This window comes from Chinchilla lanigera, unplaced genomic scaffold (assembly GCF_000276665.1).
Source record: "Chinchilla lanigera isolate Chin_1 unplaced genomic scaffold, ChiLan1.0 scaffold00133, whole genome shotgun sequence".
Taxonomy (NCBI): Eukaryota; Metazoa; Chordata; class Mammalia; order Rodentia; family Chinchillidae; genus Chinchilla; species Chinchilla lanigera.
Window position 1 is genome coordinate 973,640 of NW_004955534.1, and position 68,683 is coordinate 1,042,322.

General features: G+C 42.0%; 1 protein-coding gene and 1 long non-coding RNA gene across 4 annotated transcripts in view; both read right to left on the reverse strand.

Moving 5' to 3' along the window:
• Positions 1-5,759: 5,759 nt before the first annotated feature.
• Positions 5,760-42,987, reverse strand: Lonrf3 (LON peptidase N-terminal domain and ring finger 3). Of its 3 annotated transcripts, XM_005410453.2 has the most exons (12): positions 41,997-42,987; positions 39,154-39,272; positions 36,048-36,170; positions 31,671-31,826; positions 29,217-29,484; positions 28,455-28,545; positions 20,432-20,546; positions 16,217-16,338; positions 14,257-14,415; positions 13,045-13,207; positions 11,916-12,065; positions 5,760-9,122 (listed from the first exon to the last, which is right to left on the reverse strand). In XM_005410453.2, exons 1-12 carry the CDS (start codon positions 42,817-42,819, stop codon positions 8,967-8,969), a joined length of 2,445 nt encoding a protein of 814 aa, XP_005410510.1. In that variant the 5' UTR covers positions 42,820-42,987; the 3' UTR covers positions 5,760-8,966. The 3 variants fall into 3 exon arrangements, with proteins under 3 accessions (XP_005410510.1, XP_005410511.1, XP_005410512.1); XM_005410454.2 differs by lacking the exon at positions 31,671-31,826 and having other exon boundaries at positions 41,997-42,986; XM_005410455.2 differs by lacking the exons at positions 31,671-31,826; positions 36,048-36,170 and having other exon boundaries at positions 41,997-42,986.
• Positions 42,988-49,542: 6,555 nt separating this feature from the next.
• Positions 49,543-68,683, reverse strand: part of LOC102015566 — a 92,259-nt gene continuing 73,118 nt past the window's right edge. The window contains exons 6-7 of the long non-coding RNA XR_001232056.1: positions 57,487-57,832; positions 49,543-49,754 (exon numbers count right to left, since the gene is read on the reverse strand). This is a non-coding gene — a long non-coding RNA (uncharacterized LOC102015566). The remainder of the gene's footprint in view (positions 49,755-57,486; positions 57,833-68,683) is intronic.

A 68,683-nucleotide genomic window follows, 5' to 3' on the forward strand; every position in this document is an offset into this window, starting at 1 on the left:
ACCACTTTGTTTGTAATTCTGTATTGTCTGTACTGTGCTTGTGATATGTTGTAAAATGTTGTATGTCTGTTAATGTTTCCCTCCTTTTATCTTTAAAATAAAAATAAAAAAAGAACATAATATTAAGTGAAATAAATCAGACACACAAGCTTAAATATTGCATGGTTTCTCTTATATGAAAAACCCAAATATAAATGAAGAACAAAATAAAAATAGATAATAGGAAATGGGGAGGTAGATCTTTAGCAAAAGCCAAGGGGGCCTTGAGATTGAGAGGGAGAAGAGGGAAGGGGAGATGGAATAAAAGTTAGGATGTGTTATGTACGTATACCAACTCCTTATGAGGCATCTAATCATTATGTACTATAAGCATGTACTAATAAGAACTAAAAATGGAAGAATATAAAAATTTATTATGATAAATGACATTACCACTAATCCCTCTCAAACTATTCCCTCTTGCTTCGAACACATGTATCTTTCTTACAACTTTCTGAGGCAGTTCTGGAAGTCTTCTTTTAGGAATGTGTTTATGAGTTGTGCTCAAAAATTCAGTGAATACTGCTTTCAACTGCCATCTAATGGAAAGCCAGGCGTATAAAACGTTATGGTATGTCCTCGCCCATTTTATTCACTGGATCTGGTGCCCTGTGACTTCTGGCCCTTCTGCAATGTGAAAATGACCATCAGGTGTAAACGTTTTTAGTCACTGCAAGACACTGAGGCAGCTGCAATAGTGCGACTAGAGCCACTCATGAAAACTTCCAGGACTGGTTCAGAAAGTGGCAAGAACGTTGGGGTTAGTGTGTTCCAAGTAAGAGTGTTTTGAGGGGGATTAATACCAACGTATCTTCTACTGTTAAAATTTTTTTAACATTCACTCTATTATTCAATTATACCTCATACATCCTGAAGACATAGCAGCAGTCTTTGTTTGGGCACAAGTGGCACCTCCAATGGCTATAAAAGATCAAGTCTACAGTCCGTATGGAAAGGCATGCATGAAGTTCTGCCCAGGAAGTGGAAAGGTAGCCACTTCTGTTGACACAATTAGCCCTTTCCAAAACCTGCCACTTATGAAGCCTGCCACTCTATCCCTCTATTCTTTCTTTCTTTCTTCCTTTCCTTCTTCCCTCTGCCACTCATCTCTCCCTCCAATGGGAATTCATTATTATAATGAAGTGTTTCTCTCTACCTGAGTAGAAGTGTTTATCTGCACTTCTGGAAATAATGCACTCCAAATGCTAAACACTGTTCCTTTTCTGAAAGTGTTCATTTGGGCTTGCAGGAGGAACACATGGTCCTGGGAGTGTGAGTTTCCTGACAGGCCAAAGAGGCAGTGATCTTCCCAGTTCACATGAGTGTGTTGAACATCTGCACAATGCACCTCTAAAACCTATGAGAAGCAAAACATTTAGATCAAAACTGAATTTAGGGCAAGTAGGCTATTTCGGGACTCAATTTTGCTGCCAATGTTGTATCTGGGAATTGCTGATTTCTTGAGGTGGGTAGTATTTCCCAAAGAGATGCAATTAGGGAGCTGCACTTCAGTGAATGAGGGAAAGCAATTTTAGGGCTTGCTAATGTACCAATGACATTTGCTAGTATATGTGCCTAAGTGGACAAGAAATAAGGGTACCCAGTAAATGTGAATATCAGTTGACATGGGAAATCTGTAACTAAAACACTGGAAAAGGTGGGAGAAGTGGACTCAGTGATATGGAGGCAGAGCTTTTTGTCTAGGCCATACCTCTACATTGAGTGCAAGCCTGGCAAGGAAGTTTCTGCAATAAGAAATCAATATGAGGAATACTGACACCAGCCCCTCCCAGTCCTACCTCAGCCCCACCTGTGAGTGAAGAAATCATAAATCATAAGACAAGAAGGGGAACTTTAGACTTTTGGGAGCCTGTGGGCTTAGGGTATTTTTCCTGTCTTCTTGCTCAAATTTCATGTTGTGACTGGAAGTACCTCCACGGGGAGGCATGTTTGGCCCTGGGGAACTTTGGCCAGAGTGGAGCCCAGAGAAGAGAAGAGAACACTAATAAAGTGCTGGCTTTGCTTTTACTCAAAGCCTAGGGAACAACTGTGAGTAGCACCATCTTTTTAGATGGGCCAGTCCAGTTCTCCAGATAGCTAGCTCTGCATGCATTCTGGTTAGATTATCTCAGAAGGAGGTTTGTGCCCTTGATTTAAGCATACTCTATCTCATGAAAACCAGAAAGTGGTAGATTAGGCACAAGCTGGCAACATTCAGCCAAGCCAAGCACGCCTTCTGAGGGTTGGCTGATCAGAAATTCTGATTCTTCTTAATTACACCAAAAACTCTGTTGCACAGATCAAGGTCAGCTCCAAGTGGATCTTTCTTTCTCTTTCTTCTTCCTTCCTTCCTTCCTTTCTTTCTCTTCTTCTTTCCTTCTCTTCCTTCCTTTTCATTCTCTTTTCTTTCTTCTCTTTCCTCTTTTGTTATCTCTTCTTTCACTGTACATTTTTATTAGTACACATACATGTTAGTACATAGTGATTACATTTCTCACGGGGAGTTGGTAACATGTACATAACACATCCTAATTTTGTTTCCATCCCCTCCCCTTCATCCCACCTTGCTCCTTCCAACTGTCAGTCCCCTTCTCATTTGTAAAAACTATTTTAAGGGGCTTTGGCGGGGGGGATCTTTATTTTTCTTTATTGGTACCAGGAATTGAACTCGGCCTCGCACTTGCCAGGCAGGCAGTGCATCATTGAGCTACGGCCCAAAAGCTCTATTTTTATTTTTTTTCTTTCAATTCATTTTCTCTCCAAGGGACTCACTAAGTTGCCCAGGGAAACGCAAACTTGGGATCCTTCTTCCTCAGCCTACAAATAGCTAACTTTACATGAGTGTGACACCGTATCTAGCCTATCATCTCACCTTTTAATTACCCCATTCCCGTGTCTTTTCCCCTGTACTTTTATATGTTAAAAACAGAACATGTATAAAACCATCAATGGCACAGCACAATATTCAGCACTGTGGAGATTATGGGATGTTGCTAAAAGTCTCTTACTTGGTCAGTACCACTCACTGTCCCAAACAATTTTACCAATTTTTCTATCAAAAAGGGGTCATAGTGGGATGGGGGCAGTAGCTTGCTAGTCTAGCATGCAAAAGGCCCCAGCCTTAGTCCCCAGCAGAGCATAAAAAATGTACATGCTTTGAGCCTTAGCTGTCGGTTGGTGTTAATAAACTATCCAATTAAAATAAAAACATGTAGTTTGCTTTTTTGAACATTTTATAGTGCTAAAGAAAACTGTCGGTAGTATACTCTGCTTTAAGAAAACATGATATAGGGATGTTTGGATTTACAAATAAACTAGGGATACATTACTGAACAAAAAACTTCAACAGAATTTTTTAAAAGCAGAGTTTTCTGGTGCTTTTAAAGGAAAAAGCCTTAATCTATGACTAGTGTTTCAGAACACATCGGTCATATTAATCCATTCACACCTGGCTCACTGCCACACATACATGAGTTTGCTGTCAAAGCGCAGGCCTATTTCCTTAAAGGACTTTTTTTGCAGTGTTGTGCACGGAACCCAATTTCTTGCAAGTGCTATGCAAGCGTTCTACCACTAAGCTACATCCCCAGATTCTAAATGGATCTTCTGAGCAAATATAACCAGTAGGAACAAGAACAAAATACATGTTCCCATAGTTCTCTTTTCTATTCAAGTTCCAACAAAGTGATAAGAAAGGTAATTCATTTCCTAAGGTATGAGTACAGTTTTGTTATGTACAAAGTGAGACAGTAGGAAACTTTTATTAATGAACAAACAACTTTCACAAAGACTGTCTATATTACATTGCTACTACAACATAGATGAGCTGAAACTTTTTTATACAGACTTGAAAGAAGGGAACCCCTAAAAAGAAATCAAGCATATAGAGGTAGTTGAATAGCAATATAGGGGAGAAATATCTTAATTTCCCTTCATTACAGTGCAAGAGTAAAATTACTGCTTGACAAATGGAAAACAAGCACACATCCACAGCTGCCACTGTTTAAGTAGCTTGTTCGACATTTTAATCCTGGCATTACTGAGAACTGCATACAATGACAAAACTAGTTTACCTAAGATAAGCTGATGGTGCCATGTTAAGCTATTTGCTCTCTTTTTATTTCGCTGTTGTTTATTGTCATTGCTTTAACAATAGATGAATGTTAATCAACTTTTAAAATGATGCATAAGCTACAGTGTTGCTTTGTAAACTTCAGTTAATCACATTTGCTGCGAAAAGTTTTGAAAACAGCTACAGAGTCATGAATAGCAAAGCTTTAAAGTGACACCAGGAACAGAGATTACAGGCACTTCTCTCTGGAGGTTAATTTAACATGTTTAAAAAATATCCACTCGTAAGTGAAAAATCTCTTCATCTCAAGTCTGGATGCACATAATCCAGATTATTAAATAGTTAAACTGATAAGTGGAGCTATCACTCTAAAATGGATTGAACGTGTACATTTTACATGGCTCATTTACGTTCCTTCTCTCCGCACTTCGGAGGCAGGGCAAAGTGGAGCCCATGCAGCTGGCTGCTTTTCAGAACTGTCTTTAATCATGAACTAAAATCTTACTCACTAGGCCCAAGCGTAGGCTGAGAACAGGCCCTTTCCCAGTATCTGGTCTGCCTTCCACTGCCATATACCTTTGCTATGATTCTGCCTTGGTGAATAGAAATGGATGCAAAGTCAACAGCAAACTCAAGGAAGGAGGCCCTGAACAAAACGCTCCTGTTGGGAATAGAGTTGGCAGGGGCGACGCAATTCCCAATGGATTGCAGTCCATCAACAGTATGCAATCTGTTGATAGTAGGAGACCTCTGGGTACTATGAACCGGCCTCAGGAGCTCTGCTGCTCCCAAGGCTGGTCACCGGGGATTATCTGAGCCCGGGTCAGCTCCACAGGCAGAGCTTGAAGCATCACACACATAATGACGTGAGTTGACCCTGGTGCTGAGGCAGCACTGGGCTAGAAGCAGATGGCCTTCAGAAAAGGCTAGCTGCTGAAATAGTCAGTTGTGCCCCCCTAAGTCAGGGGCATGCCCTCTTGTCTCCAAGTTGTCTACAGAAAACTAATTTCTTCATTTCTCATTTACTACATTTTGCTGGTTATTAGCTAGCAGCAGTAGTGTGGTACAAAGCAGAAAGGCATAATGTCTGCTTGCAACCTGGTATATGTGTGTCGGTGTGTATACCTATACATACAGAAAATAACCTACCAGGAAAAGACTGAGTCAGTCACAACAAACAGGAAAACCACCCCAATGAGTGGCACTATATACCAAGGGGGAAGTCTTGCTTTTCTGGCCTAGATTTAGAATTACGTCTTTTTTCTATATACTCTTCCTTCATTTCCAAGCTGGACAGCAAAACCAATTTACAAATGGTAAAAATGGTCAAATCCAGTTGATGATTCTGTTCAAGTACAAACCAAAGACAGCCAAGGTTTAGCCTGCCTCCCACCATTACATAAACTTACCATAAAACAACCCACCTATGTCTCTAGGCTACTGACCGTAAAGTGCAATTCTGCCTAACCAAGACTTACATGTGCAGGAGTTGAGTGCTCTCTTGTCAAGGAGCATTCTATGATTTAAAACTTTATTGAGAAATCAAACTTCCACTTTGAAGACATCAATAAGTAATACAACAACCATGGTTAATTTCCTACAACTTTGTCTGTAACTCTGTTTTGTTTGTATTGTTCTTATGCTATTTTGTAAATGGATGTCTGTCTGTTAATATGTTTTCCTGCTTTTATTTTTTATAATAAAAAAGAGAAAAAAGAAATCAAGCTTCATTTTTTACTTAATAGAAATGTGCTGGATAAGTGAATTTTACTTTATCTGCATCTTCCCATTGGGAGCTTCTAGGGTGCCATGTCTGTTAAATAAAATTATGTGTAACACAAACTATTTAAAATTTTTTAAATCTGCAAAGAAATGCATTCAAAATCAAGCTCAGCTATTTACCAGAGGACCACATGACCTTGGCAAAGTATTTATCATTTTTGACCTCAGTTTTCTTATCCATTATATGGGGATAACTACTCCTAAAAAAGAGATCATTTAATAAACTCAGGTATGGGAGATTATCTGGCTTCATATCTGGCACATGGTGGGATCTCAATACATTTTTTTGAATCTGTTACTTTGGGCAGCATAAAGAAATACTGTTCACCATTTATGAACTAAACACAAAAGTCAGAGATTGTGAAATCCAATCATCCTGGCACAGGTGAGATTCTCAATACATTTTGGAGAACTGGGAGTGATGATTTTGTTTTTCTAATGGAGCAGAATTTAAGGCTTCCTTTCTACCAGACATGCTAGATTTCCAAGCAACACTGCTTTTTAGCAGTTATTAACATAGGAAACCATTTGTTGGCATAGTACTTCTAGTCCTTGCCTCTGACTCTTATTTGTTCTCCAGTCTTTTCACTTTCCCAAACAGAATTCATCCCAGAAGGAACCACCTATAAGCCAACAAGTTATGGTCAAAAATCAGCGGTGCAGATTCCCTCAACCAAATTAAAGGGGTTGCAAGTGGGAACTGCATGTAAAGGCAGTGTTTTATGCAAATATGGCTTTTGAGGATATTCTGTAACTATGACCAATATAGTAATAGCTCTGATTTGTTAAGTATCTCCTCTAGTCAAGCTGCCATGCTAAGGGGCTTCAGGCATATTTCATTTAATGTTCATAACAAGCCTATATGCAGTATTTAGCACTACCATTTCACTGAGGAAATGGGCTCAGCCAAAGTTAAATCACTTGTCAAAGCAACACATTTAGTAAATAGAGAAACTTACGACCTTTTCTTTGTTGTTCTTACACTACAGAATAAAAAACTGCTGCACCTTACAATTTTTTGACCAACTTTACATGATTATATCTGGTAATCTGAACAACTACTTTGAAGATAACAATATGCAATCATCTTGTTTTGAAATTCTGTATCGTTTTTAATGTTTTTTTCTTATTTTTTAGTCTCTTTAAAATTAAAAAAAAGAAACTGTTGCACCAAGACTATGCACACATAGTTGGGCATGGGGGAAGGGGCTCTAATTTCCTGTACCTTGAGCCTTGTAGGGTTTTCCTGGGCAGACAGGTCTTTCCACTCCATCTACTCTACTTGCATTCTTCTCCAACCCAGCCCACTACGAGCATCAAACCTGTTAACATAATGCTCTGCCAACACAGCATCCACTAAGAAGTGAGAAGATAGTATGGTTTCTGCTTACATGAATCTCCTAAATATCATCTGGATCATCTCCTGTGCCCATTCCTGTTTCTGACTACTGGTGGCAGTATAGAAGTTAGACTACAGTTAGTCCCTGACTTATGAACATTCAAGTTGTGAACTTTGATAGGTGTACTGTATAAAACTCATTTTATCTGCCTACATATGAATCCAACTTATGAACAGTTCTCCCGGAACAGAACTTATTCAGTCAGGGACTTATTATAATTACTTGAAGCCTGACCCTCTCACCTGAACAGAGTGAGGGGGCTTCTAGTGAATAACACACCTGTCCAGAATCACACAAGGGAGGGCAATCTACATGAAGGTACAAACACAACAACTCGCTTTTTCCTGGCCCTAACTTTTTCACTCTGACATAATGACTTTCCTATACTCATTATATTTTTCAGGTTCTTTGGACATGAAAGGAATCAAACTACCACTAGGCAAGCTAAATAATGCTTACTTTTACTTCCTTTTTCTTCCCCTATATTGAAATCTTTGGCCCCTTGCAACTAGAAGGAAAGGCAATGTTTTGATAAAACCATAGGTTGTCTGATTGTTTTAAAATACTGTACTTTTAAAGGGTTCTACTTATCTGACTTCTTTACACTTTAAATAACAAATAGTCCTTCATCAAGCCTTTAAGCCCAGGTCTTCATCTTCAGAATAGCGAGCAGAGGTGGGGAGTGCAGGCTAGCTGGGAATGGCTATGAGCTGCTATACTTTCAAAAGCCATCCCTTCTAGTCAGATTGCTGAAATAAATGCCCATAATATGCTGTAATTAAAGACACAATCTAATTATTGTTCTAGAACAATAATCCTTTCAGCCTTGGTCTGTTACACATAGAAAATGGATTATTTTACTTTACCTGGGAATATGCCATAACCTATGCCAAATCATTAAAGTATTTCATGTCATTTAATTAAAACTAGAAAAGCATAATCTGTGACTATGGATCATCTTAGCATCATTTTGAAGTCCTTTTAAACTTCTACTAGGATAGACATGGAAACAGTTCAAGAACTGGGATCAATGTAGTAAAAAGGTTTTGAAGCAAAAATTGCACATTTCTAGTATTGTAATTCCCCCTAGGTACATGGTAAACCACATCAATAAATAAAGCAGTGGCCTTTTAGCAATGTACAGTTAAATAGTTACAAACATACATGTAGAAAAAAGGATACAGTAGTGCAAAAAATAAATTATTAAAACAGAAGTATGAACATTATTTTACACAATGCTCTATAAAACCTGAACCATTTGGAATGAGAACTCAAGTCAGTGAAATAATGCAGCAACATTATTAGTATCTTTGCTTCACATTTCAACCACACAGTCATTCACCTATGAAAGAAAGAAAAACTAAAGCAAATCATGTTAAACTTCCAGAAAATCTTATGTTAAAAACATTTTTTTTCCTGGGCTCTTAAACACTTCTGCAGTTTATGTAGTTGTGCAGCATCTCAAGAAGAATCTTAAGACAGAAAGTTTCAAACAGGTCACATTCATTTGGTCTTTCTACTTGATTTCTCTGTGTGATCAAAAGTAGGGAAACACACCTCTGTTTGATAACCTCTTCTGTTAAGATGTTATTGCAATTAGATATATTTACAAGCAGATCTCCTTCACAAGGAAGCAGGGAGGGTGCGCGGTTCTCTTCAGCAATCCACTCTCACTAGTTTTGGTTTCGGGATATAAAAGCCAGGATTCGCCGAATACCATTCAGCCTATCCTTTAAGGATCTCATTGCGAGAAACGGGAGCTGAGCTCGACTTTCCAAAGGAAGAACAGCTAATGTCCACCAGCACCAGGCTGGGCCGTTCGGGTTAATCTGCAACAGAAAAACACAATGGGTTCATCCTATTCCCATGCAAGCCATAGCACTCTGCAGATTTCCAAAGCCCAAAGTAAATATCCCTGGTCTAACTGCTCCTGTGTGTGGTAGAGACTGCTAATAGCCTCCATATCTACTTCTCCGTTATTTTAGCATGCATATAGCCATGGGGGTGGGTAAGGGCACTTTATTTCTCAGCCTCCTTGCAGCTAAGTGAGGCCATAAGACAAAGTTTTGTCTGAGATATAAAGGGAAGATGTGATCTGGGTAATTTCTGTGTATGCTCTAGGAAAGCGGCATGTGCCCTTTGCCTTCTTTTTTCTCTCCTTTCCCCTAGCTAGATCATAGACATGGTGATGATCAGCCTTCCTCAATTAAGAGGACAGAGGAAACATTCTATAGACAATAGAGATTTGTGATGAAAGAGCCTGGTTCTTTGAATATTCTCATGGAATAGAATGGCCCTAGCCCTGCAGACTTAGGCTTCCTGTCTTGTTTGATACTTATTGAAGCAAACACATTTTTAATACTTATTGAAGCAAACACACCAATATCCTAACAAATAAAAGATGCCTCCTATCCAGTGTGATTTTCTGAGCTAAAATATCTACTACTTAGTTTCTCCCACTTCTGAGATTCTGTTTAGATCCTTTGAACTGATGTACACTTCCGCAGGCCTTTAGTGATTCCTTGGGCTTTGTGAGTCTCCCATCTCCCTTCATTATCTTACTCTGGCTGAAAGCAGTAGTCCAGATATACCAGGATCTACGCAGGGCCTCTGCTATCTTCTCTGCAACCACAAGCTGTGATTTACAGTCTGAAAGAACAGCAGCGTCACGCTGCACAATTTCCAATTAGAAAACGCGTTCGAGCTCCCAGGTTTCCCTTAAAGAGGCTTCTCACCCCATATAAATCCTTTGCCAAGATTCCATTTGTAATGAACTTTCTGAGCATACATTTTAAACGCTGATGACTTATTTCTTACTAAAACTAAAATGAGTTTGCTTCTCACAACTTTCAGAAAGTTGACTTTAGGAGAGAACCATTTTCTTCCTGAACCCCCTCTACCTAGGATTATATGGCTCCAAACTGGTTCATCTGATTCCCCTCAAATCTCTTTGCCCTCTGTGTTTTTTGTGCCTCTTATCTTCATCTGGATTCCTCTTTGTCCTTCACTGCAATCTCTAACATGTTCTGCCCCCTTGATCATTTCTGGATATTAGACTGACACTCTGAACTTTGCCAGAGTCATCAATAAAGATCTTTAACATATGTGGTGGTTTCTAAGAAACTTCCTCCTGAGGCTTAGAATATTCCTGTTCATGGGACTCTAGGGGATGTAGCTTTGGCCACAGCAAACCGTATTAGTTTCAGTTTAAGTTTTTGTCTTTTTTCTGATATCGTCACCACGAAAGATACATAATAACTAGCAAGAAAGGAAATGAAACCCAAGATTTCAGCTTTCCATATCATTAATCCCTTATGAATCACAGTGCGGCATCTGTATTTTCTCCTATGGAAGATGTGGTCAGCATTGCTGATCTCTCTCTTGCCTGACAGGGGGGAATACATCCCAGCAAGTGAAGAGGAACATTAAGCTTGATCATGAGCTTGCTCAGAGCTATGCTGTAGTCCTGAGTCACCATGGCTCAGAGCCAGGAGCTGGGTCACTGAGAAACCCTCACTGGTCCTTCTCCCATCAAATGTCACAATGCTTTTACATATGAAGAGAGGGGCCATCTCCATGGCCTAGAGAATAGCAGGACATTTCAGCCCATTAGGGATAAGATAGGTGGTTTGGAGCCCCAAAATTCAAGAAAAAGAGGGGTCTTTAGAGACTTCTCTATCCACCTCTCTTATTTTAAAGAAAAGGTAAGAAAAAGGAAAGGATTTACCCAAGGTCATGCTGTTCGAAAGGTAAGCAAAACCAGTCTATTAGCAGAGGAGCCAGAATATAATAGATTCATATTTTTCTATTGTGACAGAGTCAAGAATTAGCCTAAGAATCAAAGAAGGCATAGGAATGATAATGTAGGAGAGCCAGCTCAGAGTTTGGGAAGTGGTGGCTGTAAGGAAACATTGCTTCAGGATAGCTCCAGCCTTGTCTTAGGAAGGAAGTCTTTACAAAGCTGGAGTTCTCTGAAAGTACAGCAAGCAAGTAAAGACTGGTGTAACTCTCTCCACTTTCCTGGAGAGCTTGTGACTATGGCTTGATCTCACATATGGGCCTATTCCCTAAGGAAGAAGATCTATCCAGTGGAATCTAGTGAAATATCCTCTTAGATAGTTCAGCCAAGGGCAAATTTAAAGATGGCATCAATCTCAGAACCTGTTCACCCTTGATGTGGACAATAGCAAGGGTTTAGACTGGGAGGGCTGAGCTGGATGGGCATGAATGTGACAAGTTTCTGTGGCCAGCCTTGAATATGTAGCATACTTGGCCCTTTCTCCTAGCTCCTGTACACATCTTGAAACCCTAATGTTACCATGGCATGAATGTGGACTTCCACTGAAGATTTTTCCGCTGCTGGTGCCTATGTTCCATTCCCTCACCTTGTTATCTCTCAACATCTACGTTGGATCCAAGTTCTCACACCTTACTTCAGTTACACCAGTCCTAACTTAGGATCCTTTCGCTCTTACCCATGATGCTCACTGACCAGTTGAACAATACCACTTTGGATCCATCTTCCTCTCTGCATTTATTTGCTGGGTAGAACTCATCTACTCACAAATTTTAGGAACTCCCATCTGGTGGACCAACCCAGTATAAAGAGACATTTTATATACCTGGGGATCTGCATCTTTCTCTGGCATTGGACCAAAGTGATTGAGTATTCGATTCTTCAGAGATGATTTGAGTGAGTGAAACCATGATGATGCTTGCTCGTAGACACAGTTATGCAATCCCATGAGCTCAGCACAGTCTTCTCCCTGAACCTGAAAGAATCACCATGAAGTGCAACATTCTGTATACTCCCCACGCTCCCGAAGTTGCTTCTGACACCTGACTCTCTTTCAGCATCCTAGCTGCCTCCTAGGTGAAATGTGAAACACTCCACAGCCAGGTGCTGGACTGTGTATAAACATGGTTGAGGGGGAGGAAGGGAAAAGTTTGACTGGCTAGAGTAGCTGAAACAGGAAGATACACAAAAAGCCAGAGGCTCAAACAGGCCTGGGAGAAGGCATGTTTTAAAGCATGTAATGATGACTTATACCTCTGTCTTATCCATTTTTACACCTATCTTCCCATTGTTCACTGTGAGGAGATACATGAATGTATATGTGTCTCAGTGTGTATCATCAAAGTCAAACAGATTTGGGGATTGATCAAATATTTATTAATATATGACTCAGTGAATACAAATACAAATTAACATGGGATTATTGACCTCTTCTATCCATTACCTAAGAAAACCAAGCATTAACTGCATGTCATCTTTCTGTTTTAGGAAGTGCTGGATGATTCTGCTTTAGGGAAAGGGCTCCTAGTCAGGTTGTGCATTTAAAACTACAAATGCATGTATGAAATCTACAATGATAGCAAAAGAAACAAGTTTTAAAATGTAGTAAAACTGAACTGCTAGATAAAATACACATGTGTAAACCCCACTCCAGATCTACCCCTTAGTGCTCTGAGCAGAGGTGCAACCCTTAGGCTGTCCAGGCCCCAGGGTTGGTCTAGGGTAGCATTTCTCATGCATGACTGCCACTCAGCAGCTCAGCAGGGCGAGCCAGGACAATGGGTGCTTTCACCGCCATTCTGCAACAGGACAGCAATCCAGCAGCATTCAGCTGCAGAAATTTGGTGAGAAATCCCAATGCCCCAAGATAATTTTGAGAAATCCTGCAATGATCTTCATATGTCAAGTTACAGGGGGAGACCGGCTTTGGGATTCTTGGCACTAGCCACTCTCACCTTTTGATCTTCAATGTATTCAATGTCGGCTGTGTTGTAGCCATCCCGCTGGCCCTGATGGAGCACCTTGAAACGCCTCTTGCCTATGCTGTCAACCACTGAGCGACCATCAGCAAAGAACTGAACATTTCTGATCTCTAGGATGCAGCCATATTCTGCAAACCTGTTTATTGGGAATAAAGTCAAGAAAGTAGATCTTTGGTAAGTTTTATTTCCTAAGCCCAGAACCCCAGCCATTTATACAACACTGCAGTATATACCTCAAGGGACTTCTGCCTATTTACATGCTCCAGGGATTACAGCTACAACTATTGAATAGGAAGTGCCTATACAGTGTATGAAGAAAATCTCAACGTACTGGTATACGTGCTATCATTGAGTACATCCTATGTGCCAAGGCTAAGGATTGAATGCTTGTCCCCCTCAAAATCCATGTTGAAATGTAATTGACACTGTAACAATGGTAAGAAGTAGGACCATTAAGCAATGATTAGGCTATGAGGGTTCTGTCCTCAAAATGGATTGATGCTGTTTTGCAGGTGTGCATTTATTATAAAAGGACAGGTTGGTCCTCCTTTCTCTCACACTGTTGTTTCCCTTTTGCCATGTTATAAAACCACCAGAAGTCTCCTAACAGGTGCTGGCACCTTGATTTTGGACTTGCCAGCTTCCAGAATCAGGACAAATAAATTTTTATTGCTTATAAATCACTCAGATCTATGGTATTCTGTTACAGTATCCCAAAATAGACTTGCAAAGCCAGGAATTGCATTGAGCATTTTATGTACATTCTTAACTCATCAACCACCACACACAAGCAAACTGAATGAGATCAGCATATTACATACTTTCTTAACAGACAAAAAAACTAAATGCAGAAAGGTTAGGTAACTTGCCCAAAGTCAAATTTGCTCCAAGGTTAGAACTCGAATATGAGCCTAGGCAGTTTGACTCCCGAGCCCACACTCCTAGAAAACAAGTTTTATGATATATACCACCTGCTTAACAAAAGATTAATTTTGTGTTTCTTTTACATCGATATTTTCTTACATAGTACACTAGGCACCAGAGGAACTGTGATCCTTACAAGTGCTCTTGTTCTTGAGCTAGCTAAACCTCATGAGCTCCCCACCTCTGTGAGCACCTCAAAGTAAAACAGAAATCCCTCTCTACCCAAGGCTTCTTTACTCCCTCCCAGGGCTCTTCACTTACCCTTTGACAGGATCTCCAAGGCACATGCCAAACTGTCTCGTGCCTGTCTCAATGCATCTCCGGATCATCAGGCGGTAACAAGGCTCAAAGATGTGCAGGGGACAAGGAACGGTTGGATAGGCCATGGTACACACGAAAATAGGCACATTCTTATTTAAGCTGTGAAGAAGAGCAAATGAGATGGGTCTCAAAGCAATGGCGCAAAGCACAGAAAGGCTGGTTAAACATTACCATGTAGTCCCCCCAAGTAAAGGGAATGAGCCTTTAAAAAGAAAAACACTGACATGCAACTGATGCTGCCAGCTGAGTCCCATTATTGTTGCAAAGGCTGGTCTGAGCTCTGAGAGACTGACACTGGCATTGCACACCCTATCCTTTGGCTAAAGAAGTCTTCCAATAGCTTAACATTGTGGGTGATAGCTATGCTGCATATTTTTTTCTTTCTTTCGCCTCTCCACTCAAAATGACTTCTTTGTTGAAGAAGAAAGGATATTGATGGTATAAGTGCACACAGCTATACAGAGCTGTGGTGAAAAATTCTCTGCAAGGTCTTCATGAACTTCGCAAATTTGCAAAGTCCCTCAGAGAATGTGCACAGCAAGCCCAGGTAGCAGGAGAAGCAAGCAAGAAACAGGCAAGAATCCAGCCCAGTGATACTCAAATGCTCCTGTACATCACAGTCATCAGAGACCCTTAAATCCTGATGACTGGACCACCACAGCCCCAAATATAATGACATATCAGCCCTGCAGTTAGTACTCAGGAGTTTGCCTTTCAAAAAATACCCCTAAAAATTCAGACAAACATCCCACCAGGAAATCCCCAACTGTGCCAGGTCCTTGTGGGTCCCAGTCTTCTTATTTGTCTAGTGAATCTAATGCAGAAACATATGCATCTAAACCTACTAAGAAATACAAGATCATTTGCCTAAATCTCAAAAAAGTCAGGTTTAGGATTCCTTTAAATAGAAATCCTCCTAGTATATTCCAGTATTTATTAATAAATTTTAAGTGATATTTGAGTTAGCTCAATGTTAACTGGAGAATAAGAATGGAATATAAAGATGCCCCGAGTAGTTCCAATATAAATCAATCAATGAGAGAATAATGACTTCTAGTTTTGGGGGAAAATATTATTCAAAGTGAAAGGCACATTCAAACAAATCAGTGACACTTTAGAAATGTTCTCTACAAGGTAGGCATAAAACAAGAACAGTTTTATGTCATCAAGACCGCACCTCTAGAACGCTGTAAGAATTTCACTGCCCCCTTAGGGCAGCAGCAAGAGGACCAGAAACTCATGATCACCTCCTGCTCGCTCTGCCAGGTGAGCAGGCAGAGAGCTTGAAGTCTCAAGTCTGTTACCATCCCTGCCATCACCTCTCATGTGTGCACAGCAGAGCAAGCATATAACAAGTATCAGCGCCATTACCATGTATGACACACTAACCATGTACCAGCATTGGTTTTGCATAAGTCCATGGGGTAAGAACTATTGTTATCTCCAAGTTACTGAAGCCCAGAAAGGGTCATGAAGTCTTCTCAGATTGCAATACATATCTCAAACCCAGGCCCAACACCAAAGTTCTTGACTTCTATGTATTTGCAGGCAATTTGGACACATCACAAATTCTCCTGGTTAAGCCATTCCAATGACTCCTGCCAGCAACATCACATGACTTGTGCCAACATGCATCCTGGCCAGTGGGTTGACTTAATGCTTCTTCAGTGGTGCGCTGATAAATGGTTAACTGTTTTCCCAAAGAGAGAGAAGCCCTAGTTTGTAGCACTTGCTGATTTCCATGGTGTAAATACTCTCACCATAGCCAATTTAAAGCCACCAACATGGTGTCACTGAATGAGGAGCTGGGAAGAAATGTGTACATTCAACTCTCATGAGCTGGTATGAATGAAACCAAAAACAGAAAAATACATATACATAAGCATATAGATATACATACTTAGAGAGTTCTTCCATTTCCTCTTCATAAAGCCTCTTTCGTTCCTTGAACTCTTCTGGAAGGAATTTAGCTATTAGCTCTTCCATTATGACATTTTTGCTGTATTTTCTTGATGCCAAGCACTATATAGGAACAAGGCAATCAGGTATTATGCAGTCATCAGAAAAACACAAAGGACTTCATAATCAGTAAAGCAGTCAAATGACTCACATGTTGGAGTAATTTGGACCCATAATTTAGCAGCGATACACACAATCATATGAATTCTCTGAATGTTAGGGTTTACTTTTTAAATTTTAAAAATGCAACTGACTACCTTAATAATTAGAGAAAAATATTTTAACAGAGAAAGAACCTGAGTTGAATTTTTAAAAATCACACAGCCTTCCTAAAGCATTGAAATTGGAATCATTCTGTTGCCCAAAAAAGAGATGATCCTCCTTTTTATTTTCTCTGATTATTTTGTTTACAAGCTCCTTGGTCTCTATTTGGAATATGTTAAAGTTAGTAGTCAAAAGATTTGGGGAATTGAAAAGCAGTGCTCACCGAGCCTTTCCTACTCTGCCCTGACCCCGTTCCACCCAATGCTTAGATTCTGTATATTCCCAAGTCTATACATTCTGTTCTAACTTTAGTTTAAAAACACACAAAGAGCTAAATACTGGTGATTGTTTTGGTGTATTAGCCTTTTTAATATGCCATCTATATAACCAAAATTATGTCATAAACCATAATTGCAGAACCAGACTAAGCTTTCTTGTCACTATTACTCTCATCTCAAACACCCCTACCCCGTATATATTTAGGGATGTGCGAGTAGAGGTGTTTGATGGTGTCCACCAAACCGCTGATGTTAGAGAACTGCTGTGGAAGCTACCCCTACAGACTCACCAGGGGGTGCTCCTGAACACAAAACTGCTGCCTTCAGATAATTTTGTCTCTTTCCAAGCACTGGTAGTCTCTGTTCTCCGATGGACATGACTGAAATACTTATCTCTGTGTACAATGGTGTAAGTGTGATCCTGTGTGAATTTTCAGACAAGGAGATGAAAGTATCTATATATGCACCTATACACATCCTGGACACCTTAACAGACACTACTAGTGGCTACAGGAGAAAGAACTGTGTTACTCAGTCCCTTCAGGGAGGGAGGGGTGCTCAGAAGGTAGCCAATCCAAGGAGAAGGTGACGCTACAACAAAAACCCAAGAAGGGCACATCCTAAAATGTCAATAGTGGTTTTGTGTAGGTGCTGAACATATGGGTAGATTTTCCTTCTTTCTGTTTATCTCAACTTTGTACTGTTATTACAGCACAAATATATTACTTACGTATAAGGACCATGGGCTTCTCATCTACAACCTGGTTAGCAAATCCCACCCATTTATCTAGGGAAAGGGATGGCTTTGACCTCCAAACATATAGCCTTAAATCTAACCCTGATAGTTATTTTATTCCATTCCCTTAGTGAGAATGTTAGAGTTTGGGAAAAACTTAACTTATGACTTCTCTGGGCCTACGTCCACATAGAGACAGTCCTGGGTCTCCACCCTCTCCTCAGGAATAACAATGTTCACAGAACATTAATACTGATTGTAAATGTGGCACACAACTCCCTGAAGGAAGGAAAACAAGACAGATTCTTGGGCCTTCTTTTACCAGAGGAAATTCTATCACGCTCACTTGTAAAATGAAAGTAGGAGTTTGTGTGATTAATTTTAGAGAACCTAGCTCCCCCAGAGCTTTTCAAGTCCCCAAGTATCTGCTAACTAGTACAGTGACTCTTGAGTGGTTAGATTTGGAACTGGCTTGTGGGACAGATTTTGGTACCAAGAAGTGGGGTCATTGCTGTGATTGTACCTAACCATGTGGTTCAGGAGCCTTTGAAACTGGCTAGTGGGAAAAGTTTGGAAAGGTTTAGAGATGTTAGCTGAAGACACAGCCCTGGAATGCCTTAAGCTGCACTGATGGGAGATTCTGGTGAAAGCTCAGAAGACCAGAAGGCTGATAGAAATATTGCCTGTAGAGATCAGCCTCAGGAGGTTTCTGTTGTAAAGAAAGACTACACTTGCTGTTGTACTCTAGATCATGTGTATTATGCTTTGGTAGAAAATTTGTCTGCATCTTACTCATGCTCAGAGACTTTGACTAAGAATAAAGGTGGAGAACTAATTAATCTTGTAGAAGAACTTTCAAGGCAGTCTAATGTTGAGGCAGTGGCATGGCTTTTGCTGGGGGCTTTGATCCAGATTTATGTTAAGAATCAAGAGAAAAGAGCCCCTCAGAATGACTTAAAATGTTTTATGGTTGGCCAAAAAGGAAACTCTGGTAAAGCTGAAGACTGCAAAGAAAAAGCAGAGGAGAATCTGGTTGCTGAGAAGGAACAGGGCAGTGGAAAAGATGGCTTGAGGATATCACAAGAAACAGCAGGACTCCAGCCTTTGCAGCCTCAAGAGATCGCAAAGGTAAAAGAATTTGCTTTGAGAAAAGAGCCCTAGAGCACCATGATCCAGAATGGCTGTGGCCTAGAAAATTTGTTCCTTGGAATTGGGTTTCAGAGTGCTCAGTGATCTAAGTAGTAGAGCCCTACGATCAAAAGAGAGGGAAGCATGGATACTGCACCAGATAGCAGCAGACCTTGCTGTTATCCATGTGGTGCTGATTTTAGGCGTATGCAGAATGTAGGTGTTGTAGGGTCAAGAAGATTCCATCCAGATTTCAGAGGAATACTTGGGAGGCCAGCCATTGTGTCCCTGAGAGGGCAGTGTGTGAAACTGTCAGTGTAAAGCTGAAGGCTCAGTTCAGGCCCCAGATGGTTGGAGAAGCCAGGAACATATATTGTCTGAGAAAAGCTGCAAGGAGCAAGCAAAGACAGACCAAGAAAGAAGCTGTGGGAGCTACAACCCTCTGCAGTGTCATAAGTGTGGAGCTGCCCAAGCTCTTTAGTGTTCACATCTTGCCACACACTGCTTCTGATGCTGGACATGGAAGTATAGGACTTAAATGTTTGCCCTGCTGGATTTTGGACTTGCTCTGGTCCCATTCCTTTCTATCACCCTATTTGGAATGGGAATGTTTATCCTATGCCATTGTGTTTTTGAATTATTTAACTTTCTTTTCATTTGTACAAAGGCTCACAGCTAAGAGTTTGCTCTAGGTTTCAGAGGAGACTTTACATTTGGACTTTTTTTGTTTTGTTTTGTTTTTTTCCAGTACCGAGAATCGAACTCATGACGTCACGCTTGCCAGGCAGGTGCTGTGCCACTGAGCTAAATCCCCAACAATGCTGAAACTGTTAAGACTTTGGCAACTCTTAAATGTTTTTGCATAAAGGGATGTGGATGTGCACGAGTCTTTGGTGGGGCCATGGACAAAATTTTATGATTTGTGTCTAGATTTCCCCCCAAAGCTGCATGTGGTCATAGGTGGGGCTTTTCAGAGGTGGCTGGATCTAGAGTGTATGATGCCAGGATTAAGGGTGTGTGATTATTAAATTAGTCCATTGATTGGTCTGGCATAGTTCTGGATGTGGATAATGGGAAGGCCCACCCTAAGTGTGAGTGTTACATACCTTAAGGGTGTGCAGCCTGGATAGAATATAAGGGACGGAAAGAGGGCTGGAACTGTAGCTTTCTGCTTCCTCACTATTTTGCTGCTTTGCTGCCTTCCTGCCTTCTTCCCACCATGAACTATCTCTCCTCTGCAATGCCCCTCTGCCATGCCACACTACCTTGGAGCCAGCCAACTATAAACTGAAACCTGTACAAACTGTGAACTACACTAAACCTTTCCTTCTTTAACTGTGGGTGCCAGACATTTTATCTCAGCAACGAGAAAAGTAACAGACACAGATTACATGGAAGATCTGTGAGGTTTATCAGGGGTCCTGGGAGCCAATTTCTTCAAAGCACAGAATAAGAGGATGAATATTCACCCCAAATTACAGTGTATCTGGTGCCGCTGGACTAGAAACCATGTTTATCATCTATTTAATACTTTTATTTCCAACACAAATTAATTTCATTACTGGCAGTTCATGAAAAGCTAGATGTTGCCTCATTTTCCTGAAGGGAGAGCTGCCTAGCAGACAGGAGAAATAGATAGTTGACCTGAGGGAATGTTTTGCTCTAGCACAGCAGAGTGATTTGGGATCCAGTTAAATGCTTAGTATCTAATTCTACAGTTAACCCAACTAAGAAAGAAATATTGGTTTACCTGGGAAAGACCATCCTTGCATAATGGACATTTTGCATTGTGATCCAGGCATCTTTCAAGGCATTTTAAGCAAAAGGTATGCCCACAAGGTGTTGTGACTGGCTCATAGAATAATCTGAAATTTAAGAATCAGAATGGAAGACAATTATAATAAGACAAAAAATAAGACAGAAGTACTCATGGATAAGGTTTCATACAACTATTTGGAAAAATCTGTATATAAAGGATTCTTCCAGTTTTTAATCAATGCTATTGCTGCACGCCAGAAAATTATTTGCTTTTAATTTCTGAGCCAGATTAAACATAATGCGTTTGTTAAAGTTCAGGGTATAGCTTGATCATTTTGCAGTATTAGTTCTAGTCTATCTCTTCTGGGGCACACAAATCTTCTTCCCTGTCTGATCCCAGAAAAATAGAGATTAATCCCAGAATGAATAAATTCCATATAAAAACATTTAACCAATTTGTTCACCTGAGTATATGTAAATACACACACACACACACACACACACACACACACACACACACTTTACATCGTATCACCATGGAAAAAACTTGATTTTTTGGCTAACCTTCATTTCTTTTTTCACTTAAGCAACATTTACTGTCTGAAAGATCTTGAAACTTCATCTCTAAGTCTAATTCAATTCTAACTGTTATGTGGATAAATAATTTCCCTAGAGATTATAGGATAATATTGTTAATGCACCTACTAAGATTAGATAGATAGATAGATATAGATGTTCATATACACACATATATACTATATATGTATATATACACATACTGTAGTTCAGTTAGATCCTACTTCAATTGCTTTGGAAGAGCAGGGTATTTTCAAGACAATGTTAGAATCTTTTATTAAAGCTGTTCTGGACCTTTAGATATACATGGGTTTACTTTGCATAAAGAAAGGTTTAGCTGCCATGCATGGCAGCACATGCCTGCAATCCCAGAACTCAGGAAGCTGAGGCAGGAGGATTACTGCAAGTTCAAGGCCGGTCTGGGCTACCCAGTGAGTTCAAGATCAGACTGAACTACATAGTGAAATCCTGTCTCAAAAAGCCCAAGAAGAAAGAAAGAAAGAAGAAAAAAGAAAGGTTCACGCGGAGCAAGACCAGTGGCGATGATTAAGAAGTGAGACTAGTAGTCACTAAAAGGACAAGCACAAAAAGAAGAGAAACCTCATCAACCTATTTTGACCTCTGATGGGCAGCTACACAGCCCCTCATGTGGCTAGGAGGTGTACCACCAGCCTCGCCCACACTGCCAGGTTGAGCACAAGAATGAAAATGTCAGAATTCAAAAGTTCTCGAAAAGAAAGTGAATCCATCAACTAAAATAAAACTGAGGCTCGGAGGTGGTGAAGATGCTTATCTAAGTATATACTACCGTTAACAGATGAAAGTTTTCAATTTTCACCTCCACTCATGTGCCTTTTTATTATACAATGATTCTCAATCATTAGTGTGCATCAGAAACACCAGAGGGCATTTCTATAACAGCTTTTTGGATGCATAATTGACAGACAACAAATTGAACATACTTAAAGCATACAATTTGATAAGTTTTGATATATGCATACAGTACACCCATGAAACTATCACCACAATCAAGATAGTGAACATACCCAGCTATGGCTTCCAATTGTTTCCTCCTGCCCCTCCCCACACTACTCCTTATCACCACAGGGGGTTTCTTAAACTGCAGATTCACAAGAATGCACCTACAGAGATCCAGATCAGTAGGCCTAGGGTCTAGGCTAGGCATCAAGATTTGGTCTTGGTCCTTTTGAGACAGGGTCTCACTATGCAGTTCAGGCCTGCCTTGAGCTCACTTTGTAGCCCAGGCTGCCCTCAAACTCACAGAGATCTTCCTGCCTCAACCTCCTGAGTGCTAAGATTACAGATGTGCGCCACCACATCTGTAATGGCATCAAGATTTTAAAAGTCCCTAGATGGTTTTAACACGCATCCAACATTGAGAATGACTGTATTACACAATCCTAGCAATCTCTGCATAGGCAAACCTTCTGTATTAGTCTTCAGACATAATTATCTGTCATGCATTGAGCTTTGAAAACATTTGCACAGTAAAGCCAGATTCAGCAGGTTGAGGGGAGAGACAGACAGTTGTCCATGAAATTCCAGAGTAGGAGAAAGACCTTGTATATATTCACTTCTTTGTGCTTTTTAAGTTTTACAATTTGTTTAAAAAGTAGTTAGTCAAAGAGAATTAATAAATTTTACTTATTAAATTGGCCCAAAAGTAAATTTTCAAAAAGAAAAATCCTTTATATGTTAGAGGCCCTAATCAGTGCACTAAGGCAAGAAGACAAGTATGAGAATTGGAAAGAAAAAGACAAATCTGTCATTATTCACCAATGGTGTAATGATGAATAATGCTTTTAGAAAACAAAAGAATCTACAGAGTGACTGTTAGAATTAAGAATAGAATTAATAATATTGCTAGGTAAATATACATACCACAGTTGTAGTTCTATGTAGTTCTAGCAATATAATGTTTAAGATACAGTTTTAAGATGCGATTTACAACTCCGTTTCAAAATCAAGTACCCAGGAACCTAACAAATCTAATAAAAGTTGTGTGAGTTCTCTACTTGAAGAAAACTATAAACACCTCACTGAGGGAAAGTAAAGAAGACCTAACAACTCCCAACAAAAATTTCTCTGGTTATTTCATTTGTTTTTATGGAAGCTGACAAGTTGTTTTGTCAACACAATAATGAAATGCAAAGGACCAAGACACACATGAAGAGCAACAATGACTTTTAGGTTCACCAAAATACAACTCTGAAGGAGCAAACAGGCAAGCCACATAGGAGAAAGTATTTGTAAAACATACAACTAAAAAAGACTTGTATCTAGAACATACCTATAGCTCCTACAAGTCAGTAGGAAAGAAAAAGAACTCAGTAAAAAAAAATGAGTAAACACTGATGTATACAAAACAATGTTCAGCCAGGCGTGGAGGTACATGCCTATAACCTTAAACTCTGGGCAACTGAAGCAGAATGATCACAATTCTGAGTCCTCCCTGGGAAGCTTAGCAATTTAGCAAGACCATGACTCTAAAAAATAAGGGCTGGGGATGTAGCTCAATGTGAAGTACCTAAATTCAATCCCCAGTACAGGAAAAAAAGAAGAAAAATAGAAACATTGCTCATAGCAATATTGTCCATATTATCTTCAAACTAGTATCAACCTAAGCACCCATCTATAATAGAATTCAAAAAGAAATTGTGGTAGTATCATACAATGCATTAATCTGAACAAATCTTAGCAGTGGGTAAAAGAAGCCAGACTGAAAGAATACATTTTAGATAATTTATATAAATTCTTCAAATTAGGCAAAACTAAAATGTACTGGGCAGAGACGCATATATGGGTGGTAAAACCATAAGACAAGAAAGATAAAAGAAGTGGAGATAGTGGTTGGGGTGGGGGTGCATGAATGTAGTGCTGATTTTGAAAGTACACATGGGCAGCTTCTGGGGTCCTTTGATATATTATTCATTAAACTGATGGGTTACATGCACATCCTCTTTATAGTATTTTATTATGAGAACACATATATTTCATGCCTTTTGTATACTTCATAATTCAAATGTGTTTCAAAAGTGTAACATGCAGGCTTATTCGGGTACAGTTGCGATCAAACTACCAGAGCAACCAAACCAGAATAGTCTGTTTCCTCAGTAACCAGAATCCTGTGCATCTGAATACCTTTACACATTACGTGATGATGCTAATGATGAAGATGACTGGCGAATATGTGTCTACTACCGATACACAAAACTATTGCTTTCCTGAGAATTTTAGTTAGGTCTGTTGTTCATCTAATAACATAACCCAGATAAATTAACAAAGATACAACTTGTTAATTCATAGCAAAAATATTGACATTTCATGAGCAGATGAATGAAATATACCCAAAAGGACACAGCCGTTTCTTAGCAAGTTCTATGATTAAACTGCCCCTCAATAAGAGATAGTGAACTAAAATGCAGCTGCAGACACTGCATAATTAGTGCTTTGAAATAAGTCACTTTTCAGTACTCAATTCACTTCTATTTTCAGGGATATTATTCTGCACAGGCTGACTGAGTAAAATATATTTCTCTTGCTATATTTCTGGGTGTATGCAAATACTGTTTTTCATCTAAATTAACTTTATACATTAATAGGTGATAATTTTGCTACTGAGGAAATTAAAACACATCCAGGTTAAATAACTTGCCTAAGTGGTTAAGCAGATAACTTAGGATGTGAAGTCAAATCTGATGCCACTGCAAATCTTCCTTCTCCACTGGATAACACAGGGATGACTATATCTCACATGGACATCACCCACCTACATGGTGATTGCACATTCATATACACACTTTTATGTCTCCCTCTTTCTCTCTCCCTCCTTACACTTTCTAGAAAGATAGACAGAGAAACAGAGATCCTTACTATATAGAGATGTGTACAGAAATCCTCTCTCTTTTATTTACCAGTTCAGGTAATGATTTCACAAAACACTTTAGGGAGGCACTTGTAAATCAGAGCAGGGCCAGATTTCCTCACAAGAAAGCATTTCACGCTGTCACAGTGATAGAGCAAATAATAGTAATAATAAATGCTTTCAGTTAGATGCCAGCCCAGATAAATAGTTCTTTCCTCACCAGTCACATCCTTATATTGTGTTCTTTTGCTATCAAATTAGAACAAGGAAGGAATGAGAAGAAGGAGGGAGCAGGAGAGAGAAAAGAAAATGAACTGACTCAACACCCAGAGACTTAAGTAGCTAAAACTAGATTAAATATAAAGCTTTTTCAATTGACAAAGACATCACTGGGCCATGAGGTAAATGGCCCAAATTATTCTCAAAATATCTCAAAATATTCTTATCACCTCAAAGGTGCTGCTTCACAGCAGCACTGGAGGTGGGTCCCACTAGCTATGGTAGCCATGCCAAGTAAACCTGAAAGAATGATTTTCAGCTACTAAAGATTTCTGGGCAGAGTCCTAAGGTGCTGGAGTTAGGGGGCAACTTCCTTTAACAGAGCTCTCCCCGTTCAGCAAGGGAGACTTGGAGATTGGAAAGGCCCTCATTAGCGCACCCTCCAGGAACTGTTCCATTCACTCTTAGTTTATCCATTCCCTGTGAAACTTAAACCTCTTCCTGAATTTCCCTCTAGAATTAGAATATATAAATTCACTGTCTAACCTGTGTTTTTGCCAGTGTGACACTATGGGACTAGATTTCGTTGTAGAAACTTGCACAGGTGATAGAAATATCTAGTTTCATGACCCAGCAGATTGCTTGAGACTATACCATTAGATCCTCTCTCAAAGACATGTGAGGATGACAATAGAATCTAATAATAATAATCAAAACAACAATAAAAACATACAGAAAGGTGGAATCATGAATTTTTTCAAGCTTGGAAGCATTCAAGCTGAAACACGTGTATGAAATAGCCTCTGTCAATAGCTGAAGTCTAATTTATGGACAGATCTTGTTGGAAAAGGAACCACTGTACATGTTTCTGACCAAGAGCTGCAGTTTTAAAAGCCTCCAGACCAAAAATGTGCCATAGATTGGGCAGGTTTCTTATTATCATAAAGCAGCAGGAGTCTCGCTATAACTTAGTAACAATAGCTACTCCAGGCAAAGATGGGCTTTAGGGTTGAAGTTTCACTTAGAACAGGGAGTCAAGATAAGGGAAATAACGGCTTTTAGACCTAAGAGCATGCAAACTAGAAGGATTTCTTATGCTTTTGGCAGTTATTTCTTGGAACAAATTTCTAATCCATTTCCAAAGCCCCCTGTTGAGATCAGGGACAGTCAAGATGAAAGGGAAAAAATGGAGGAAGAGGAACAAAAGAACTTCAACTTCAGGATTCTTGGTCCACAGAGAAAACATAAACAGGATGAGTCTGTATGTTTGATTTCATGTTGCCTGGATGTTGGAGGCAGTGTTAGGAGGCTAAGTACAACAATGACCTGTTCCCTTTGTGTGGGCTAAGTCAAGTCTACTATACAACTCACGTGATGGGCTTTGAGCCACAGTGGTGGTAGCTCTGGGGACGATTTCTCTTCTCAGAAGCAGCACTTCTTTAGCTCATACCTTCGTCTTGGCATGAGCTACCTGCCACTCTCTTGTGGGGGGGTAAAGGAAGTAGTATACAGCCTATAGCATCCCAGCCTACTGCACCTAAACAAACTCCTGACAATGTATGACATCTGACCTGCTGAAATGCTCTTTATCAGATCTTCCCAAGCTTATGGGCAGATCTGACTACCCTGGCTTTTTATTTTTGATTATTACTGTATTTTGGGGAGTAGTGTTAGGGATGGAACCCAGGGCCTTGCACATGTTAGGCAACCACGTTACCACGGATCCACATCCTTAACCCCAACTATAATTTTTTAAGAGAAACAAAAAGTCCATGTTTGGGGTAATGGCTGTCTTGTTCTTATCCATGGACAAGAAAAATCAATCAGAACACAAACATGTGTGATTGGTAGTAAGAGATAGATGCTTGTAAAGGGCGAGAAGACAACTGAGGAGTCTGCCAACTGTATCCCCACATGTAATGAACTAAAAGACTCTTCTTGACACCTTTTCTCTTAGGTCAAACATCTTCTGGGCAATTGTCTCAGCCTCCTTTTAATGCTCTTTTGGAAAACAAGAAATCTACTGAAAGCTATGGACACACATACACACACACACATGCACACGCATGCAGACACAGACACTTAACATAGAACTTCAGTGAATTCCTAGATTTGTTAGAATCCATACATAGAACCTCCTCAGGAGTCTATGGACCTAATATTAAAGAAATTTGGTCTAGAAGGAAAAACTAGTCAACATTTAGAGTATTCATTATATTCCAGGCACTATTCTAAGTGTTAAATAAAATTTGTTGTCTTCTTTTCTTTCTCCTCCTCCTCCTCCTCTTTCTTCCTCTTCTTTTTTCTCCCTCTTTCCCTCCGTCCCTGTCTCCCCCTTACTTCTCTGTCAGCACTGGGGATTGTACCCATGGCCTTCCACGTGCTTGGTAAGCATTATACCACTGGGTTACTTCCGCAGCTCCTTCAGTTGTTTCAATTAATCATAACAACCCCTTGGGGGTTGTTTTACTGGCAAGAAAACAGTGGCAGAGAATGTCACTTCCTCAAGGACAAATAGCCTGCAAATGGACACAGCTAGGATTCCGATTTTGGAAGTCTCTTCTCTTAGCCACTAAGTTCACAGATGTGAAGTAAAACAAATGGAAGCTATTTTAAAAATTGAATGTGGCTATATAGACCATGATCCCAGTATCTTTCTCTCTTTTTTGTAGTGGGGACATGTGTATAATTTGCCTCTTTAGAGATTTGAGAAAGCAGAAATGGTACGGTACTAGTTGCAGGGGAAATGCTTGACTAAGTGTCTTGCATCTGCTACTAACTATTGTTCATGGCACAGTTTAAAGACAAGCTAGTTAGACTCTTTACTTGGCTTCTAAAGAATAGGCCTTTGACACTGATATTAACCCCTGAGCTTTTAATTCTTGATCTGGTAGAGTTAGTTCCACAGTTACAAACATAAATACTTACCCCAGTCAAGGAAAATTATGAGGATGTGAGATAGGCATATGTGTGTGTGTGTGTGTGTGTGTGTGTGCGTGCACGCAGGGGTGACCACTGCCAAATGGAAAGTGGATATCCTCTCTCAAGGTACTCATATTTAACCAAAACAAACGCCATGAAGGCCAAACAAAAGACATTCAGTGTGTGACCTCTGAAAAGACTGTTCCCTTTCAACTTTCCAGGTATTTCCAAGGCAGGAATCTGGGATGCAGGGAATGTAGTCTATAAGTAGGGGATATAAACTGCGCCATGTGACAATGTTGTGATTTCCGTTTCATAAGAACTATGCTTTTATGCAGTAATCAGCCTAACAGTAGGTCAGTAGTAGAAAGATCCAGGCATGAGAGCGGAGGAACTATCAGGCATCACATACCTCATACATAGGGAGCATTCAAGGTCAGAGGCGTCAAACGATGCAGGTGGAATACTGAGAGCAGCTTTGGCCCCCTGATCAGTGGGAAGATCTGTGATTTAGAAAGCAGTAAGTCAGAACTAAACAAACCTTGGTTTCACAGACAGTACTTCTGAGACCAAAAAAGTCACTTTCCAATTTGCCACATTTGCCACCTCCCCAACAGTTTATTGATCCCTGAGGACTTCCTTGGAATATGACACGCTCCTCACTCATCAGCAGGAATAGCAGCAACAGCAACAGCAATTGCAGCAATTTGAAGGACTGAGCCAGGCCTTCAAGGCCAGGATTGAATCTTGGCCCTGATAACCTCTCTTTAAAAGATCTCAAATTACAGCTACTGCTTCTCAGATGCCTACCTAAAGAAGCGTAACTGGGTAAGGCCTGACCACATAACCCCATCCTATATTCTTGGACCAGGATGAGGGTAGAGAGAGTTGGCCTGGAAGGATGCAAGACTTTCAAAGGCATGGGATGTCATTACTTGATACTGTGCTGGACCTTATGCCTTGGCTTTCTATAATAATTTACACTGAGTGCTTACAGTGTATAAGGCACCATGTGTGATCTCACAGAAACCTCACAGCAACCCCTGATGTGGCACAGCTGGTAAAGCCAAAGCGGGGCCATACACCCAGAGCCACAGGGGCCCCCAGATGGAGTGCAACTTGGCGAGCCCAGGTATCTCCTCCAACCCGCTTGCTCCCTGGTTAGAGTCATTACCTTGCTTGTGGGCTTTATTGAAAACCTCTGTGTCTTCTCTGAGCTCAATTTGGCAATGTTTTCTTTTCTTTTCCTGGCATTTGCCAATCTTGACGGAAGCACCATCTGGAGAGGCAGCATCTTGCTTCTCCTCTTCTTCTTCTTCCTGTTCTTTCATGTTGTCTTGCTGACCATCCAACTGTATGTTAGCTGTGTTCGTCAGACTGCTGCCATTCTGGCTGGCTGCTGCCTCCTTCTGATTAGAGCAATGTGGGAGCTCTAGACTTTCCTAGATGAAGAAAGAACAAATATCAGACTCTACTTAGGACCAGTATCTTACCCAGAGGGAACAGAGAGAAAAATACATAACTCTGATCCTCACTACTAATCACTTAGTGGACACATAGCTCAACTTAGGGGCAATCATAAGGTTATTCCCACTTCCAGTCCACACAGCATCTGCAACAAAGGCCTGCCCAGCTTGGGCAGAGTTAGGGAAGTTCCCTAGGCAAGGCTGAAAGGCACATAGCTGGAGACACTTCCTGGGAAAAGGGGAAATGCAAGGGGAAACCCTCCTCCCCCTCCTATCCAAATCATTCCCCAGCAACACCTTTGGGGAAACCAAGGCATGCAGCGAGGGTAGATACTATCACTCAATACTTCCTCTTACCCTCAAGGACATTCATAGCCATCTGGAATTTCCAAATTCCAGCACCTAAAGGAGTTTTGCTAAAGCTTTGGCCTAGTCTGTTTACAGGCTTGCCAAGTGATCTCATGCCCAGAGCTATATGTTATACTGACCACAAGAACAAGGGACAACCTATTCCTTTCACTAGACTTTGGGTGAAAAGTCTCAAAAGGAGACAAAATCATTTGGCAAAACAACACATATGTCTCTAGTCTGTTAAAGAATTTTTGTCCAGGAGAAGGATATTTGAAAATGGATTCAGAAATAATTCTGGTTATCCAGATTTACCTGGAAAACCTTTCTATGCAGTAAAACCCCAACTTACAAACATTCAAATTGCAAACTTTCACAGGTATAAAACTCACAGTCGGTTTAGGAACAAATACAATTTACGAAGGAATCCGACTGAAGAACCATTTTCCCAGAAGTGAACTTATCTGTAAATTGGGGACTTACTGTAATCTAAACCCATAGTCCACAGGTCAAAATGTTCATCTTGTTGCTTCCCCTCCTACCACTACCAAAAAAATGCAACCATATACACATGAAAGGGGCAGGCATACAGTTGGGAGAAAAGACTAAAGGAGAGATAGGATGTGACTTTTCTCACTCTAACCTGGGGAGTTCAGGGTTCTTCCAGTACTATAGCAATACCCAACTTTCCGTGAGCCCAAGGCATTTTCTGCACAGGAGTGCACTGCCTTGCAAAGGGAAGTCAAGGTGCAAGTCCAATCTCTGTTACTATCTGGTTCACTTTGGAGTGCCAAGGGTGCTTGCTACTTTTCTTCATTTCAGAGTAAGCTGCAAGGAGAAGTGACTCCAGGCACTTGTGTTCAGTATTAACCTTCATAATTATGTAAAAATAACTGCTGGGGACTCTAAGATTTAAGAGGATACTATAAGATGTGCCTTTTAAAAAAAGTCAGGCATCTCTGCATTTTATTCCTTCTCCATAGCAGGGACAGAAATAGGAAATTTGAGTGCCCAGGGTTTACATACCGGGCTTACACATAAGTTAAGAACCTTGGGCACAAAGGGAGGGAAAGTACCCCCCAAAAGGGTTTCAGGATTCAGTACTAAATTCTGCCTTAGAGTCTGGACATCTGAGCCCCAATTTCTGCCCACTTATACTTTGCTAGGAAAGCCAACACCTGGAGTCCATCTTTCTGTGTTCTGTTCCCTTATGTCCAAAGAAAGGCACAAATACTGTCTTCTTCTCAAGAACCTCAACCCAAAAATGTTCCCAAATCTCGTTCCCCTTCTCTATACAAATATGTATTGGAAGTCTACTTATGTACAAGGTATAGTGCAGGACTATGAAATTACCTCCATTTGGGGTATCAACTGAAGATGCCCTTGCACAAGGATCTCAGCTGGAGCTCAAAGGCTAGTAGCTTCAACAAACAAAAAGCAGGAGAGGAGTGGCAGTCAGGCCCTCTTCCCAGGCTCTGCCTCAAAGCTGTGGCTAGTAAGCCCAACCCAACTGTATGGCTCCAGGGGAAGTGGGCCAATCCTTTCATAGTGGTGTCAAATTTCTCTCTTGGTTCGATCTGACCAAGAACTAAAATAAATGTAATGAATCAATCAATGAACGTATGTTGGTCCATCCCTGAAATTCAGAATTGATATCTTTAAGAAGTAACCTTCTTGGCAAAGAACACAGCCCCTATGGACTCCATTTCTTCTTTCTCAGGAACCAAAGTAGGAGAGGTAGGGCTCACTCCCCATGTTTGCCCACAAAACAGCCAAACGAAGCGTCACGAAGAGCCGGGTGAGTTGAATTTTACCTGTGACAACTTTAGTAGATTATGGCTGGTGCCTTCAGTAGCCATTGACTCTACGTGTTCCTTTAATCTAGGGTGAGGTGCCAACAGCTTCAGGATATCGGGAGAATGTTCCTGAGAATCCCCCGGGACTGATGGTGAAAAGAAACTAAGGAGAAGCTGTGACATAAAACAGAAGACTTCACTACTTAAGTTTCTACAGGTACTCAGGTGAAGGGGGTGGGGACAGGGGATGGGGGCACAGCTTGCAGGGCAAAACTGCAGGGATGAAGCCCTGGACACACCAGGTCCCTGGACACATCTGCACATATCAGTATCATCTGAGGAGCTTATGAAAAAGCCAGGTTTGTAGTTTCCACTTCTGCCTTCCCCACATCTGAAGCATGGTCCAGGAATCTGGACTTTGAGAAGGCACTACAGATGCCTGTGTTACCCATCCAAGGTTTAGAGCTACCCCTTGGTGCTATCTTTCCACAGAACTATTTCCAGTAGGATCTGAAAACCCATCTGGAAGGAAAGAGACAGACTGGTGAAGCCAGGAGATAAACCTCAGTTGGGAAACTTGGGAGTCACATCAATAACACCCAGTGGGTCTACAAATGTTTCCTAGGTTCCTCACAGCTCCTTTTCTCTGCCTACTCATTTTGTTTCTTCTTCTACCCACTTACCATCACCCCTGAATTTTTTAAAGCAGTACTGAGGATTGAACCCATGGCCTTCACATTGAGCCACATCCCTAGCCTTTTTTTTTTTTTTTTATTTTGAACTAGGGTTGGTCACTAAGTTACCCAGGTTAGGCTCAATCCTGTGATCCTCCTGCCTCAGCCTCCCAGACTGCTGGGATTACAGGTATGTACCGACAAACCTGGGTTATGCCTGGATCTTTCATCCCTTCAGAGCTAAGGACCTGAGCCATGAAGTATTAGGAAAGTAGAACCCAAATTTCTTCTTGTAGCCTCTCCCCAATTCTGGCACTTTCCAGAAAAATTCCGGGTTAAATTCAAGTACCGAGGGCAGGCAGATGCCAGTCTGTTTCTGGTTTTCCTTGTAATCAGAAACACTGGGAGAATAGAGTGGGAAGAAACAGAAGAGAATGCAAGCCACAGATACGCTTTGGAGTACAGGCAGTACCATTAGCTGTCACATTCTTGCTTCAATTCTCCTCTGTACCGGCAAGGATTTAATCTATCTGTCTGTCTGTCTGTCTGTCTGTCTATCTATCTATCTTATAACACAAAGGGACCAGGACATTGAATTTCTAAAATTTATTTAAGTGTTTACCACCTAGCAAGCCCTGCAGAATTTCAAGCCCTACAACCTCGTTTGGTTACACAGTCAGGGTATTCACTGATCAACAGACCTTGTTAGAACCCCAAACTCCAGTTTAATTAATTCTCTTTCTGGCCACCACCAGTTTCTTCACAATGTTCCTTCAGATGCCAGCACTTACGATGAGCTCACACCCTCTGAGCCTTCAGTGCTCACCTTAAGTCCTTCCTTCCCTTACTACTCTCATCTCTCTAATCTCTCCTGTCACGTCATGTTCTCTACTGTACCCTTTAAGAGCAGCTTAAATGATACCGTCTTCTGCCATCCTGGCACTGCATCACAAATATGTCTTTTTCTCCAGCCAGATGATCAGCTTCTGGAAGGCACAGAACAACTGCCCAATATTCATCACACTGGATGGAACTAAATTAAGACACTTGTCCATCTCAGGGCCCAAGAAGAAGCGTAGGTTTCAGGCCAAAAGTCCCCAGATGGGTCCCTATGTTTTCCTCTTGCTCTAGAAAACCCACTCGCTGGGTATCGGTTGGCAAAGGAGTGAGCTGGGAGTTACTCTTAGTGGCCAGAGCCATAAATGCTTTGAGAAGCCCCTCCTCCAAAGAAACCAAGTTAGCTCCCAGCAGCTCTAATGAGTATCCCTGCGGAGGCAGTCTCCTTAGAATTTTCAGCCACCGAGCCTGATATTCTTCAGTGGCAGCCACACAGCCTCTCAAGGTACAAGGATGAAAGGGCAGAGGGAAATGGGAGGGCAAAGGAAGCCCAGGGAAAAAATGAAAGGAAACAAGGCAGAAACAACAAGCAGCAATTCCTCTCTTAACTCTATGACCTAAAATCCCTCTCTCCCTCTCTCTTCCTCTCTCTCCCTCTCCCCCTTCTCTCTCTCTCTCTCTCTGTCTGTCTGTTTCTCTCTGTCTCTCTGTCTCTGTCTCTCTATCTCTTCTCTCTCCCTCTCTCTCCTCAGTGGCTTTGGAAAATAAAAGTCAGAGTCAACTCTCAGTAAGGGGAATCACTCCAAATGAATGAAAGTCAATTTCACTTCAGTTTCAGCCTTAGAAAGGCCCAAAGGAGTTGAGAAGAAAAGAAAAAAAAATTAGAGGTGAAAAACAAATCCCAAACAGAAACACAGTAAGTTCTAAGCCAGCTTACTAATGTCAAGTGAGTTTGGACCATTTTCCTCAAATATGTAACCGTGAAATGGAAACAATCCAGGAAACAAGCATAGCAAAGCCCCTCAGTGTCCTTAAATGGCTGCTAGGGCCTTTATCACACTCCCTGGAAAATTGCTTCTAAATTCTCTGCTAACTTCAGAACTGTGTGACACTCACCATAGGGATATGCTCACTAGCATTGTCTGGCATTCATATTAACAAACACAAAATTGTGAGTTCCTTGAGGACCAAGGCTGTGTCTTATGCCTCACTGGATCTCCAGAGCTTCCCACATCCTGCCTCTCATTCCATTAGGCAGATGTGAAAACAAAACCAGCCAATCTATAAAAGCAAACTGGAGAGAGAAGGGGCTGCTAGTCCAAGGATGATACCAAAACCCCTCAGGTCAACTGGGGAATGAACAGAGGAAAAAAAATTCCTCTTGAGCCAAGACCTGCCTCTTTGAGCCTTTGCATACTCCAACCCCAAAGAAAAGGCTCTTCTAACTGCCTCTGTCCGTCCCAGAACTGGATAGTTCTGTTGCTCCTCTTGACTCAGCCTCAGCACTCTGTGTCTGGACTCCAGACATGTTCTCCTGGGACAGCAGGATGTTGGAGTAGTTAATAGGGTAGGCTTTGTCAGCAGACCAAGTTGAATTTTACTATCTTCCCACCAATCACTAGCTGCATGACCTTAGGAAAATTACCAAGCCTCATCTTGTTCATCCATCTCATCTAAAACATGGGGATAAATAATAAATAGGAATACCTATTCTCCTAGGGAAGTTGTAGAAATTAAATTATATCTTCCACTTAAAGTGCCTAGCACAGTGCCTAGAGCTTAGAAAATACTGATGAAATGTTATTGTTCACACCATGGACAATACCTAACATTTGGTGACTGGTCCATAGCATGGAGCAGTTCTCCAAGACCCATGATCCTTGCAAGAAAACCCTGCCACATACTCCAACCAGGTCAAAGCAACCCCTCAGAGAGAAAGTTCTCCACTAAAGTCAGAAAACCCAAAGCCCAGCTTCCACTAAGTTTATCAGTTTTTCAAAAGATTCCTTCATGGAGCCTTCAGAAACTAGTCCCATCTATTGCTCACTTTCTTCACCCACTGCTCTGCCAAACCACACAGGGATGAAAGTGGCTATGGCTTGGTAGAGAGTAGACGGCTGGACACAGGAGAGCAGAGACAACCACTGACTGTCAGCATCCAACTTCCAGGCCAACTAGCCAGACACCGGGAGAGTAAATTGCAAAACAATAAACAACAAAGTCCATGAATTGAAGATGCTTGACCCTTCATTCATGTGCTCAGTATTGCAGGCAATTTTTTCATGGCAACCTCACTGTCCTGAGACCCAAGAGTTGGAATGACTATTTGGATTATATTAAAAGTCTCTGACTTCCATTCGTGAGACACTGTGTTTAATTTCTAGCAAAGGAGCTGAAGGTTAGAGTTCTGTGTATAGCAGGGGCAGTGTGGGCCATCGATGTCCCTTCCCAGGAGCTGGTCACCCTGTGTGGCTGGTGAAACTGCCATTCAGCCAAAGAAAAGCTATATAAATGCAGACAGCTCCACACCCTAGATCTCTCATCAACAGCTAGAATCTGATCAGCAAGTCTCACTCCCTAGGTTAATTTATTTAGTTTAGTTTGGTTTTATAACTTATTGATAATTCAGACCATGAGTAAAAGAAACATTTCTCTCAGGCTTCTACCAAAATTCAGGGACTTCCCAGTCTGATCCTACACATCAGGAGGGCAGTTTCTAGGCAATCAATAGGCACACCTGTCTCCCTTTTGTCCCCTACCACCGGAGAACCACCCCCTGAGAACCCCAAATACAAGGGAGGGCATCACCCTCATTCCCCTCCCTAGAGAAGACACATTAGTGGGGGTCCACTAGGCAGCTGGACCTGATGTGATTCCTACTCACCCTCTGGGCTTCAGATCTTGCTCTCTTGTTCTTTCCATCAAGGGATACACAGTACAGAAACTCTCTCAAGGCTTCCTCCACCTTGCCTAGGGTGGCTAAGGCTTGTGCTTTTCTGAAGTGTGCCTGGAAGAAAACACTAGCTTTCAATCCCATCTTATTCACATTATTAATGCTGCTACTGTTCATGACAACTGCTGAGCGATCACTATTCTACGAAATGTTTTAAAAGCATTCTTTCATCTACAGCTCTCTAACATAGGAAATTCTTCTGAATCCCATTTCAAAGAAGACAAGACTGAGACTCACAGGTGCACCTCACCCAGAGAAACACAGCTGGTAAATTGTGGCATCAGAGTTAGAACCTGAAACTGACTTTACCAAAGCCCATATTTTTAACCATCATGAGAAGGCCCATTTGGATATTGTCTTCCTCTGCACTCGTCTGTCAAGCAGAGACCTAGTCAACACAGGGGCTTGCTTAGGCATCTAGACTTGCTGGTCATTTCTCAGAAGAGGAACAAAAGAATGAGCACAACATCTCCAAGACCTCAGAGATTGCTAGTGGCAACGCTGGCACTAGAACTGTGGTCTCAGGACTCCCACAGCCCTCTTCCCCACAAAGCAGAGTGCCCCTCAGAGGGCAACTCACTGGCTGACTCCATGAATTTGCTCACTTCTGCTGCCTCGCCACATCTTTTACAAGCAAATTTGGGGCTCTTCAGGGTCCAACCCCAAGGCCCTGGAAGAGACTAGAGCGAGCGTGGCAGCATCCTAGGGAAGAGGGAGGAAGAAAAGAAAATAGGGGAGAGAGCTGGCTTCTCTTCATGCAGTGGCTCCTCCGTGGGGATGGCTGGGAACTGCTTTCTTGAGCAGTGGCCCCTGTGAAAGCCTCTTGGGGACCTCTTTCCATGCCTTCACCTCCTTCTGGAGCCTAATCTTAGCTGACAAGTAGATGCTGATGTCCTCTCTTGTTGCTCCTCCCAGCAGTGTTTACCAGGGACCTTCTAGAGAAAGGCTACGTGACATTGCAAGGTGGAAGGCATAAGTATTGGGAGACTGGAAAGGCTTCTGGGATCCCACTAATCAACCAAGTGCCAACTCATGTGCTCCACCTGTGCAGAGCAGCAAGCGCAACCTACTGAGATCTGTACCACCTGCAGGGTGTACTGAATACCTGGGGCCCTGGTTGGATGGCTGGAGTAGGCCCCCAGGTGAAACCCTCCCTTGAGGCATTTCACATCCAAAAGGTAGGATACATGCAAATTGGATGCAAGATTCTTTTGAATTATAAATATCAGTTCTTTCAATCCCCAAGATAATAGAGAACCCTCATCCCTTCCCTCCCCCTTACCCCACAACTGTGGGGAAATGAAACTCCTGCCTAATTCTTGCACCAACTGAGCCTTCACCATGGAAGTCACTTTTCCCATTTAATCCAAAATCTGCTTCTCAGCCCTACTTCCAATCACGATACCAAGGTCTTCAACCCTAGGCTTAGGATGAGAGAGGAATTAGTTCCAAGAGAAGTCCACTTATCCCCAGGAAATTCCCTCAGTTACACAACTAGATGGACTCAAACCCCACCACCACCACTACTAAGCCCCTTTCAGTTAAGACATTCGTGACTTGCACTGAACTGTAGAAGTGCTCCTTCAGAAAGAGGACATTATTGTTCCACCACCATTTGTGAAAACTCTCATGAAAGAACACAGGAGATTCACCCTGACATTACTGCAGAATATACTGGCCCACAATATCTTATCTGAAGTTCCTAGATTTCCCTCCTCCTCCAAATTCCAATAATCCAATATTTTTAAAGTTTAACCTCAGAATTCATTAGGTGACAAAACCTGACCTAAACTGACGTAAAGTATTTTAAAGTATTTATCCTACTTAGTGTGAATTTTACATAATTTGCTGCTCAGCTAGTGTGCTTACTTAGTGTGACTGGGACACTGTCTAGAGCTCATTGAGGGTATTACCATGTATATGGCCTTCCAATAATCACAAGCATGGTGGATTCTGAATATATCTGATCCCATGAGATTCAGATAATGCATCAAGGCTTTTGGACTTGGATATGGTGGTTTTTCAGTCCTGGGATTGTGCAGAGAAAGCACTACATAAAACCCAGCAGGATTTTCAGTTTGCAGAATGTTCTTTGGCCACACTCACCTTTGATCCTAACACATGCGTGTGAGGCAATCAGGGTAGATAGCAACAGCATTTTTTCTTTTTACAGCTAATGATATTTGAATTTCAGAAAGTAAAGCCACTTCCTTCATGGTCACCTTGGCTGCAAGAAGTACAGCCCAGACTCAAACACAGTCTAAACAAAATGCTGATATGTGTCCGAGGCCAGGAAGAGATGCTGAAACTGACATTTGTATCCTGGCATCCTAAGAGATGTCTAACCTGACTTCTTCCCACTCCTTCAATGTGACCTAGATATCTGGGGACACCAGCAGGTTGAGTGACTATAGTAAGGACTCAGAATGGCACAACCATTGTGTGAGTGTGGGGATTTCTACAAAGAAAGCTAACAAAGCTCCTAAGAAACTAGATGCTACTAATTCAGGAGGGCCACTCCAGGAATCCTTCTCTCACACTTTTTCTACTGTCCTTGAAAAATTATGGTGATAGGAAATATTTATATAATGCTATGTGTCAGGTACTGTTCTAAGCATCTTCCTCAGTGAGCTCATACCATCCTCATCACAAGAGCAGGTGCTTTGAATATCTGTATTTTATAGAGGAGATGAATCACAGAAAGGGTGAGTAATTTGCCCAAAGCCACCCAGCTTTAAAAGTACCAGGACTAAGACATGAACCCAGGCAGTCTGCCTCCCAATTCCATATTCTGGAGAGTCACAAAGCCCAGGCTGTTGTGCAGGTCACCACTTGAAGATAAAATTAGGGAACAATCTAGTTCCCTTGAAAGTTTGACTCACCCTTTGCCAAGGGATGCCCCACACCCTGGCTCCTTTGAAAAGTCCTCTTTCTGCTCTACTTGAGTTCTAGTCCCCTACCTCCTTGGGAGGAGGCCTTTCCTGACACCTGTTGTCTACAGTACAGCCCCTTCCCATCCCCGCTGTTTGACACTCACCTTAAAACCCATTGGGCGGAGTTTACAAGCTATTTCTGCATCATGCAGGGCATCTTCATGAGATTCCAGAGTGAAATAAATTTGAGACCTGTTGCTATAAAGCAAGTGGTCATTTGGAGCTGCCAAAATGAGAAAAAAAAGGAGCTGTCATTAATAACCCCCAGCACAAGCACATGATAAGTCCTGTATGAGGATGGATCTTGAACAAGTGACAAGTTACCTAGGATTTTTTTCTACCAGGGATCCAAAGGGTTAGGCTGTATGTCCAGTTCTAATATAGTCTTGCCTTCCACACCACCAGCCATTCCGGGTCAGTTTCCCCAACTTCAAAGAAGTAAATTCCCCTTACCCCTTTCAAGCAGTTCTTCAGAGGCATTGCAGTGTGTGTGGTACATTAGAAACTTTGACCTAGAAGAAGCCCTAGCACCCTGCTTCTTGGCTACACACAGTTAGTGCCTGGCAGCCTGGCTTCTGAGTGGCATATCACCAACAGAACAGGCCAGTCAGGGAAGAGACACAGGTAGCCAGATGTGACCCCTAGCCTGATCCCAGCAAGTCAAGACAATGTTACTCTTGCGGGTGAGATGACTGGTGATATTAGCAACATCTGGGTCTGCAAACCCCAGCACAAGTGAAACATCCCTGAAGGTTATGAAAATGCATTTACAAGGTCCTATCCTCCCATTACAGGTGGCCAAAAATGAATGAACCTGGACAAGACTTCTGTGAATAAAATAAGCCTGATTCTCACCAACACTCTCAGCTGGATAGGCCTCTAGAGATCATCTGGTTCAACAGATTTCCCCATTCTTCAGATGGGGAAAATGAAGGCCATAAAGGGGACCAAATCTGCTCAAGGTCACACAGTAGCTAGTCAAAGTCACTGCCAACTTGTCAGACTTTGCAATCTTTGAAGCTTTGGGGGGGGGTCCTTTTTTCTGAACATGGGTGTAATATCTAGAAAAATGAGACACTGGTCATTTTCTAGAACAAAGATGCTCTGTTGGGGAAGCCCTTTTTGCTCTTAGAAGAGGAAAGCTGGTCTTGAAAGTTTTGCCCTGATTGCCTGGAGGGGGTGGTTAACCAAGGTACACTGGAAGATGCTGGGGTGGGCAGTGGTGGCAGAATGGGGGCTGGGAGGTTTCTGGCTGACTGGGGGGCGGTGGCTGAAAGCAATGGATCCCTTGAGATCTGTACTCTAGTGGCCTCTACTTCCATTCATATCGCTCTTTTCCTCTCCCAGCTCTGAGCTCAGCTACTGCTGGCAGCAAACTCCAATGGGGTTTTTCCAGGAGCAGGCTCAGGGCTCGCCTGGGAGTCCATCACTTGCTCTGAAGACATTAGCGAAGTATTTACAGCCTTTCTGCCCCATCTCTTCTGCAACACATGCCAGCCCAGTGGCGGATCACAGCCTGCCTTGCCTGGGCACAGATAGTTGGTGGGGTCCTTCAGCCCGCAGCCTTCCCCAGTCAGCCCTGTTTGTCTCGTTGTCCCCATTACCCACTGCAAGTTTGAGTGGACATTCAACAGGTGGAGACGCCAGCCCACCTCACCTCCAGTCATCAGAGCCTGGCCCGGGGCACCCTCGGAACCCAGAGCCCTGTCTGCCCAACCCTGCCTGCCTTGCCTGCCGCCTCCGCCCTGGCATGCTTCGTCAGACGCTGCGACCGGCCGGCAGAGCTGCTGGCACGCTGCCGGAGCTGGGCACTACCAGCCGGCGGTTTGGCGGCCACTTCCTGGGTCCGGGCGTAGGGGATCGGAGGAGTAAACCCGGTCTCTGAAAGAACTCGGATGCGCGCGACAGGCCAGAGGTGTGGGACTGCTCACTTTGCCCTTGAAGCTGCAAAGCCCACACAATCCTCTTCAAGCAGCAGCGGAAAGCGGCACAGAGGCGTGCCTCCTTCATAAGCAGCCCATGTTTCTAGGGGATCCCCCGGCACTTGCTAGGTCCGGTTGCTAGGCTGGCGGCGAGGTTAAGGGACTGGAGGCGAGGCGCGGGCTGCTGGCTGGCAGCGGCAGCGCGCGGGGGGCGGGGGGGCATCTATTTTAGCCAAGGATCGTGTGATAGGAAGCGGTGACAATGAGTCACAGGGCAGCGGGGCGCGAGCGCCCCCCCCCCCCCCCCGCACACGCTCGAGGGATGGTTTCCGAGGCGAGCGTGGCCCACTTTGGTTACCTCAGCCGTTACACAATCCAGCCCGCCCGCCCGCGCGGAGGAGGGGCCGCCTGGCCCGGGCCGCTCGCGGCCCTTATGCAACCAGTGCTCTCCTGACCTAATTCCAGGCCGGACCCACCCCACGGGGAGCCGCAGCCCCGGAAGGGACAACTCCCAGAGGCGGGAGCGACAGACGCAGGCGCGACGGGACATCTAGGGCCGGCAGGAGAGAAGAGGACGCGGCGCGACTGTGGGAAGGGTGCAAAGTTCCTCTCCCGGCGGAGGAGGTGAGGGCAGGTTCGAGAGAGATCCCAAGAGTGCAGAGGAAGAAGGAGGGGAGACGGACAGAGAGGGCGACACCAAGCAACACAGAGTGACTGACAAAGATGAGAAGGGACAGCGAAAAAGAGGAACAGAGTGACACACAGAGGTTGAAAGACACAGAAACAAAAGCTAACAGGACAGGCTCAAAAAGACAAAAAACGAAAAGAAAAACAAAACACCAAACAAACTGCCAAAAGGAAGATAGGAACACTGTAAAGAAGGCTCAAACGGAGAAGACAAAGTCTCGGAAGTCGTCCTCCTTCACTCTGGCAACCCTCCATTTGAGGCACCCCTCGGCCTGGGTCACTCTCCCTCCCGCTGGCGTCGTGACCAAGCCCCAGCCCGCGGCGCGGTGGGGGCTCACCTAGCCTAAGCGCCTCATTGTACTTCAGCAGCGCCGCCTCCACCTGGCGCTCTCGGTACAGCCGGTTGCCCTCGTGCCGGAGTTGCGACGCCCGCGCGGGGCCCGGGAACAACTTGCCGAGGAGGCCGCTGAGCACCACGTTGACCCGCAGCGGCGGCGGCGCCTGCTGCCCAGCCCGCCGGGCACCGCGCGCCCTCCCGGTGGCCACCATCAACGCGGACAGCTTAACCCCGCACAGCGCACAGCGCCGGTCAGCCGCCCGCCCACGTTCTAGGCACAGTTTACAAAAGGTGTGGCCGCAAGACAAAGACACCGGGTCTGATAAAAATCCGTGACACTTCCGGCACTTAAAGCCATCCCAAACCTCAGTGGCCGCGGCTGCCGCCACCCCTGCCTCTTCCGCTGCCACGGTGCAGCCTGTCGCGCTGCTCTTGTCCGAGAGAGCCGGAGCGGGCGCCTGTGACTCGTCTTGCGGGACGTTCTCTGCCAGGCAGCGCACCAGCTGCTCCAGCTGCTCGGCCACCAGCTGCTGCCGTTCAGAGAGCTGTCTGTATACCTCGAGGGCTTCCCGAAGGCGCCCCCCAGATGCCAAGGCGTCGGCCTGTGAGAGCAGGACTTTGCACTCCGGGGGCGTCGAGGTCCTTGGAGGCTGCTCTTGCTCCGGCTCCGGAGGTTCGGGACCCTCTGTAGCCGCCTCCGGGTCGGGGCCCGTGTCTACTTCAGCCGCTGGTGACTCCCGCTCCGCCGACTCTGCCAGCTCTAAGTTGTTGCTGCCCAGCTCGGCGGGCAAGCTCAACATCTGTTCGGTCTGAAACGAATCCATTGTGAGAGGACCCGCGCTGGGAAAGGCGTTTAGGGACCGGGGACACGGATCAAGGAGTGACGGTTGGCAGGAATCGGGGCTTCCACGGCCGCGGTGCTGCCGCGCACCCGGCTCCGGCTCCGCCGCTCCTCCGTGAGCTCCATACCGGCCGCCCCGCGCCGCCTAATAACTGTCTTGTCTCAGCAAAGTGTTATATAAAACGTGCCCACGTGACGCGCCACCACGCTGCTCATTGGCCAGCAGCGAGGAAATTGTTACAAAACCAGACAGTTTTGTAACAGTGTTGCGCTTGCTTCTTTCGGCTTAGCTTTTCTTGGCTTCTTTCGGAGGTTGTTTGTGTTTACACTCTGACTTACTCCCACCACCACCACCACCAGCGCCCCAAACTTGGCTTGTTTTTGGAAGGAGAGAAAACGAGCCTCTCCTCTCGGGCTTCTCAGTCTCCAAACCCCACCTCATCCCACCTCCAAACTGGCCAGCAAACAGGTCCTCTCTGCCAGCCGCTCGCCTCCGTCCGCTCCAGCCCTCCCTGGAGAGGCCAGTACCTCCAGGCGCGGTCCGCAGGGTCTTCTGGGACACAGAGACTCCTGCTTCCGCGAGGGACCCGGGCTCTCTGCCGAGGGAGGCGAGTCGGGTGGATCCTCGCGAGGCACCCCCCGCAGCGCACCCCGGCCCTACCTCCCTGGGAACCCCTCGATAGGTTTCCGTCTTTCCCGGGGCCCCTGAAAAGTGTTGCGTGCAGTATCCTAAAGACTCTTGGTCTTCCTGCCAGGAGCGACTCTGAGCAGTGGGTCTGGCGGGCGGCGGCAAAGAAGTTGGGCAAAGCTCGCTGGGAGGTGAGGAACTCGAGGAGAAGTGTTTGCCGGCTGTGGTTTGCACCGGGAGCGGGGCGCCCCTCCTGCCCTCCTCCTCATCTCCCCAAACTCTAGATAGAACCAGCGCTGGAGCCGAGGCGGCCGCCAGCTGGAGACACATCCTGACCCGGGAGCCACGGGCCGGATGGGCGCGGCCTCCAGAGCTGGGCCTGCTGGGCTTAGTGCTACTCTGAGGGCGTGGGAGAATGACAGGCGAAAGACACAAATTGAGAGCTCTGCTCTGGAGAAAGTTTGCAAAGCCTGGCACAGCTCTGCGGTCCATTTGTCTCCAGGATCACTGTTTCTGAGGGTGAATTTCTCACACTGCGTGTCACAGTGAGGAGCTGCGTGGTGGGGGGCTGGGCTTGTGCCTTGATGCATGTTCACAATGGCTAGGGGCATAGACTTCATCCAGGGTTTGCTGTCTAAACTATTAATCCCACACGAAGGTCCCAGAGAACAAGTACTGTGTATTGAGCCTAGAGCCTCTGTCTGATAAGATAAGGGAGGGGGAACAGAGGGAGGAAGACAGCAGCACATAGACAAAAGGAGCAACTGAAAAAATAAGCAGAAGCTCAGGATACAGCCAGGAAGGCTTAAGGAACACACAGAAAACTCAGCTTCATTTTCCAGGACATGGGGGGGAATTTTCCAGGTCTAAGTTTCTCCCGATCTCGAAGGTTCTTCCCAGCCCTGACTTTCAGTGGCCCTCAATCTTACAACCAGACTTCAGGATACTAAGTCAACTACTTAAGTACAAGTGACTAGTCCAGAGCCATGGTTGGGACTGGGGTTTGAAATTGATAGCAGTAGTAGGAAGGACATATGTGACTAAAAGACCTCTTAAGGTCGGGCCTGAGCCAGATTTTGAAGTCAGTCCAGGGACTGGCCAAGAGGTGGAGGTGGCCAAGCTAGCAGTAGAGGAGAAGCTAGTGGTTTTGGTGACTTGCTATCTGACTGAGGAGCTGGCTTCACCCCTCAGTTACCCATGCTGTCAAACGGGGTCCCTAGCACTACCCCTTCTGGTACCTGTGAGGAAAGACGGTCTATAGAGCAGGTGGAGAGGTTCATATAAAAGGGCCATGAGATAGTGATGAAAGCCTCTTAATTCAAGAGCTTTATCCTTTCTCTAAGAAATAAATGTCTGTTGCCCAAAACTGTTTTCCAGATGCAGACCTGAGATGTTCCTTGCTCCTTGAACCACCTTGCCAAGTGAGCATCCCCTGGATTGATCCCCTCTCTTGCACTGGGTTTACTTACCTTACCATGGTAAGTAAGAAGGGGAAGCAAGACCATGGGGAAGCAAGAAGGTCAGTTCAGGCAAAAGATCACAGTGCTGCAGCACGGAGAAGAGATGCCCTGTCCAGGTAGACCCTCTTGGCAGCTGCAAGCGCCAAGGCTGACTCAGGCATGTTAATAGCTGTCAGGGTGATGCAAGATGCGCTGGTGCAAAAGGCAGCACCACCTACTCACTGACCAGGCTCCACAGGGAGTTTTATGTTGTACAATTATAATCAGAACTGCCAGTAGGATGGCACCAAATGGGTTTCTAGTGAGTGCTGGAAAACTTCACCACAGTGGTTTTCTTTCTTCTTTCTTTAACAGATATTGCCTTGATATATATCTGTGAACCAACTCACAAGTCCCCTACTCAAAATGTCCTCTCTATGCTTACTAATTGGCATTCCCTGGGGCAGGTCACAGAGAAGACTGACAGCATCTTTTTTCAGATTCAAATATTTCCTTTGGAGGACCTACTTCCTTAAACTTTTTATTTGGCTAGGCTCACAGATGGCTAAGGTAAATTGGGAAGCAGTTTACCTTGAAAGAGTTGAGCTACTCCTCCTTTCTACTGACCATAGCAGTGGTTTTCCAGCTGGGCTCTGAAGAACCTCTCTCAGGCCTAGAGGACGAAGCAGGCAGGAACCAACCCTAGCTCCACTCCACTGGGGCAGTATTTTATGTAGCGAGTTTCCAGACTCAAGGTGATTAAAGAAAAGATTCCTCTTTAAAAGTTTGAAAGCCATGACAATTTTTGCTCATTTTCATATATATCACACCTTCTAAAGACCAGACGCTGATCTGTGTACTGAAGATATATCAAAGCAGCACTTAGCTCCCAGGTCAACCTCCCCCGCACCCCCGCACCACCACACATATGGTAGCACATCTTTGCCTCACACTTTTAAAACTTTGGTACTGGGGATTGAACCCAGGGTCAACACTTTACACTGAGATACACCCCACCCCTACCCTTTTTAATTTTTTCTTTTTCTTTTTTTTTGAGACAGGATCTCACTAAGTTGCCCAGGCTGGGCTTGAACTTGTGATCCTCCTGCTTTAGCCTCCCAGAGAGCTGGGATTACAGGTGTGTGCCACCATGCCTGGCTGCCCAATATGCTCTTGTACTGACTTTTCATGTATGTAGACTAGCTAGTCCATGAGTGTAAGGACTGGTGTCTTGTGTCTTTCGTTGCCTCTGAAGGCAGTGTTTCAACAGAGCTTACTGAACATGATGGTGCACATTTTGTTCCTTGCTGCTAGTGTGCAGAGGGACCACAAGAAGCCCTCTTTTCCCTAGCTCCTCCGCAGAGGAGAGAATAAACTGGCCATACAGGTAGTGCAGATAGTGAGTGCCTAACAGTCCTTAGGACCACTAAACAGCTCTGAGATAGAGTCCAGTTGAAGCCAGAGACCTGGGGATGAGATGAGGAGTGACATCTCCCCCCCTCCACCTTTCCATGGAAACTTGGCCAAATCATGAACTGACTCTCTAATTGAGTTTCTTATTTCATAAACGGGATCAATTTATAATTCTTACAGAGCAAAAAATAGTGCCATGGCTTTACAGGCATTCATACTAGGAAAAAAAAAAAAGAGACTGCCCATTGCTTTATAGAGTAGCCAAAATCCAGCACTAAAACAAAAGTTTACTCAGCAGCTCTGGTTCCACAAATGAAGAAACTGAGTGCCAGAGAAGACTAGTGACTTGCTGCTGGTCACAGTGGAAGTTTGTGACACAGCTAGGATTGGAAGCTTCAGCTCTTGTCTCTTTGTTTAGACTTTTTTCCATGTGATCAGAAAGTTTCCTAAGGACACAGAACACCTCTCTAAATAGATTATTTCAGATTTCCCATGTACAGGATTTCCATCAATTCAACAAATGTTCCTTGAACGTGTACTCTGTGCTAATGGAGCTGGCGCTTACAAAGCAAGAATAGAAGGGCATGACATGGTTCTTATCCACCAGTAGTTCACTGAGGAAACAAGAGGCACAGATTTGAAACAATTAAGTAACAAATACACGAGAAGCATCAAAATTGGAGGAACAGTGTGTCCACAGGAGTTCCCAAAGAGGACAGACTGCAATGTATCCCACTGCACATAGAAGGTGCCTTTAGGTAGGAGAGGATTTAAATAGTTGCTGCTCAATTCAAGGAGGCTGTGCCACATTGGGGGCTAGGTGAGGAAAAGAGAATTCCTCTCGTTAACTGGGCTGGTCAAGGTCCAGGGAAATATTTTTCCTTGTGCTGGGAATGGGACCAAGGGCCTCAGTAATGTCAGGCAAGCACGCTCCCACTGAGCTACATCCTCAGTCCCAGCAATTGTATTTTTAAAAGCTACTCATGTAATTGTGATGCTCTGCAAGTGTTGGTATTCACAAGTGCAATGAATACTGCATGGTAGATTAGAGCACTAAGCCCCAGTCCTTCTCTCCCTACCTGTCCTCGGTTTCCCTGAGGGAAGGGGCATCAATAAGCCTTCTCTACATTTTGCTAATGGACAAACTGAGGGTCCAGAGACTTTCAATGATGTGCTCAAGGTCACTCAGCAACTAGAGGGAACTCTGGGCTTCTGGAAACCAGTAGAAACAAAAAGAATACAAAATATCATCCCAAGGAAGATTTGCTTCATCCGTCTGCAAGACAAGTCAGACCCGCTCAGTTAGGCAGGGAGTCTGTTGCCCAAAGTACAGAAAGGAACAACTCTGGCGTTGCCAGGTGTGTGGGACAGAGCCCAGGGTGAGGTTCTAACTTTGCTGTGTGACTCAGCCCAAGCTACTTCCCCTCTCTATGTCTGTTCTCCTACTAATAAGGATGCTCAGAGTCATTGTTCAGATTATCTACCAGTGATGGAAAAAGCACAGCGCAGTTAGTCCTGATGTTATTTCTGGGAACAGAAGGGATCCACAACCATCTGCCAATTGTTATAAGTGAAATATGTGCTGACTGCCTCAGGCTAGGCATTTTCTTCCCAGGAAGAGAGTAAGCTGGGGGCCTGAGGCTGGGCCCAAAGTGAAAGCTCTACAGACCCTGGCAGACTCAGTCTGGTCTTAGGAGGAAAAAAATAAAATCCAGGTTCAGATATTCATCAGGAGTGAACTTTGTAAGACTTAGGCAGTACTAGGAAATGGTTAGAGACAGGGCTTGGGTTTTTTAAATTGTGCTAAAATATATACAACAAAATTTTCCATTTTAACCCCTTTTAGGTACCTGGCTCAGTGGCATTAACTACATTCACGCTGTTGCACAATCATCACCACCATCCACCACTAGAACTTTTTTCATCTTGTAAAACCAAAATACTACATGTACCTTCCAATTCCCCTTTTCCTCAAGTCCCTGGCAACTACTACTCTACTTTCTGTTTCTATCAGCGGGACTGTTCTGTGGACTCAAATAAGTGGATTCATATGTTATTTGTCTTTTATGACTGGCTTATTTCCTTTAGCATAATGTCCTAAAGATTCATCCATGTTCTGGTGTGTGTCAGAATTTCCTTCCTTTTGAAGACTTAGTGTTATTCTATTGTATGTCTATGCCACACTTTTTATCTGTTCATCCATTAGTGGATACTTAGGTTATTTCACCTTTTGTCTATTGTGAATACTGCTACTATTAACATGAGTATACACAAAAGTTTCTTAGAGGCCCTGTTTCAATTATTTGAGGTATATACCCAGAAGTGGAACTGCTGGATTGTGCAGTACTGTTACCAGCTACTCATCTGTTTGCTTGCTGCCCTCCAAACAAAGCACACAAACTATGTAAAGAAAATGGCTTTATTCAAAGTAGCTACAAGGAGATGGAGGGGCCTGACATAGTCGCAAATCTGTGCAAGGGCCTTTTACAGTAAGGAAGAGAGGGGGAGAAAGAATAGAATGAGACAACAGACAACTCCAGGTTTGCTTCCTTCCTCCCATCTCTTTCCCCTACCTCCCTTCTCCGTGGAAAGAAAGCTGGACTTTGACCTCTTGGGACTAGCATCTGCATCTTCTGGCCCTTCATCTGCCCTGAAAAGAGGAGGGAGTGAAGGTTTCCTTCCTAGGCCTGAGGAAATTTAGAAAAGCCACTTGTCTAAAAAAAATCTAGTTTTTAATGTTATTTTGCCCTGCCAGTTACAATTTAATGGTGCTTCTGTTTTGGAAGAAATCTCCATAGTATTTACAGCAGCTGCACCATTTTACATTCCCACCTGCAATGCACAAAGCGTCCCAATTTCTCATATCCTTGCCAATACTTGTTATTTTCTGTTGCTTCTTTGTTGATAGTGACCATGCTAATGGTTGTGAAGTGATTATTTCATTGTGGATTTGATTTGCATTTTTCTAGTAATCAGTAATGTTGAGCATATTTTCATGTGGTTTTTGGCCATTTGCATATGTTCTTTGGAAAAATAGCTATTTGAGTCCTGTGTCCATTTTAAAATCATAGTTTTTTTCAGTGTTAAATGTTAGGCATTCACTATTCTGTGTAATGTAATTGTGAGATATATATATATGAGACAGACACAAAATGTATACATACTTCAGGAAAAGAAAAACGTATAAATATTTTAATACTAAATTTATTGAGACATCATGAGATTAATACAAGTTACCTTTGGCCTGTAAAATTACAAGAGGTGCTCAAAGTGGTAGGCATTAGTTTCCAAACATTAGTATGGTAAACTGCTTGGGTAACCTTAGTCATTGAGATTGCTACACATGCATTTTCAGTTTCTTCTCTAGGGGTCCGAAGTGTAGTGGGTTCTCTGTGATATATGACATCCTCTAGGGTCCCCATACAAGCGTAACACCATCTGTTGAAAAAACATCATAGGATTTTTCATTTCCTGAAGTGAGTATATTCCTCTCTCTCTCTCTCTCTCTCTCTCTCTCTCACACACACACACACACACACACACACACACACACATTTTATCTATCATCTATTTCTTTATTGGATATGTAATTGGCAGATTTTTTTTCTGCCACTTTGTGGATTGCCTTTTCACCTTCTTGACTGTGTCCTAGCTGAAGACTTTAGCAGTGCTTTGGTTTTGAACTCAAAATTCTTGGATTGAAAATCTGGCTATGTGACGCTGGGCAAGCTACCTAACCTCTTTGAGCCCACCATAGTTTTCTCATCTGAAAAACAGAGACGATTTTTTTATAGTAGGACTGAGCATATAAGATCGCTATGAGGAGTAAATGAGATCATCATGTAAACTGTTACCTCAGAGTCTACCCCAGTTTAAGTGCTTGTAAGTAGAAACCTTTATTTAGTATGTGCTTAAGGAACTAGAATGATGTAACTGAAATATGATATTATTTATTATCAAATGGATGAGTAGGCCAACCATACTAAGTGACCAATATGAACACAATAATATTACATAATACTTAACACGTGTAGCAAGTTACAGTTTATAAAGCATTTAAACATTCATGATTCATTCAGTAGGCTCCAATGAGGCCATAAAGATGGATAAGACAAAGTCCTGTAGAACTGAGTGGGAGGAATCAACAAGGAAAAAGGCAGTTTCAATCAGGCTAAGTACTAAGAAGACAGAAGCACAGAAAGCTGACCAGGATGGAGACATGAAGAAAGAGCAGTTGAGGCTGGGGGAGGACCTAGCAGGTGGGTTATGACAGAATTCTTCAGGAATACAAGTTTATACTAAAGGGGCAACAAAAAGTGAGCTCAAGGGGCCTTAGCATTCTTAGTAGAGGAAGAAGCTAGTGCAAAGGAGGTGAGAGAGGGTGGTTTGTTGGGAAACATCTATTAGTTTATTATGGCTGGAGACCAAAATTTCAGAGGGAAGAATGATGTGGAGTGAGCCTAGAGAGGCCAGCAGCTGTCAGATCATGAAGGGCCTGTGGACCAGGATAAGGAGTTGAAATTTTTATCCTGAAAATAACGAGCTACTGAAAGGTTTGCAATAGATGGGCAATGTGACTGAGTTTGCCTTTAAGAAAAGCTTCTTCAGCTGCAATGTGAGGAGTGTAATAAAGAGGATGCAACTACAAAAAAAGTAATGAGGATAGATATATAGAGGTCAAGAGACACTTGGGATAACATCAGTCAGATGTGGGACTGAATGGATGACCTCAGTTCACTCTTTGGGAGTAATTCGAGTGTTATCACTTCATTCAAGCTGAGTAATGCAGGTTGAGGAATGCTAAGTGATCTATACAAAGTCTTACAGATGGAAAGTATCCAATCAGAATTCTGGCTTTCCCCCTCAACAACCCCTGTTCACTTCCCAAGAAAATACTGGAAGTTTTCAGATCTGTATGTGTAAAACCCTTTAAGGAACTCATGTCCTATTTCCCCATTGACAGTTACACAGCAATCATTCCAGAAGTACATTATTATCTGAGTTCTTGTCTTCCATATACTATGACTTCAGACTCTGGAGCTTCAAGGCACTCTTTTACTTTCCATTCTACTTAGTGTTTAACGAATAGCCTGTAAGCAAATACTTCCATCTCTGCAAGGCTCAAATAAACAGCCTGAAGTTTAGAAAGTATGAGCCCAAGTCCTAATTTGGCCAAAAATTATTTAAGCAGCAACATGGGTTTCTGATCTCATACTATCCTTGTACCTGATAGGGACTGTTCCTGCAACTCTACTATTCTGCTCACCAGGCAGTATCTCCCTGCCCCATAATTACTGAGTATGGTGCTATCAAACTCTAACTGTTAACCAAGATACATGGGTATGTTTTTACCTGAGACACTGATACTGCTAATATGGGCGGGGTATTCACTGAGCTATAAAATTAGCAGAAAGAGGAAAAGGCAAAGGAAGTGCCCTACTAGTCATCTTCTCAACAGGACTTCCACCAAATCCTGTAGGTCTGCCTCCAGCCAGGACATTATCCCTGCTTTCCCTACAGTCAGAAACCCTCGGAAGACTGGCGTACACTTTAACAGTGTCTCTTGGAGGCAAGTTCTACCTTTGCTGCTTTAACTAGTCAGAGGATGCTGCTTATCCTGTGAAGCCCCAGTGCATCCTCCTTTGGAAATTTGTCTTAGTTACTTTCTGTCACTGATGCATGGTTGGGGGGGCTCCAAGGGAGAAACAGCATGGTGGGAGAGAACTGCTTACATCATGGCGGTCAGGAAGCAGAGAGCAAGGCAAGAGCTCAGGACAAGGCTATACCCGTCCAAGTCAGGTCCCTAGTGACCACCTCTTCCAACCAGGCCCCACCTCCTAACAGCGCATTCAGCTAGTGAACTCATTCCTGGATGAGTTCACTGATGAATATAGTGCCTCCACGATCCAATCACCTTTTAAAAGTCATTCCTCTAAGCATGAGTCTTCTGGGAGGATATTCTAGATCTTAAACATAACAGAAACTTTTCGGAGAAAAGCCTGCACTGACCACTCCTGACTGTCTGCTGAAAAGCTGAGTGAGTCATTCTACTGCAGGTAAACATGCTTGGGTCAGAGATGCTTCACATGTCACTCTTCTCTCCCAAAAAGATGGTGAGCCCCTTGTTGCTAGAGACAGTCATTCTCTGTCCCTAGGAATGACTGCCAAAGAGGCACTGCATACTGGCATGCAGTAAATACTTTGCTGATTGAGAGCAAAGCAGAAAATTGTTCTGAACTTTTCAAGGATTCTCAAGTCAAAGGCATTTTCTTCTTTAGGCCCAGTTAATTAACCTGCTCTCATGTTGCCCCAGAAACTGGACAGACAAGAAGCCATTTTGTTTCAACTTTGGATTAGTAATAAGGAAATTTTGGTTACAGTCCTAACTGCCACGAACTAGTGAGAAGTTTGGCAAATCAGTTAACTGCTTTTGGACTCAAGCCTCCCTCAGTCTCAACAGAAAAAAATGGGGAGACCTGCTTTTGGCTAGGCAGTAAAGCAAATGAAATAAAATAACGTACAATACAATACAGACAACATGAAGCAAGAGTTTTGAAGACAGTAGACAATAGGCAGCAAAGGACACTGACCCCAGAGAGACTGGAAACAAACAAGATGAGCCCTGTGAATGCACCAGCTTAGTTTGTACACATCTTTCTTGAGCCATAATTCATACACAATGCACTCATCTGTACAATTCACAGATATATTAGCATATTCACATAATACAGCTATCAAAAAGTTTATAACATTTTCATCATCTCAAAAGGAAATTACCTGCCCTTTAGTCATCACCTCTCTGCTCCCCATCCCCCTCAGCAATTATTCATCTACTTTCTGTCTCTATAGATATCCCTATTCTAGAAATAACAAATAAATACAATCATATAATATGTGGTCCTTGTAACTGGCATCTGTCAATATAAAATTCATCTGTTTTATCATGTATCAGTAATTTATTCATGTTATGGCAAAATGATATTCCATGGTATGAATATAGCACATTTTGTTCATATATTCATCCGTAGATGGACATTTAGATTGTTTCTACATTTTGGTTGTTGTGAGTAATGCTGCTATAAACACACCTCCCAGAGTGTTGGGATTACAGACATGTTCCACCATGTCCAGCTATGATGCTGTTATGGCTTAGATCTGAAATGTCCCCTAAAAGTCTTGTGTTCGGAAATCGGGCTTGGTCAGAGGCGTCAGGTCATTGTTTGTGTGACCTGGGTGTATTTTTTCCCTCAGCTCCTCCCTTCTCTTCCTCTGCTTCCAGGCTGCCATGCGGTGAGCAGGTGTTCTCCACCAGGACTTTCCAATGTGCTGTTTCTGCCTTGGAGCCATGGACTCAACCTACTGGAAACTGCGAGTGAAATCAACCTCTCCTTTAAGTTGCAGGTGCTGGGAATTCTGTCCCAGTGACAGGAAAGTGACTAAAACAGATGGTGTCTTTTGAAACACAAAAGCTTTTAATTTTGATGAAGTCAAATCTGTTTTTTTTTTTCTTGCTCATTCTTTTAGTGGCATAAAGAACAATCGTTTGCTGAATCTGAAGTCATGAACATTTACCCCTCTGCTTTTTATAAGAATTTTATAGCTGTAGCTCCTGTATTTAGCTCTATAACTCATTTTGAGTTAATTTCATACATGGTGTAGGGAATGGTTCGATTCAATCTTTTTACATGGGGCTCTACAGTTGTCCTGGCACTATCTGTTCTTTCCTCACTGAATAGTCTTGGTACTCCCAGCAAAAATCAGTTGATTGTGGACATGTTTGTAATCTTAGCTACTCAGGAAGCTGACAGGAGGAAGACAAATTTGGGGACAGCCCAGAAAGCTTAGAAAGATCCGATCTCATAATAAAATGAAGCAGTTGACCACAGACATATGGTGTTTTTCTAGTCCACTGATGTGTACGACTATCCTTCTGCCAGTACCACACTGTCATGCTTACCAATGCTTTGTATTACAAATTGAAATTAGGAAATATGAATCCTCCTACTTTGTTCTTTCTTCTCAAGATTGTTTCAGTTATTCTGGGTCACTTGCAATTCTATATGAATTTTAGAATCAGCTTGTCAATTTCTAAAGAAAAACTAGCTTCATATCTTACAGGCATTGCACTGAATCTGTAGATTACTTTGGGAGATATTACCATTTTAACAATATTAAACCTTCTGACTCAGGAGCACAGGGTGCTTCCATTTATTTTGACCTTCTAAATTTCTCTCAAGTGTTTTGTACTTTTCAAAGTATAAATTTTTATGCCTTTTCTTAAAATTATTCCTAAGTATTTTACTATTTTGATGCTATTGTTAACTGAATTGTTTCTTTAAAACTCATTTTGGATTGTTCATTGCAAGTATATATACAACTTTTTGTAAAGTGATCTTATATCCTGTGTCCTTGATCAGCTTGTTTTATTGGATACAAATTTGTTGTGGAGTCCTTAGGATTTTCTACATAAAAGATCATCTCTGCAAACTGAAGTGGTTTTACTTTTTTCCTTTCCAGTCCAGATGACTTTTTCTTGCCTAATTGCCCTGGGTAGAGTTCCAGTACAATGCTGAGATCCTGGCATCTTTGTTTTCTTTCTAATCTTAGTGGTAAAGCATCCATTCTTTCACCATTCAGTTGCTGTTGGCTGTAGAGTTTTCATAGAATCTTTTAATGAGTTTAGAAAGCTCCCTCCTCTTCCTAGTTTGTACCATATTTTTACTGTGGAGGGGTGTTGCATTTTGTAAATGCTTTTTTCTGCACCTATTGAGATGATACTATGTGGTTTTGTTTTTATTCTACTGCAATGGTATACTGATTTTCAGATACTAAACCAACCTATATTCCTGGGTTATTTGCATCCATATTTAAAAAGTATATTAGTCAGCAGTTGTTTTTTTTTTTTATCTTTTTTCTTTTTTGGTACCAGGAATCGAACTCACAACCTCATGCCTGCCAGGCAGGCACTTGTGTCGCTAAGCTATATCCCTGGCCCTAGTCTATAGTTTTCTTATGATTCTTTGGTTTTGTATCAAGGAAATCCTGGCCTATTAGAATGAATTGGGAAGTGTTTCATCCTTTTCTGTTTTAGAGAAGTATATAAAGAATTAGTGTTAGTTCCTTAAATGTTTGTTACTACTCAGTGGTAAATCATCTGGGCTTGGAATTTTGCTTGTGGGCAGTTTATTAATTTTAATTATAGGTTCAGTATCCCTTACCTGAATTTGATTTCAGTTTTTTTGATTTTGTAATATCTGCATGTACTTAATGAGATGTCTTGGGGAATGTGACCCAAGTTAAAGATGAGTATTTATATTTTTATATATCTTATACACATAGACTGAAGGGAATTTTATATAATATTTTTAATGATTTTGTGTATGAAACAAAATTTCATGGTGTGCAATTTTCCACTTTGTCATTTCTTCTTGAGTCCATTTTAGTAGTTTGCATCTGTCTAGGAATTTGTCCATTTCATCTATCTACTTATTGGCATAAAATTGTCCATGATATTCCTTTAAAATATATTTTACTCCTGTAATGTTGGTAGTAATGTTCCCTCTTTCATTTTTTACTCTAATGACTTGAGTCTCCTGAATTTTTTTTCTTATTCTATCTTGCTAAAATTTGACAATTTTGTGGATCTTTTCAAAGAACTAGCTTTTGACTTCATTGATTTTTCTCTATTCTTTTTCTATCATTTATTCCATTAATTTCCACTCCATTATTTTCTGCCTTTGGCTTGCTTTAAGTGAAAATTACTGAATAAAATATTTCCTTATATTATTTGTGTTGGTTTTGCTTCTTAGCCTACCTTACCTTCTTAGAAAGCTATCATATTCCACCAATGGAGAGGTGTAAGTTCTTGTATCGCTATCCAATATATATTGTCAAATTAAAGCAATTTTTTGTAAAGAAATAGATTTCTAGCCTCTGAAACTTACTGTTAAACATATGGCCCATGGAGCATGAGCATCAGTGATATCTAAAAGCATTGCAGAAATGCAGAATATCAGACCTTTTGTGGGCCTCATGAATCAAAACCACATAACAAAGTGCACATGTAATTACTATACACATTAAATTTTAAGATATACACTGACATAGAAGCACCACTACTGAAGGAAACCAAAGTGATGAGCCACATATGCCATGGTCCATGTGATGTTGAAGAACTTACACTTAGATTTTGGTTTAGAATGTGAAGAAGCTGAGCTTGGTCTAAGACAGGAGTGGGCTTAATTCACTGGAATGGGACTTACGCAGGTAAACTGAACAGAACACCAAGGTCTGAGCTGAGGAGAAGACTACAACTCACAGTGGCTGAGACAGAGAAAGGCCTCTTGGAAGGGCAAAGACTGAGTTGAGGTAGTAGAAAAATGAGTAAGGGAAAAGCTAGTTCTGGAAGGATATGAACATTATCATAGTACCCATATGAATTTTAAAAACATTCCATACATTTTATAAATACACATACATGGGGATTATGCATAAAATGTATGTGTATGCATATATACATGCATATATAGTCTTTATAGAAAGACATGTATAAGAATGATAACACATTTAAGATAATGGTTACCTCGTAAGTGAATTATTTATCATGGTATCTAACAAACTGACAAATTACCCCATCAATATACATACATATAAAGTCTTTATACAGTCTTTATGTTATGGTTTGTGTCTAGATGTCCCCCCAAAGCCTCATTGCAGACATGGGGGGTGGGCTTTTTTGTGATTGATTCATTGTACAATGCTAGGATTAAGGGTGCTGAGATTAAGGGTGAGTGACTGCTGGAACAATTCACTGACTAAACTGGCACTGCCCTAATCCCAGCAGTCTGGATAAGATAAAATGGACAGAAAGAGGCTTGTCCCCCGACTTTGCTCTTGTTGCTTGTTATGTCTTTCTTGGCCATGAATGGCTGCTTCTCTGCCATGAGCCACCTTGCCATGGAGCCAGCAAATTATGGATTGGAAACTCTACAAACTGTGAGCTAATTAAACCTTTCCTCCCTTAACTTTGGGTGTCAGGTATTTTGTCCCAGCAACAAGAAAATTAACTAAGACACAGATATAGGTAAGAATGATAACACATTTAAGATAATAGTTATGTCTTGGAAGATGAATTAGTTATCATGGTGCATAACAAATTAACAAATTATACCCTTCAAATTCAGAAGCTTAAGACATTTTCAGGAATCCAGAAATGGCTTAGCTATCTTCTACTTCAGAGGTTGTCATGAGGCCACAATCATGTTGTTGGCTGGGGACGCAGTCTCATCTGAAGACCATCAGGGAGGATCTGCTTCCAAGTTCATGCACATGATTGCTTTCAGGACTCAGGTCTTTCTGGGTACTGGACTCAGACCTCAGCAGCTGGTGACTGGAGGCCTCCTTTGATTCCTTGCCATGTGGGCCTTCCCACAGAGCCCCTTACAACATGCCAGTAGGCTTCATCAGAGGGAGCATGTGACAGTATTAGCAGAACGGAAGTCACAACCTTTTGTAACCTGGTAAGAGAAACGACATACCATTATTTTGATCATATTTTATTTCTTTAGAACCCAGTCACTAAATCTAGTCTACATTCAAGAGGAGGGGATTTCACAAGGGCTTGGCTACCAGAAGATCGGGATCCTTGAGGGGCATCTTTGAAAGCTGCTAGTAGAAGTACAGCATGCTCACTGTTTGTAGTTTTTATTCCATAGTCAGCTGGCTCCAATGTAGGGCAGTAGAGCAGAAGGGAATAGCCAGGAAGAGCTGCTCATGGGAAGGCTGTGGAAGGAGAGAGAGAGAGAGAGAGAGAGAAGGCAAGGGGAGGGGAGGGGAGGGAAAGGGAGAGGAGAGAAAGGGTGACAGAGAGATGGAGAGACAGAGACAGAGAAAGAGAGAGAAAGAGAGAGAGAGGGAGGAGAGGAGAGAGAGAGGGAAAGAGAGAGAGACAGAGACAGACAGACAGAGAGACAGACAGAGAGAGAGACAGACAGAGAGACAGAGGAGAGAAGAGGAGAGGGCAGACAGAGGGAAAGACAGAGAAGAGAGGAGAGGAGAGGGAGGGAGGGAGAGAGATCAGTAAAAGGAGGAGTGAAGAGATGAAGAGATAAACCCTTCCACGCTGCACCCCTAGTGACCCATCTCTTCCTTCCGGATACCACTTCCTAACAGGAACTCAGCTATAAGCCCCTATGATCCAATTACCTCCCCAAAGCCCCACCTATACAAGTACATGAGGCTTTGGGGAGACTTTTAAATATAAACCATAACAACACTCCTAATTGAAGTATGATTTTCCTCTGTTACAAAATTATCTTTTGGTTGAGGCATTATGTCCAGGATCTTTCTACTAAAATAATGTTGAAATGAAACTATGTTCACTTCAGCACAGTTGTCCTTCAGCGCCTGCTTGTTAACCTTTTTGAACAAAACGAACAAACAAAAAAACCCAATAACCTTTTTGAAGGATAGTGACCTCTTTGAGAATTCCAAGAAACTTGTTGTTATCCCACCTCCAAATGCATAACATTTTACAATTTCAAACCATGATTCATGAACTTCCTAGAAAAAAACTTCTACTTCTTTTTCTATGAAAGATTGAATTAGGGTATTGAGGGAACAAATCGCTATTCTTGTACATTTTCAGGTTGAGAGATCACAGAGCAGAGACAGTGACTTGGAAGAGAGAGCACAACTGGGAGATCAGAGAATTAAGTAGGCGGAGCATTTGAATGCACAAAGGCCCTGAGGAGCCCTGAGGTAGCCTCATGAGTGGATGCACCTGAGTCAATTGGACCGAAGGAGAACTGGGAACAAAGAAGAGGCTCACAGGGTAGAGAGAATCAGGATGTTTTGGAAGCTTATGAAAGAACAACATAATTTAAACTGCCACTTAAGTGTATGTTTGGATTTTCCTTTCTAATCTTGATATTGGAAGTGCAATAGCAATTGTAATAGTTGTAGTTGGTGAAAATTTCATTTTCAAAACCATTAGGAAGTTCTAGGTGAGTCTGGAAACCTTAGGCATTATTACTCACATCCAGAAAGGGTGGTAATTAATATGTGCTCAGAATGCAGATTTCCCTTGTAATACTGGCATGCTTTATGACTGCTCTGTTCATGATCCATGCAGTAGAATAAAATCCATCACTTTAGGACAAACTGTTAATAGCTTCAGGGGGTGACAGCTGTGTGTTCCTTCTGTACAACTCAGAGTGGTATCTTCCCTAGTCCCAAAATAGTAATTATGAACTTGTTGCAGAAGATTCAGTTTGATGAAGTAAACCTGGAATAAATGCCAAATATAGTACATGACCCTTGTTACCACCACCAAATTCTCGCTCCCTTTCTTAAGAAAACATGCCTATGGTTCTACTGAAGATCTCTTCTTAAGAACTGGCATGCTAATCTTACGCTCTTCTCTTGGGAAAGAAAATGATTCCAAGACATATCTTACTTTGTTTGCTCTTTAGGCCCAGAATCACAGAACATGCTATCTGGAAGGGTTATGGGTCTATGCTGCTTCTCTTCACAATCACTTTAATTCCCCAAAATGAACTCTTGACTTCTTTGAACTTCTTAGAAGAGAAACTGAAAAGATGAATCTGTAGGAAAATATATGTAGCCACACTGTCTCATACTATGTTTATTCCCGCAAACCCATTCTCTTCACAAAGTGAAGCCTTTGTAGTATCCATAAAGGAGGGTCTTAAACAGGCTCTGAAAGGATTTTGAAGTTCTCCTTAAAAGTTCACAGAAATAGGATTTACCAAATGTTCAAAAATAATTATGATGAATCACAATTGTGAAGAAATGGTTTTCTGTCTTTATTACAAGGTTATTTTTAAAGTGTTTCTTCGTGAATCATACAAAATAAGCAATTGCAAAATAAACTGTCATCTTCATAACTACGTCTGAGAGAGGGAAACTAGAGTTAAAAAAAGAAAACCAATATTTTAATTGAAGAATACTTTCTGCACAGTAAAAGCAATGATACAGCAATGGAAGAAACAACGTCCTTTCTAAATGCAAATTACATCATTATTAAATAATGCTGTTATTAAATTTTGATTTAATTTTTATTCATAGCAAAGCTCTAAATTAACTTGGTAAAATGGCAAGCCCTTATAGATTATTCAATACCTTTAGAATCAAAGCAGCAAATTATTTTAGTTCATGAAACTAGAATCAATTCTTTTGAGACAGACATTCATGATGGAGTTTATTCTCTGTCCAGAATTACAAAGTGAAGCAAGTAATAGTGAATAGTCCCCCATACATCAACACCACACGTTTCCTTTGTTAAATAACTATTGAAAGTATTTTGTTAAGAGAATGTTACCTCTACCCATGTCCTTTTGTTCTTAGCACTACCACGAATATCAGACATCTAGTTATACTGACATTTATATTCCCGGCACAGTTGAGTTGGAGGGCATTCAGAGCTTAGCGAACAGCGCTGAGAAGTTACAATTATGACAGTCCTCACCATTGTAGATGTTTCTCCCACAACAGTTCACATTTCTAAGAGCACCTATCAAGTGCACTATAACATAAATCACATGTCTATGTTTCCTGTTAGACAGTGAACTGCCTGAGGGCAGAGAAATGCTTTTTAACCTCTAGTATTCTCTAACACAGGGCCTTTTACATAATAATAATGATAAAGATAATGATAATATTAATCCTTTTGAACACTTACTATGTACCTCACCCTATATCCTAAGCACTTTACATGATTAACTCAATCCTTTTAACAACCCTGTGAGGGAGGTTCTATTTATACACATTTATAAATGAGGTACCTAAAGGGTGGGTAGCTTGTCCAAGCTCTATACACTAAGCGAGCTGCAGAGCCAGGATTGAAACCCAAGAAGCCCAGCTCCATAGTAAGGAACTTAACCTCTAAAAGTATGTTCTGCTGCCTAGAGTTTATGCTTAATAATTTTCAAGGTAAATGTTTACATGACTTTTCTCTAAGTATGTACTGGGCTATAAAAATGTAGTCTTTCAAAGAAGCTGCCTGGGGATGCTACCATTGTTCAAAATCTTTTGCAATTCCTTCTTTGGAGTTGTTTTCAGAGCCGGTTGATAAATAACAGAAGAAAAGTAGTCAATATATTATGATCATAGCTCATTTAAAAATAAACACAAGGCTGGGAGTGGTGGCATATGCCTGTAATCTCAGCACTCGGGAGGCAGAGGCAGGAGAACTGCTGTGAGTTTGAGGACAGCCTGGGCTACAATAGTGAATACAAGGCCAGCCTGAACTACATAGCAAGATCCTATTGCAAACAAAACAAAACAAAACAAAAAACTACAATGTTATTCAGCTTGATAAATGCCTTATTTGCCCATATTTTTTCCAAAAACATTCTCCATTAAAAGAATAAAGATTTGTTATTACTGAAGATCGTCCAAAATGTGATACAGAAATAGGTTTCAACCAGCTGACAAACATTTACTGAGCAAGTATTTCTATATGTGCTTAGTTCTAGAAACACAAAAGTCAAACAAGATACCTGTCATACTTTCAGGGAGCACCAGCCAGACAAAGGAGAAAGACAGTTCAGAGTGACAAGTGCTTTTGACATACATAAGCACAGGATTTCACATGAGCCCAGAAAGGCAATATCAAATCCAGCCTTCAGGGCCAGCTTGCTAAGGGAAAGAAAGGATCTCTAACTTCAGTCCCACATGACAACCAATTGAATGAAGGCATGGCTTCTTATGGTGAGTACATTAAAGCAGGTCTATATCTTTGGATAGGTACATCCTATCATGTTTATTTTTAAAAGATAATAATCACATCGTTTTATAGTCATATCACATACTCAAGTTGTTTCTGCTTTTAAATAAAACCTGGGAAAGATTTGTTGATGTTAGCATAAAAACTGCCTTAGTTTTAAGTATGTTTGAGTATTATTCGCTTTTGTTACTGAAACACTTACAGAATTTCTCTAAAGAATTTTGTTGAGGAAGTAAACAGAAAAATCAATATCCTAAGGCATTAATTGTCAGAATCTACCACTGTGGGTGAATACGCCTTGTATACAGTAGGCACCTAATGACTACTTTTTGGATAAAGAAATAAATCCATAATACTGATTCTTCATACTTTAAACATTTGTATTTTTACTTCCTGTTAGCCAAATAGGACACAATAATAACTCATGGAGATAAAGGACTGCTTTGGCAGAAGCTTCTGCTTCTCTCAACGCATCTATTTGAAAGCAAGTAATTTTGAGGGTTTTTTTGGGTTTTTTTGCAGTAGTGGGGATCGAACTCACAATCTTGCGCTTGCCTGGCAGGCGTTTATGCCACTGAGCTATACCCCCAGCCCCAAAAGCAAGTAATTTTGAACTATGAGGGGTGGAGGATATGGCCACCTAAGAAAGGACTGCCTTATATTTTTGTGGCTTGCCTGTCTATAAAAATCAACAACCCTAGGGTTACACAAAACCGTCCTTGGAGAGAGTGAAAGATCTTGAGAGGTAGGTAAATGTTGCCCAACACTGGTGGAACTAACTGCTTAGAGCTGATGAAAAATGGTGGGAAGTGTTCTACCCTAGTTGCATGTAGAGGCGAGAATTTAATTTCTTTCTTATAATCCTCAACCCCTAGATGGCCTGACTCTAACTCCTCAGAGCTGTTATAGAGAGCAAGAAATGGGAAACATGACAAGAAAGCTTAGATGAAGATTAGGAGAGATCTCCAGGTATGAGATGCTACCTGGGAAGGAAATCCATCTCTAGGAATTGACAGTGAAATGACCCTGCAGAGGAACATACACTGGGCACTTGGGAAAGAGGAATATCTGGTAAGCAAAGGGCTTTAATGACTAACGAAGTGCTTCACAAATCTGTCTACAGCTAGTCTCAGTGAGTTCAAAAAAGATAATTTTCCTGCTCTATTTGCCTCTCTACCATTTATTTACACATTTAAACCATACAATATTTAACTAACCATGATAGGGAGCTGAAGGAACCACAGAAAAGAAGGTAATATAGTTTCTGCTCTAAAGCACTTTACAATCTCCAGGGATTCTGATACTGTGCAGAGTATCTTTGTGCTAAGGCAGAACAATGAGAGAACTTGTAGAATGTCCTTCCCCATTTTATCACATCTACTCCCCAACACTACTATCAGTCATCCCTGGGAACAGAAAGATCATTTTTCTCTGGAAAGTCCCCTTTCAATGTTGTAAGTTTATGTTTGAAAGCCTGAAGAATCCTAATTTTCCAGCACTTTTCTGGGAAACTTTTGATAATAGAATCTACTCCAAGGATAGAGGACATTTGGGGAGCATTTTCCCAAATCTTTATTTTTGTGTGGTATAGGGGATGGAACCTGGGGTCACATTCACGCTTGACAAGTGTTTTACCACTGAGATACCCCACCAAATCTTGATATCCTTAAGTCCTAACAGGCTATTCAACCTGCACATCCTTAATTATCCCAGACTCATGAAGATCAATAGGTATGGATATTTTTTAAATGCAGGAATATTCTTTCAAAATATCTTCCTATCTGTTCTCAGTATACAGGGAAACAAAAATTACATTTCTATTCCAGTTTCCAATAACTTACACATTATATAGAATGGCATGATTCAAATATGTTCTTTCTTCTTAGCAATTGAACTATTTTATCAAAGAAATTTCAGAGAATATACTATACATAAACAAATGGAGCAACTCTGACAAAAGTAGGGTGACAGTCAAAGTTTTGACTTCTCAGTTCTCTTCCCATATACTTTCTAATGAGAACCATGAAACAGTTCAGTCTTCATCTGTTTATGGTGTAACAAAATAGTCTATGGTATAACAAAATACCATAGATTGAGTGGTTTATAAACAACAGGACTTAATTTCTCAGAGTTCTCAAAGCAGGAAAGTCCAAGATCAAAATGGTAGCTGAGCAATGTGGTGAGGGATTCACTTGGAACACATTTATCTTTTCACTGAAAACTTACTTGGTAGAAAGGGTTAGAGGCATATCTAGGGTCACTTTTATAAGGGCACTAATACCATTCATGAGGGAAGAGTTAATCATACTCCAAAGTCTTATCTCCTAATACCATCATGTTGGGGGTTAGAATCTCAAAATATGAATTGGGCAAGGCATAAACATTCAGAACACAGGAACCTCATTCTGCATAATGCAGTTTAAGCCTCATTCTGCAGAATATAATTTAAACCTCATTCTGAAGAATGCAGTTTTTAAAAACACCATTGTAAAAATATGTGGTGTAGTCTCGGAGTGTAGCTCACTAGTAGAGCATGTGCTTAGCATGCATATCCTTAGCTCAATCCCCAACACACATATTTTAATGTAAAATCATTGATTTATCAGGTCGCTGGAAAACAGAGTAGGAACCTTTAAGAAAAAACCCTGTTATTCTGAGTAATGTTTAAGAATATTTACATCACATAGTCAACCTTCAATTTTCTGTCCAAAAAGAGCACATAAAATCCAAAAATCAATAGTACTGAGTGTTAGAAAGCAGAGTATTATGTTCTGGGGTAGTACAGAACGTTTACATTTCCCTTTGAGCTCAGATTAGGCCAGTGCTTCTCAACCTTAACAATATTAACATTTAAGGCCTGATAATTCTGTTGCAGGAGTTGTCCTATGCATGGTAGAGATATCTCTGACCTCTACCCTCTAGATGTGACAAACTCTTCTCCCAATTATGACAACTGAAAATGTGTCCACATAACTGCCAAATGTCTTTTAGGAGGCAAAACTGCCCCCAGTTGAGAACAACTTATAAAAACTTGTGTGAGTACCAGAAGTTTCTAGTATTGCAGGTGGCATATATAGTACAGGTGGCATTTAAATGTTGATAAGAGTAATTTATACACAGGGAGTAAATGTTGACAGTATCTTGTGTAAGATCTGATAATAGTTTCATGACATCATGAAAGTCACTTCTGACACCTTTGAGCTTGGTTCCATGCAAAGGTCACTCTGTGGGCTAAGTTAAGGCAATCAGACATTGTTTTTCACCACTGATACCCCTTTACTGACTCTATTATAAAAAGAAACACACAACCACCATAATTCATGAACAATGAACTGTGATACCTCTTTTGAATTTTTAAAATCTGTCATAAAATACACCTAAAATAAAATTTACTATCTTACTATTTTAAGTGTACAGTTACATGGCACTAATTACACTCAATAATGTGTAACCATCACTAACATCCATCTCCAGAAAAGTTTTCTTCTTGTAAAAGTAAAATTATATACCCATTAAAAATCAACTCCCCATTACCCTCTTCTCCAGCCCATGGGAAACATCTTCTCTATAATTCTTTGGAAGTACTGGGGGTTGGGCCGAGCCTCAAGCATGTTAAGCATGTACTCTATCAAGAGTTACAACTCCAGCCATTCTTTTCTGTGATTTTGACTAATCTACATGTTTCATAGAAGTAGAATCAATCATACAGTATTTGTCACTTGTAAAAACTTTGCCTAGCATAATGTGCTTAAGATTTATCCATGTTGTAACACATGTAAGAATTACCTTCATTTCTAAGGCTTACTAACATTCTGCTGTGTAGATATTTTGCTTATCCATTCATCTATTGAGGGAAATTTGGGTTGCTCCACATTTTGGTTATTATGAATCATACTGCTATGAACATGGGTATTATGGTTTGTATCTGGATGTCCCTCCAAAGCCCCATATGATGAATAGGTGGGGATTTGAGGAGGTGACTAGATCATGGGGGTGAGATAATCTTCAATAGATTAGTCCACTGATGAGTTTACAGCTAAATGTAATCTTGGGAGTGAAACCTGGTCAGAGGAGGTGGGTCCCTGGGGGTGTGGCCCGAAAGGGTATATCTCCTCCCTTCTCTTTAACCTCTCTCTACTTCCTGTCTGCCAGGGCATGAGCAACTCTCCTCTGGCATACCCATCTACCATGGTGTCCTGCCTTGGAGCCAGCTGACTATAGACTGAAACCTCTACAAATTGTGAGCCAAAATAAATCTTTCCTCCTTTAAGTTGTAGATATCAGGTATTTTCTCCCAGCAACAAGGATAGTTTTTAAGTCAGATTCTGTACTAGGAGTGGGGTTGTTGCTGCGACACTTCCTGACCATGTGGTTCAGAAGCTTTGGAACTGGCTGGTAGGAGAAAAAGGTCTGGAGATTTGGAAAGGTTTGGAGATGCTGGCTGAAGAAGCAGCCCCTGAATGCTGTAAGCCAAGGTTGATGTGAGTTTTTGGTTAGAGCCCAGAAGACCAGAATGCAGCTGGTAAAGACCAGAGTTAAAGGCTTTCAGGTGAAAAGGACTCCATTGGTAGTTAAAACTCCAGGCTATGTATGTTGTTTTGGTGGAAAATTTGTCTGCATTTTGTACACGTCCTTAGGCTTTGCAGGAGACTAGGAATGGTGGACTAATTAAGCTGGTGGAAGAAATTTCACATCAGCCCAATATTCAGGTGGTAGCATAGGCACTGTTGGGGGTTTTTAGTCAGATCTACCTTGAGAATCAAGAGCAAGAGGCGCAGCTGAATGATTTAAAAAGTTTTGAGTTTGACAAAAAGGAAGCTCCAGTAAAGTTGGGGCCTGTAAAGATGGAGCAGAGTAGAACTTAGCTGTTGAAAAGACTGGCATTAAAAGAAAACTAAATGCTTTGGAACAGAACAATAAGCAAAACGGCTTAAGGGCATGTGAGGAACATTAAAGGCCCCATCCTTCACAGGCTGAAAATTGCAAAAGTAAAACATTTTGCTTTGAAAATAGAACCTTATGATACTCTTTTGGAGAAGGGTCATCTAGAGTATTGATTCCTCAGGATTCAGTTCACTATGCTCAGCCATTCAAGCATTTGGAGGCCTCTGAAATCACCAGCAAGTTGCAAAAGGGCTTGGCTACTGCTCCAGTTAGTGGCAAACCTTGGCATCATCCAAGCAGCCTGTGGTGCTAGTTTTACAGGCATGCAGAATGCAAGAATTGTGAGGTCTGGGAGGCTTCCAACAGTATTTCAGAAGGCATACAAGGCTAGGCAGTGTGGTCCTGAGGATGAAGCCAAAAATGTAGTAGAGAATCCAGGAAGTTGGAGATACTAGAAACATGGAATGTGTGAGGAAAGTCACAAGCAGTAAACAAAGCCTACCTATCAGAGGGGCCATGAGGGCTTCAACCACTGATAATGCCACAGGGGCAGGGCCACCCAAGCCTTTTGGAACTTATGCTTCTCTACAGCTTGCTGTAGGTTATGCACATGGAACTACAGGATTTAATGTTTGCCTGCTAAATTTAGTATTGCTTTGGTCCTACTCATTTCTGTCCCTGTATTCTTCCCTATGGAATGGTAATATTTACTCTGTGTCATTTATATTGGTAGTGTTTAATTTTCTTTCAGATTTTTTCAGGGGTTCACAGCTAAGAGTTTCCTTTAAATCTCAGAGGAGACTTTAGAGTTGGATTTTTCAGCAGTGCTGAAACTGTTAGGACTTTTGCAACTCTTCAGAGATGGACTAGGGGCTGAGGATTTAGCTCAGTGGCACAGTGCCTGCTTGGCAAGCGCAAGATCGTGAGTTCAATTCCCAGTACCAGAAAAAAAAAAAAAAAGAGAGATGGACTAAATGCAATTTGTATAAAGGGATTTGTACGAGTCTTTTCGGGGGCATGGGTGGAAAGTTATGATTTATATCTAAATGTCACCCCAAAGTCTCACACAATCATAGGTGGGGCTTTTGGGTGACTGGATCATGGGGGGCATGGTGATCATTCATGGATTAGTCCACTGATGAGTTTATAGCTAAATGTGACCTTTGGAGGTGAAGCATGATTGGAGGAGGTGTATCACCAACAGTGTGGCCTGGAAGGGTATATCTCTCTCCCTCTTCTCTTGATCTCTCTGCTTCCTCTTTGCCATGTCACAAGGAACCCTGCTCTGGCATGTCCCTCTACCATGCTGTCCTTCCTTGGAGCCAGATGACTATAGACTGAAATCTCTACAAATTATAAGCCAAAATAAACCTTTCCTTCTTTAAATTGTAGGTATTAGGTACTGTATCTCAGAGACAAGAAAGTAACTAAGACAATGGGCATATAAACATTTCTTCCAGACACTTCAAGAAAAGAATTGAATTGCTTTAGATTCTTCTATGTATATATGCAGAGGTGGAATTTCTGGATAATATAATATTCCTTCTTTTAATTTTGTGACAAACCATCATACTGTTTGTCTTAACTACCTTTCTTATTGTTGAGGCACAATACCCAACACATATAACTTAAAATAGGAGATTATTTTGGTTTGCAATTTCGTTCCGTGGTCAGCCAGCTCCAATCAGAAACACAATGGTAGAATAGCCTGGGGAAGAGGAAATCTGCTTATATC

Coding starts and splice junctions, on each gene's coding strand:
- Lonrf3 (XM_005410453.2), bottom strand. CDS start 42,819: ATGGATTCGTTTCAGACCGAACAGATGTTGAGCTTGCCCGCCGAGCTG. Junction 29,485..31,670: donor ATCTACTAAAGTTGTCACAG/GTAAAATTCAAC, acceptor TTCTTCATCTAG/GAAAGTCTAGAGCTCCCACA. Junction 9,123..11,915: donor AGAAAGATGCAGATCCCCAG/GTATATAAAATG, acceptor TTTCTGTTGCAG/ATTAACCCGAACGGCCCAGC.